The sequence below is a fragment of the Echeneis naucrates genome, chromosome 22 (assembly GCF_900963305.1).
Source record: "Echeneis naucrates chromosome 22, fEcheNa1.1, whole genome shotgun sequence".
NCBI lineage: Eukaryota > Metazoa > Chordata > Actinopteri > Carangiformes > Echeneidae > Echeneis > Echeneis naucrates.
Genome location: NC_042532.1, coordinates 1,939,959 through 2,000,906, shown reverse-complemented (window position 1 = coordinate 2,000,906; position 60,948 = coordinate 1,939,959). Strand labels below are relative to the sequence as shown.

Here is a 60,948-nt window from a genome sequence, read left to right as displayed (position 1 = left end):
TGTTCCCTTTACAATTACACAGACAGGGAGAGATATAGTTTTGTGTGTGTGTGTGTGTGTGTGTGTGTGTGCGGGGATGGAGCTGTAACAGTTGTGCCAGCAGACTTCCGCAGTGCAACATTAATGCTAATCAAAAGAGCTGAGAAAGCAGCGGTGGTCTGCAAAAACAGATTTTCTCTTGTCTTTTCATTTCTGGAGGATTCTCTCTTTCCTTCTACTCCCTGTCCTCCTCCTCCTCCTCCCCAGAGGGATTTATCCCAGGAAGGAATAATATTTATAGGAATTGGATCTGACCCCATGAATTCAAGAGAGGTGTGTTGTCATGTAAGGCATGTTTTATTTTTTTTTTCCCAAGCTCTGGGATAAATAATGAAAGTTAAGTTGTGGTAATTGATTTCTCTTCAGTCCACTCAACTGAATAATCTGCAAGGGAAACAACCACTAAGCTATTCATTAGAAGATTTGCCAACATGCAACTAATTCCGAGCTTAGTCTCCAAACATCATGGAAAAAATCCAAACTCATAGTTGAAGCTCGCTTGATTTAGAATCCTTTTGTGTTTGGAGGGTTGGAAAAAATATCAGCTGGAAACCCAGATTCCACTGTAAACTGAAAGAAATAAATTAATAACACTGAGCACATTAGGGACAGAGGAATATTTAACCAATCTGCATCTTTTAACTCAAAACCAATAAATGCACGAGCTAAATTTACCTAGAAGAAAGACTGCTGTTGCTGTGAAAGTTGATAAAAACAGTTTGTGCAACATACCTGACATTTTGTTATGATATCGCTATTAAAATTATTTAAGGTTAGTTGCTCACATATTAAAGGTTTGGCAGAAAAATCTTATTTTGTGAAGATAGTTGCCATTGTTGCCATTGAGACTGTAAGAGGTTATATAGAGTAAGGACAAAATCATATACTAACAAACACCATGAAAAGTGATATTTCGATATTGCATAGTATTTCCTTCACGAAATGCTGACTATTTTTATATATGTATAGAGATTGTTGGACTGATGTTTTTCTTTGATTAGTTATTTGACAGCTGTGGTTGACAAGTGATTTCCTATTTGGAAAGGGCCTTGAGATAACTTCTGCTGTGAACTGTTGTTCTATACATAAAAACTGACTTGGTGGTATCTTTTTCTGAAAGATGCAGAAAAAAAGAAATTAATTATGTTGAAGCTGCTTTTGGTCCATGTACATTTTCAGTTTTTCACTTATAATAGAATTGACACGACTTATCAGCCAATCAGGAAACAGCCGTCTTCCCCTGGGAAAATGTGAGTCTGATGATTCCAACCGGATGAACTCCTACTGTGTCTCACAGGTAAGTCTCAGTTTGAATATAAATCACCATCATCATCATCATCATCATCTGCAGCAGCAGCAGGGAGAGTGTAGAGTCAAAGCCGATCGTCTCAGTTACCTCTATTATCACAGAATGAACCGCACAGCCTTGGCATGCTCGCATCACAGACTTTAGACATGGCGGCATCAGACCCCACTGGCTCTAGCCTATTATTGTTTACCATTCCTATGAAAATGTCACCAACCGCAGTACTGTTTTATCCACTTACAACATTTCAAAGGAGTGCAAAGGGGCCCAAGGGTGCAATAAAAAGAGCTTTAAATAGTCTTCAGTGCTGGTCCTCAGGGGAATCACCCCTTGCCTGAAAAGACTTAATTTAATAAATTTACTCTTTAGGCGTTCATCTTCGCGTTTTGTGTCATCTTATTATGAATTCATTCGCATGCAGCCCTTTTGGTCTAAATATTGCCCTCTTAGCTAATGCTAAACCATACATATTTTACTCTTTCAGGAGGACCACCTACATTTGTTTCCAATGCAACTAGGTTCATTAGCACCTCAGAGATAATATGCCGGCTGTATGCTTAATGTAAGCACTGCTAAGTCTCTAATTTTCCACAAATAATTCCCCTTGATCTCAAGTGAAATTTATGCAGAGGGGTGGGGGCAGCATGCTTTAGCATGGCTCGTCCAAGTAAAGTAAGTGTGTACATAGAATGAATTATAAATGGCAGACTGTGTGTGGCTAACAGAGAATAAGTGAGTTTATTTTATTGGAGAGAAACTGTCTGTGGGTGGGGGTGTGTGTATGTGTTTTTTTAGTTTTTTTAAGTCTTGAAACTAGAAACTATGACCACAAACTGATCAGGTACATTCATAGTGAAGCAAATAAATCACTCTCATAAGTGAATTCACCATAAACTTCAATACAATCAGATTTATTTTTACAACCAGTGATGTTGCTCCTTGCAGATTTAAAACTCTATCGGATTGGCTTCATTTTAGAGAGTTGACACTTAAAATGGGTTTAAATCTTAAATAGATATTATATTTATCCAGGCTATATGATTCATCTTCATAAAGTGAATGAAAAGCAAAAATAACGCAAACATTAGGACTGTAGTGTATATAAATTATGATCATGACACCTCCCCAAAAGTCAAGCCAAGCAACTCATCCCCCAGTGGTTGGTTGCAGTGGGTCATACCCCAGCTCCCTCCATTGTAGCACATGGGACATTTCCTGCAATGTTTTTTATTTATTTTTTTTTTTTCTCAATTTAGCTATTTCTTCCTTAAATGCTGTTTATTCAAATGTCACATTTTTGTAAAATTTTATTAATGATTTGACAATGACTTCTTGGGGAAAATAAAAGCGGAATGCTCAATACAGCAGCCAAACCTTGTGGAAGATCGAGTTCAAATTTTAAATTACATTTGTTTTGCTCTGAATTGAATAGCCAACACAGAGGTGCCAAAAGAAAGTACCAAAGAGTGCAGTTCCTGTCATGACCACTGGAGTCTGACTGCAAAAGTGAGGCAGTCCCTATTGACTCTTATCTTAAAATGTCTGACTTGACAGCAGAAATTTACCAAATCTTGACTTTGCCCATCTGCTAAGATAGAAACTATGAAGCAGCCCAATTTAAGCCTCTAGCCCCTCTGGGTGCTGTCACAGAAGAGTTTGAGTTCATTATAAATGACATTTTCTAGCATCTCAGGTATTTGTCTAGTCAGAGTGAGCCTATTGTTCATTAAAAAAAAGCAAACATCTGTGTCCTTGAGGCAGACTTGGATCACAGACTTGAAGGCTGAACATGTTCAGGGAGACCAGAGATCTAAGATCTTTTTAGTCTTTAGACTCAGCCATCTTGCAGAACAATGAAGGACTGCAGGAAACAGAAACAACACACAGGCCATGGGAGAATGAGACAGTACTGGAAACTCGTCACTGAGGGCACCATTTTATATTAGTCCTCCTATTTTAATGAAGGTCACTGTGAATACTATTTTTCTCTATAATGCTATAAAAGATGCCCAAAATAATAATTAATGATAGTTAGACTGTATAAAATTATTTCAACAACTAAATCAAAGAACATCCTATAGCAAACAATATATTCATTTTTGTAATGCTGGTACGGTAGTCTATTTGATGAGGCATTTTTTTGTGTTTGTCAGTTTCAATCTCTGAAAAAATGATGTCTCACTATCATTTATAAAATTATTCTGCTTATATTTGCAAGTTAATTTTCTGTCAATGATTTGAATGGTATAAGTATCTATAACTTTATAAACATTTATAAACGTGGGACATTGAGAAAAAGGCAAAAGAATAAAATACTGATATTGAAAAATATCTCCCTTAACTTACATAGTGTTATCAACTGTGCTTTTGTTTACAGTTTAGAGTTTATTCATTTACACTGGGTCTTGTTGCAGGTTGCAGTTAACCTGCTCTTAGTCTCTTGATTGGAGTGGAGCTGCTATTGGGGATCTATAGCAATGAGCCTGATGGAGGCGACAAGAAACACATGATACAAATTGTCAAGAGGATTTGTGTGTGTGAGTGAGTGACTTAGAATCGATGCCTGTGGTATGTATGCTCCATCCTGAGTATGCATTTTTGAATGTAAGCCTTGATTGTTGCTATAGGTAAAGGCTTTTCTTTTTTTTTTTATGAAATCCTAAATTTTACTGTCATATGTAAGCTGATACGCAGGAGGAGAGTGTAACATTTCTCTTGGTCTTACAACCAGGTTATGATGTTGATATTGATCCTTTGTCTGGGTGCTGTAATATCACTGCAATTACAGTAGAGTTATTTTCTGAGCACACTTGCTGACATAGCATAGAAAAAAAAACAATGTAGGACACCCTTTTCTTTCAGTTTGCAGGGGAGGTTTCTCTCTTTGTTGGAGATTAGGTCCTGTCTCTAGCAGTCTGATGTACAGTGTTGTGAAAAGGTTTATAAGATAACTTACAAGTAAACACAAAATGCAGTTTTAAGTGCCGATTTTAAGGGAAATAAGCCATCTGAACCTACATGGCCCATGTGAAAAAGTAATTGCCCTCTAAATCTAATAGGAGGAATTTTGGCCCACTCTTCTTTGCAGAATTGTTTTAAATCAGACACATTGGAGGGTATTTAAGGTCATGCCACAGCAATGTCAATTGGGTTCAGGTCTGGACTTTGACTAGGCCACTCCAAAACCCTTTAAAAAAAAAAAAAAATAGCCCCTCAGAAGTGGACTTGCTGGTGTGCTTTGGATAATTGTCCTGCTGCAGAACCCAAGTGTGCTTCAGCTTGACGTCACGAACTGATGGCCGGACATTCTCCTTCAGGATTTCTTGGTAGAGAGCAGAGTACATGGTTCCTTCAATCACAGCAAGTCATCCAGGTCCTGAAGAGGCAAAGCAGCCCTCCTATGTGACCTCTTGGATCAGTTGTTGCTGTGCTCTTGGGGTAATTTTTGTAGGCCGGCCACTCCTGGGAAGGTTCACCACTGTACCATGCTTTCTCCATTTGTGGTGGTTCGCAGCAGTCGAAAAAATTTAGAAATGGCTTTGTAACCTTTTCCAGACTGAGACATGTCGATCACTTTTCTTTTTATCTGCGCCTGCTTTTCTTTAGATCACTGATGTCTTGTCTCATGATGTCTTTGGTTCAATATGGCCTACTTCACCTTCTGAGACAGGTTCTATTTAAGTGATCTCTTGATTTGAAAGGTCTGGCACCAATCAGGCCTGGGTATGGCTATGAAATTGAACTCAGCTTTCCACAATAATAACCACAGTTACCTCATCATTTAACAAGGGGGGCAATTACTTTTTCACACAGGATCATGTAGGTTTGGATAGTATTTTTCTCTTAAAAAAACAAAATCATCACAGAAAAACTGCATTTTGTGTTTACTTGGGTTATCTTTGTTTAATATTAAAATTAGTTTGATGATCTGAAACAGATGAGTGTGACACATGCAAAAAAGTAAGAAATCACAGCACAGCACTATATTTTTAAAAATACTGAAAAATAATCTTTCGTAAATTTCACTGTAAACAACGCATTTAAAGTCCCATAATCTAGAAAATATGGCTGTCGACAGTTTCTTTGATCACAAATCTGGCTCTAAGGAAAATATCGACGTGCTCAATCCACTTACAGTGCTCACATTCTGTATTCAGAAACTGAGCCTCAAAGCCAGCTGTCAGGACTTTGGTAACTCTGTAATGTTACAACAAAGCAATCACTGCCTTTGTCATTCTCCAAGCCCTGCCTACCTGGACCCACCATCCAACATTACAAGAGTCAGTCTCTTTGAGTGAGAAAACCTGAAATACTTTTATTAGATTGCTCAAACAAACAAACAAAAAAAAAATCTCATCAAATTTATCTCTATAGCCAAAAATTATATCAGAGTTGCATATGTACACTGTCTAATACAGCAAAACAAACAAAAATTAAAACAGAATGAAAACCAAAATGAAGTAATAAATTAGCAAGGCCAAGTCTTCAGTTTGAAAACCCATTTCCAATGTAAAGATTTCAAGGTTGCACCTGTCATTGCTGTGTTTTCCATAACTACTTGATTGTTCAATTATTGTTCTTTCAAGCCTGGAAAATGTATCTAAATCATATGTAAATCATCTGTGTGATGTCAAAAATCATTTCCAGCTTTCGTATATGAAAAAAAAGTGCATCGAATGATCTGGCTATAGACTACTATGATAAGATACCTTGTAATAGCATTTATCTTTTTATTTCACAAAGCAGTGAGCAGTGAGCAGTGACAAAAAATTGCCCAATCTGTACTCAACACATTTTTGAGATCTGAATTTGTACGACCTGTCTTGACATTGCTGCAAGTCTTGTTTTTCAGTTTTATGTAATCTGAGCCAAAAGCAGAGTGTACTACTTGTTACAGCAACTCAGACATGGATCTGAGACAAGGGATGAGGAATATCCAAAAAGAAGAGAGGCACAGGATGGAGGGAGACAGTGGAAAAAAACTCAAACTGCAGCAGGAAACCAACACTTGCCTCATGCCACAGTAAAACTAGCATTGATGTGTGGAGCAGTGTACCTGGAGCAGTTGCATGATGCAGGATATGGGTTGGACTTGGTGTCGGCTGCAGCTCTGCTGGTAGGACACTATTACCTCTGTCAGAGTGTCGCAGCTGCCAGCTAAAAAAGAAGAATATAATCATTCTCTCTTTGTGCTTCCCAGAGAGCCACCAGCAAACATTCACAAGTGGTTGTAAATTCAGTATAGAATTCAAAATCCTTCTCCTAACATACAAATCTCTCAAGGACCAAGCTCCATCACATCTCAGAGAGCTCATAGTTCCTTATTGTCCCAGTAGGTCACTCTTGATGAAGTTTTACTTGTGGTTCCTAGAGTCTCCAAGAGTAAATTGGGAGGCAGATCTTTCAGCTATCAGGCTCCTCTTCTATGGAACCAACTTTCAGTATCAGTCCAGGGGGGGCAGACTCTGTTGCAGCGTTCAAAATTATGCTTCCTTTATAACAAGGCATACAGTAAAAAAAAAAAAAAAGGTTCAATTACTTTTTTTAATTATGCTACTATCAGCCTAGACTTATGGGGTTTGTAATGTTCTCTCTCTCTCTCCCTCCATCTCTGCCTCTCTTTGGCTCTCTCTCCCCCATGCATGTACATTGCATTGTCACTGCTTCTGGGGGGACTGGTGGGCTGGTATCATGAGTCCTGCAGCAGTCTCTTCACAGCCATGGGGAAGAAGCTGTTCTTCAGCCGGTCGGTGCAGCTCTCAGAACTCTGAGTCTGCCAGAGCAGAGGCTGGAGAATAGAGAGTGTCCTGGGTGAGTGGGGTCATCTCGGATCTTTTTGGCCCTTCGGAGGTGTTAGGATCTCCCACTTGCTCTGAAAAGAACAATAGAGAGGCCTACATGTCCCTCCTGAAGCCTGGGCCAGAGTTGTCTGCCTGTTTGAAAATGGCGCCACGACCCCCAAGATCCACCCATAAGGTGTGGTTCTGAGTTTGAACAGGAGGGCAATGGCTGGACGCCAGCGCCCTCAGCAGGGTGACGTCACACAGGTGATAAAGAGCATAGACTGCTGTGTTTTCCTTTTTGTTTGTTTTCTTTTCTTTGTTTTTTTTTCCCTCAAACTCAGCGCGGGCCGCCACGCGATCAGCTGATCCACATGCTGAGAGGACCAGCACATTCCCCCTCACACACATTCACACACGACGACCAGTCGCCATCTTGGCCATTAAAGACTCACGTGACTCCCCGGCCATCTTTACTGCTCAGACACACACACACACACACAAACAAACCCACATACAAGATCCATACACAGACTGCTGCAATTGCGGTTGCTGTTGCTGTGCTATTTTTACTGTCATTGCTATCACTATTTATTAGTGTTGCGGCATATGATGTTATCATTGTTACTGCTACAGCTATCACTATCACTAAGGCTATCCATATTGCTAACCCATTCTTATTACATATGTGTTATCTGTTGTAGATTAGTAGCTGTTACTAATTACTCCTACTAGTGCACAACAGAGGAGATTGTTGGAATGGACCTTTTTAATAATGTGGGTGGTGTAAACAGTCCAGCCCAGATCCTCTGAGATGTGCAGGCCGAGAAACCTGAATGCTGACATGCTGGGGTCTGTTGGTCAGGAAGTCCTTGATCCACAGACAAAGGGAGGTTCTAAGCTGCAGTGTTTGCAGTTTGTTGACCAGTCGGCTGGGGCTGATGGAATTAAATGCCGAACTGAAGTCAACAAACACCATCCTGACCTATGTCCTGGGGCTCTCAGTGTGGCTGAGGATGGAGTTGAGGGCAATGCAAAATCTTTATGAATAGTGATATTCATTCATTCATCTTCTACCAGTTGTCTGTTTCCAGCTCGTGGGGGTTGCTGGCGGATATCTCAGCTCACTTTGGGGAAGGGTGGGGTAAACCCTGGACAGGCTAGTCCATCACAAGGCCAACACATATAGACAGACAGAGATGAACAACCACTCACGCTCATACCTATGGACAATTTAGAGTTACCAATTAGCCTAAACATGCATGTCTTTGGACTGTGGGAGTGAATAGTGATGCACAGCTGTTAATTGAATCAATTCAGCAAGGAAAATTTTTAATTTTGACTATTCAATATGGATGCAAATATCTGAACAATAACAATAATAATAATAATAATGTACATTTTATTTAGAGGACTCTGCTCAAAGATGTTTTACAGGAGGCAAGTTAATAATAAAATAAAAATCATACAGAATAAATAAAGGAATAGAATAAAACGCAATAACAAAAATAAAGAAAACATTAGTACAATTCAAACGTTAAAGGCAAATTTGAAAAGGTGAGTTTTCAGCAATGCAAACCTTTAAGACCTTTGGTATTAGTTCAACATCTATAGACATAATGAAGAAATCATTGTGACCATCTCCTTTTGCCATTAAAACAGTACTGACCCATTGAGGCCTGGACTCCACTAGATATCTGAAGGTCTAAGAAACCAAGAAGTTGGCAGTTGGTGATCAGATTGGACCAGCTCATGCCACAGATTCTGGACTGGATTGAGATTTGGGGAAATTGTATAAACATCAACAACTTAAACTGGTTGGTGTTTTTCAAACTCTTCCTGAACAGATGTTGCAGTGTGGCAGGAAGCATTGCTGAAAGAAAACACTGACATTTGAGAATATGTTTCCATGAATGCCCGGAATTGGTCTGAACAAGGTTTAGGTTGGTGCTATGTGCCAAAACAACATACACATGAATGAAGGACTCAGCCTAGCAGAACATTTGCCAAAGCATCACACTGTCTGAACTAGGGTTGAGCCGGATACTTGAGTACCACACGAGTAATAGGAGTCAATATCCTTGCTCGGACTGAAGGAAAACCTCCTCAGGACGTCCTGTGATAGAGACAGAGCGCAACGCGTCATACTCGGAAAGCCATGCCCAACGGAGGGGTAAACAATCGGTGGCACAACTAAAAATACACAATCCAATACTTATCTTAAAACATTATTTAAACATGTCAGATGATTATTTTAACACGCTGGCTGTACTGGAGAAAAAACGGTACAATGAAAAACTCACATGGGTATTTCTCATTGTCCCATCTGTTTGCCTTCATTTTCATGGCAAACTGAATGGCCTGAGGTGACATACATCATACATCATACATCAATATTTACGACTCAAGTCCCCCAGTAAGATGATCATTCAATCTAATAGCAATAAAAAGTTACGCTACATCCACACTACTACATCATCGTTTTAAAATAGCTTTTTATGAACGTTTCAAATTTGCCCCACTTCATGGGGTTATGGGGTAAAAAGCTGATTTGTAACAGAAGCGGTGCTTGTGTGACAAGACAGGGCTGCATGCAGCCCGCATCTGTTTCTTCATCAGGTCAGATTTTTTTCCTGGTTGGTTCGCAATTCTTACCTTGGTCTAATACATATTAAGCTGTAAATAAAAACATATTGAGGCTTACAATAGCAACTTCTGACCAACCCATATCAATTTCAGGCCTAAAAATACAACTTTTGTACAAAACACGCCCACTTCTGGTTTAAGTCCTGCCCCTTACAAGTACAAAAATCTTTACAGATAATGTAGATGTTTGAACAGATACGGATCCAAGTGCTGTACTCAACACACCACTAAATAAAATGTAGTTGGTGGATGTATGTTAGCCCTGGTATGCTCCAGCTCCTACTGTTAGCCTATCCAATTCAGTAACCTTAACTTAAAAGTTAATTAAGAATGAATCCACATAGCGTTATTATTTTTGTACTAGCTTTATAAAATTTAACATTACACCCCTTCTGTTACAAATTATTCTAATAAAAGCTTGGCATGAGAAGAGTATCCAGTGAGGGCTATTTGCTTGTTATTTATCTTCCTTTTTGTTAGAAATATACACTCACAACAATGAGAAATGAAAGATCTTTGGACTTGAATGGATCCAAGTTGTGTTCCACCATAAACCTGCCAACTCTGACTGCAAGACTAATGTGTAGCTGATGACAGGGCCTCTCGTTTTACTGCCTGTATCCACTTCTCTCATCTTAAAGGCAATTTTTTTTCTGTTCGGCAGCTTCTAAAAACTTAGATCAGGGTTCTTTACCCTGTTAGTAGATCACCCTCCCACACAGCAGCTTTTGGGCATTTGTTTGTGTTTGCTGGCACATAGAGTGACAACAGACACTTTAACACAAAACAAATGTAGAGCTATTGGTTGTTTTCTCCTCCAGCGTGGGCAGGGCTTAAATGTGCTCTGTCTCCATTAAAAGTAGTCCGGGCAAAATACCATAATCTTCCTCAAGGCAGAGGAAATACATCGATAATTTTTTGTAATCAAGGTTATTGAATTATTCAAGGAATCGTTTCAGCCCAAGTACAGAGCCAGGAACTGGGCAGGTCCATCACTGCAGACCCCTCACCTTGGACACAATCTGTTCAGACTGCTTCCCTCTGGTAAGTGCTACAGTTCGCCACAACCACCAGACTTAAAAACAGTTTATGTATTGCCTTTTCACTTTTTATTTCTGCCTTTCCCTTGTCCAATACTGGAGAAATGCCAGAGTCAAATTCATAGTATGTTTACACATACCTCACAATAAAACAATTTGAAATGGACCATACCCACAGTTATGCGTAAAAACAGATGAGCTATATAAAAATTCAACCCTGTCAAGTTGGAAGAGGAAATTATCGAGACCAAGCTGTTTTTACCTGGCTATATATCCGCTGTAAAGCTGGACATTTTAACATGGGAGTTGATGGGGGATGACTCACTGTTGGAGCTAGACAAGGTTGTAGAGGAACTGCAGGTTTTGGCTCCTTCGTGTAGACATAATTTTTAGTCCTGGATGTTGCTGCTTGCTTACAACACAAGCACATGCATACACACGTACACACCCCCACTCACACAACTACAAATTGATCGATGCTTCGCAAACAGGCACTTTGAGTAAATCTTGTAGCATAAAATGAACTTTTGCATCACATTGAAAGCTGTGGTCAATTGTTTCTGGCCACCATAGTCTTCCACTAATGTGGATTGCCCAGTTTGGCTAACATTTCTAGTGCTAAACATTTGCAGACGTCTTACTCCAGAGGTTAATTCTACTTGTCTATAGACTAATAAACATCAACTGATATTTCAGTAAAGGCCCACATTATTTTTCCACATGAAAATAATAATAATTTTCATTTTGTAGACCAAAAATGCTGTGTAAAAGCTGAACCCAACTGTAAATGTATAAAATATTAACAATGACCTTAGTGGACTAGTAATTCTGGTGCTGACTATCAAGAGTAGTATGCCAGATGGAAATAGAGCTATATTGTAATTGAATCAGACTAAAATCGTAGATATATTAGATTTGGTACAAATAATCAGAGGTCACCCATAGGACATCATGATACTAACTTAACACAAATTCTGTTATCTGGAATATACTTTTTATATTTACCTTTACCATACCATGAATTACCATAAAATAATTAAAATAATTGCTCACCCTTCCTTTCAGTGTTCCTGAGCTCAGCAAAGCCGGACACTATCTTTTCATCTGGGGGAAAAGACACGTGTTTTCCTCCTTTACTTCTCCTCTTCTGTTTTTCGTCAGCTTTTTCCGCCCTGTCATCACCCTGCACATCATTTTCTTTGTCACTACAGTGGGCCATCCCTTTGCTTGCAACCAGAATTTTTGGAATTTGAACTTCAGAAGGAAATATCTGATGCATCAAAAACCGTAGTATTGCCTTTGTGGAGCCATGGAAAATAATCCTAATTGAAAGAGGGAATGGAAATGTGCACAGTAGTTTTATGTACAAACAGATGTTGCCACGGCACCTCTTGGATAGGCTACTCGTTCCACCCTGTGGCACTTGGAAAGACAAGACACTGAAGAAACAATATCTTATTCATGAGTTGTGGGCTAGGTTGCAAGTGAAACCCAATATATTTGTATCCAATGTCGCATTCAAAACAGGTAGGGCTCTGAATACACCTATTCAAATTCAGTATGCACAGCAACATTCAGAAGCATACAGGTAATAAGATAAGGCCACATAAGAAAGGATAACTTTTTGTACCTTGCTTCAGTTAGAGTGACAAACTCACAGATTATTAAAACTGAACTACTTTGAGTTTCTGGCCTACAAACTCCGTGCTGTTTTTGCTATCAGCAAGACATCGTCCAAAGTTGTGAGGGACATTAGTAAATTGTGCCATTTAGTGGCAGACATGCATATTATATACGTTTTTTTGCATTACATTATACTTCAACTCAGAGTCAGTGAGATTATATATTGAACAGGTCCAGACCAAACTCTTTGGAGAGTTATTTAAAGAGACCCAGCAATCCATCCATTAGGATGTTGTTGATTAAAACACACTGAGGTTGGACCAGTGGCGGAGGAAGTACTCAAACATCCTCCTTAAGTAGAAATAGAAATAAACAGACAAAAATGTTCTCTACTAAAAATAAAAGTGCCATTTTTAGTATTACTTTTAGTAGAATTTAGCAGAATTTATTTATTTATTTATTTGGTGTGACCTGCAGAGTTAAATGCCATTAACAAAGAAGACAGCTTATACCTTCAAAAGTTTTTATTTTTGCATAAAAACAGCCATCTAATGCAAAACCACTGTGTTACATTGATTGTAGTCAACGCTTTCAAGTAAAAATTTTCATGGTTTCCACTGAGAAAAATAGTCCTTCTAGCAGACAGAACTTTAAAGTTGGAGGTGTTGCACAGCAACATGTTAGATGCAAATGACCATGAATTTCTGTTACAATAAGTGAACGGACTACTTGTGGAATGATATGAAGGGTGTGAATCAGAAGTACAGCACTTGCACTTTGTATACCACCACTGGGTGGGACCTATAGTTATCAGGTGGAAAAAAACATGACACTAAACTGTGATCAGACTGCTGTTTGTCTGCTGCATATGAGCCACAATAATTTTATACTGTGAGGATTAGCCAAGTGTGATTTCTACATACACTTTTCCACTGAGCTTGCAGTGTTTGTTTGTAGTTAGTTTTACACATATGCACAATAAAATTAGATTTAATGAAACACCTGTCCAAGTTGTTGACTGGTGAGTGTATTATGCTTTAGTCTAAAATGATATATTATGCTGTTTGTAAGGTAAAATGAATTAACTTATTAAAGATGCCTGTATGGAAGCTCGGCTCCTAAATATATTCCTTTGAACATCATTATAGGCCTAATTCCGTGAGGGTAATATTTACTCATGCAAACCCTAAAACAAACTGTTTGATCACAGCACGTCTGGGGTTTTGATAGAGAATTATTTGGTCTGCTTTCACTGATATTGCGAATGTAACGTTTGCTGGTAGAAGCATGGGACTGACTTTATTCTGTGACGTGCATTCTTACCTCACTTGCTCAGTAAACCCACTCTCGTCCCCTCAGCAGGGGTTTCCGGTCTCAGCCACATGTCTTTACGAAGACTATCCGCCGTAAGTTACGCAGTGCAAACCAATAGAATAGCAATCTGTGGTGACGTCACTTCCTGAGCTGTAGTTTTGCGGGAAGTTTGGTCCTGAAACAGTTTAGCTCCCCAGACTACGATAAACAACAAAGAGAAGGTGCGTATCTATCCTACAGTCCGGTTACACGTGTAACTGCCGTTTACGTCGACTCTATTGCAAACATCTACCGGCGTTCATTGTTTTTTTCTCATTAAACGTCGCAATCAAACGGAAGACGCGAGACAATTATGCTAACAAGACTACGCAGTTAGCAATGTAGCTGTTACTAACATGCTAACGTAACGTTAGCCTTTGCCCAACCTGCTCAGTCCATAACCTTTTTTTTTGTTTGAACGGCGGCTTGGACAATTTACTGTACCTGCTGACCGCATATGTGTATTAAAACTGGGCATAATGAACTTTGAAACTGCTCACACGTTACGTTACTAAGATATAACACGCGATGCCAAGATGTTATTAGCTTGCTTCACCGGTAAATACAGGTTCAAATAAACTTGATCGACACAACATTCCAAAGACAATTCCGTGCCAGACGGAATACAATGCGCCTGTCTTCGTTATTTCTAGTTGTTCATGAACAACACGGGATGTCTCAGCGTACAAATCAGTTATCCACGCTAGCAGGCAGTGATGCTCCCGTGTATGTGTCTTACAGATGCCCCCTAAAGCTCGGGCAGCAGGAAAGGGCCGCGCTCCAGCTAAGAGAAAGTTGGCAGAGGAGTTCCCACCTGGTGAAGTCCTAACTGACACTGGGAAAAAGGCCTGGAAACTGGGGGCTCCGATTGGCCAAGGGGGGTTTGGCCTCATATATTTGGGTGAGAACATATGTGAGACTGAATAGCAAGTTTAAAAGTCAGACATGCTGTGGTAAAACATGTTTGACATTTTAATATGATTTTTTTACCCATTAGAGTCTGCCAATCATGTGCTGTTGATAGAAAAATAACCATATTCATACATCCTGTAGAGACACCCTGAACCAGTTGAAAGTCTAATAGTTTATCTGTTTTTGGATTTGTTGATTAAAAGTTAATCTTTTTTTTTTTTTTTTTAAGAACCTTGAACTATTAATACATACAGTCTAATGTTTAAAGTGGTTATCCCCTGTTTTTTTCTTGTATGCTTTTTGCTTCAAGTTCAAACTAGAACACATACTGTATTTTAGTTTTGGCTTTGAAAAGGAGATAGTGAATTTGGATTACAGGAAGTTGAAAAGGTGTGAAACACCAAAAGAAATGTTTCTTCTACTGGCCCCAGCAATGTGTTTAAATGCAATTATGGAGCATGTACTGCATGATTGTGACCTGCAAAGTCTGGCATATTAGTCAATTGAACAACTTTTTAGCTATGAAATTATTCTTTTTGTTCTATAGCTGATGAGAATTCTGCTAAACCTGTGGATGCTGATGCTCGCTACGTCATCAAAGTGGTAAGACCCCAAACAAACTGAAAACAGTGAAACCATGTTGATAACTAAGGCTGCACAATATGCGCAATGAAAAAAAGTATATTGGCAAATATTGATAGACAGTAATTGCTATTGTGATGCAGTTGCAATAATTGTTTCTGTCTAACATTTGGAAAATATAATTTGTTGGCAAGGTTGTCTCTGGCTATATTGCAATTTTAATTATACTTTATTGTGTGGCCCTCATAAAAATGTGTCTTTTTTCCTCTTTCATGTACATATATCATATGCGCACTTCCTGTACAGAGCAATACTTCTATATGAGCACGATCCACCTCCTTGCATCTTGATTTTCACTGACATTGTTTTTGTTTTGAAGCTTCCTTATCAATATTGAGAATTTTTTTGTTAGGTTAATTAGATAGGACATAGTGTGATAGGGTCTGTTTGCAATTCATAGCAGTGTGTTCAGCAGTTATGCATTAGTGCCTAATGTGGTTGAACCAGTCCAACTGACTTATCCTGTTTTAAAGTCCAATGTCACAGTCACTATGTTAACATGACACCTAAAAAAAAAACAAATTATTGCATTGCTCCGACTAAAACTGCACTTTTAAAGTACATGTAAACATGTTAGCTCGACTGAAATCGGCAAAGTCTGCAGCAAAAGCTCATTTTTGGACGCATACAAACCTGCTAACTTGCTAGCTCAATAGTCTTCTTTTTTTGCACCTTTGTGGTGGTCTATGACATTATAGGTCAATTGGAAGTGACCCATTATCCACAAGCCGAAAGAGTGCATATCGACACCTATCGTAGTGGAGGCGACATGATTTCATTCCTGCCCATGTATACTGGGACAAGGACAGAAGTCCCATTAGATGGCTTTATCGAGCTATAACCATAGCTCAGCTTAACTGTGCATGTAAACATACTGACAGAATTCAGCCAGTGACCTGGAATAGAAATAACATTTACACCCAGTGGTATGTAAATGTGTGTACATGTTGGCAATGGACCTGTTTGCAATATTTGTGAAAAACTAAATCTATACCAGTGAGACCAGATCATAGGTATGTGAACTAACTGGTTATAAGGCCAATTACCAGCAGTCATTGTTGGCTATGTCTGTTACAAGCAGTCAGTGGCAGAGAGCATTTGGCCTGTTCGGTCCAGTAAATGATTGATTTCGCCCACTTTTTGTATTGTTGACATTTTAGAAATTTTATCAAATTTATACCATGATAGTTCAATAAGTTTGCAATGTTTTTTTGGCTGGTTAGTTGTTGGTAGTTTAAATCTATGTAAGTGTACAGAACACAAACATAAATATGGAACATAATATATGGAACATGTCTGTTATATTTTATTTTGTTATACAGTGGTGGCAAAAGATTTTTGGACATCCCATGCATTTGTGATATCTTGCATTAAGAATTGCTCTTATTTTCCAAGTGCAATGCCTTTTAGGATATTCACAACAAAAACACAAAACAAATCCTAAAAAAACATGAAAAACTTAAAATTGATCGATTCCATAAAAATGCATGAATATGTCATCCTTTTTATTAAAGATACTATTTTTGCTGTTGTGCATTGTGTAATATAAAGCCAACTAGGTGGAAGTTCTTCAGAGACAAAAATGGCTAAAACAAGGAACTTAATGAAGGAAACACTCCAAAAGGAACACATTCTCAGCTGGGAAGGTTACTGCTGCTGCTAGATAGCCTGAAGGTACAGATGTAGTCCTTCAGCACTTGAATCCACGCTGCAGAAATAGAAACAAACCAACAGTTTGGAAGATAAACCAAGATATGTGCATCCCAGGGTTTCTTTAGCAAGAAATGACTGCATTTTGATCCGCATGTGCATGGAAAACCATTGAATTACATCACATGAGCTTCAGCAGCAGTGGTCTAACAAAACTGTTGTCCAGTGTTTCACCCGTTCTGTATTTGGCCAACTCCTAGATCATAGATTAATGATCTGCAAGGGTGTCAAGAAGCCCCTGATAAATGAGGAACTGCAGTTGGCCAGTTGGATCAGTCCAGATTCATGCTTAATTCTCTTTCTAATGTGAGGGCATGCAGAAGGCCAGGCAAAGTATTATCTGCAGCATGTGCAATACCGACCATCAAGCATGGCAGAGGCAGTATCATGGTTTGGGGTTCCCAGGGAGTGCAGCTCCCTTCTCCTTGTGCACTGTTGCATTGAAACTTCATGTTTCAGCAAGATTATGCCCCTTGCCACACATCCAGGGCAAGTAGAACTTTGCTGCAGGAGCGCAATGTCCAGGTTTTACGTTGGCAAGCTCAATCCCTGCATATGGTTCCTAATGGAAATTGGTGGTGGATTATCAAAAGGTCTGTTTCGAAGCATAAACCAAAACATTTGGAAGAAATGAAACAGTTGTTCAAGAAGAATGGGACAGGATTACCCTTCAAAAATGTGAAAACCTCATGTGGAACATGCTAGCCAGGATTAGAGCACTATGTGCTAATGGGAGGGCTATAACTATTAATTTGATGAAGTGATGGTTTATTTATTTTTGGTTCTGTCTTGAACACATTCTGTTATTTGTTGACTTTGATACTGACAATGTTGAGAACTGCAGCCAAACATTTTGAAACACAAAAAGATTTTTCAGCAAATATTTAATATGTGAGATTGTGTTAAATTTCAAGGGTGTCTGAAAACTCTTTTCCACCATTGTATGTAAACATGTAAAATGTGTCTGTTTTATTCCCTTCCATTGTTTTCACAGACTGTCAGATAACAAAGATTTCCTTTATAAAAAAAAAAAAAAAAAGCTAAAAGCTAAGCAAAACTAACCCTAGCATACAATTACAATGAGCTATTATGACTTCTCTCTTTCTTTGCATTAATGTATGTCTTTGGAGGTGTTTCACCTTACCTTTAAGAGTGGTCAACCTAGCAACTAACTATGAAGTTACAGTGTTGAATCCTTGTGGCTAAAGGCTAATGCTAGCAAACTCATAAAATGAATAACTTAAGTCACACTCACTTCTTTATAAGATGCTAGTGGTTCAACTAGTTGATTCTGCTGCACTATTCAAAGCCCTGCTTTGTGAATATAGAGACTCCACAGCTTTCATCCACCCATTATTTGTACTTCTTAACCATGCATGCTACAGCTAATCCCATTTGATAAAAGGTGGTGTACCGTGGACAAGTTGCCAGTGTATCACAGGGCCGCTGTATGGACCATTCACACCTCCAGGAAATTTTGAGTTATCACTTAACGTGCATGTCTTTGGACTGTGGGAGTACCTAGGTGGAACTTAAACAAACACAGGAAGGCCTCAGGCCCAGAGGTCAGACCCAGTACCTACTTTCTCTAGAGCAACAGTGCTAACCACTGCAACTCTGTGCAATATGTCCAATACATGTTCCAGAGCTGTAAAAACGTGGCTTATTTTGTTAAAAGCGCTGTATCTGATAAACATTCAGGATCACACTGGACTTTCTACTGGTGACAATACAGGTGCACCAACATTACATGAGTTGTTTACAATGATATTTTTTTATCTAAACACCTGTTGAGGCTTTGTTTTGTCAACAGGAGCCCAGTGAAAATGGACCACTGTTCTCTGAGCTCAAGTTTTATATGCGAGCTGCTAAGCCTGATCAGAGTAAGTCGCATTATAATTCCTTATGAGAATATACACAGACACATACGAACTCTTAGTACACCACCAAACGTTAGTCTCTCACAACCGGGGAAAACAAATAAAATAAAGCTAACTTTCTTAATTAAAAAAAAAAAAAAAAAACAAGAACACTTTTTGGCAGTGGCATGGGGGGCTACAGAGGAAGGGAAGCTTTTGGTGGAAGCGCTGTTGGCCCCCAGGCCACAGCTTTGCATTTTATACAATAACAATCCAAATGTCAATCTCCCCTGACAATTAACTGTTATATTACTAAGGAATCAAACGCTCATATTTTATTCATGCTGGAATATCATGTTGTTGGTAAATATTTGTCCCAGCAGCAGATTAGCTTGCAGCCACGCTGCCCGGCTCCCCCCATGGAATAAAACCCTTATTACTTTGAGCATCACAGCCATCACCCAGCACCAGTTAGCAGTGTGTTTGCAGAAAGTTTCTGTCAGCACAATTCTGTCGTACATGTCAGAGATTAATAAACAAACTTTTAGAACATTTTTGCCTGAAAGATCTTCAACATCTCCTCCTGTCCTGTAGTACAAAGCTGGATGAAGTTTCACAAGATGAAAAATCTGGGGGTGCCCAGGTACTGGGGCTCAGGTCTCCATGAGAAAGGCGGGAAAAGGTAAGAATCTGATCAGAAAAACTCATACTTTTACCATGTTTTTTACCAAGTACTGAAATAAGAAGTACTGTGTTGATTTCTCAAAAAAAAAAAAAAAAAAAAATAGGACTTTATAAAATTAATAAAATGTGACATATATACTGACTTACACGTGGGAGCTGACAAGCAAACATTTTTTAACTAATAAAGACGCTAATATAATACCCCAGAAATGTATAGGCTTTTAATTTATTTATTTATTTGTTTTTTCAAACTAGAGAATCAACCATTCCTGTTAAATTCCACACATGGACAAATAAACAGAACATACATGAAAAAGAAGAATTTGTCTTACTGAATCACATTATGGTAACACTGTGCTGATCCTGAATTTGGGGGGACTAGTTGATGGTAGGATAGTAGTTAGGATGACTTTATAAGGAAAAACAAACAAATTGAAAAGCCTTAATCTAGACTCTGAAAAGGATAACGGAAGAAATGATACCCTGATTGGTTCAGCAGGACCATTGCTCTAAATCCTTCCCCTGCAGCTATATCAGTCATTAATTCAGCTTGTTTGACAAGCTACAAATATTGAAGTTTTTGTTTTTGTATTCAAGGTACAGGTTCATGGTTATTGACAGGCTTGGCACTGACCTGCAGAAGAAGTTCGAAGAGTGTGGAAAACAGTTCCCCAGAAAACTGGTTCTGCAGCTTGGCATTCGACTGGTTTGTTCTTTCAAGATCACATTGTTTCATTTTGCTTGGACATTTTCCACCCTTCCATTTGGGTGTAGTGAATGACAGCTAAAGGAAATTACAGGAATTTAATGAAACATCTCTTTTCAAGCTGCTGTAAATCAATATAGTGACTAATATAGCGACAAACACAATTCACAACAGCTATAGTTTCTCTGTCAGATCATTATTTTGATTTCTAACATTGACAGCGTGATTGTGGTTCATTATTGGTATAATATAGGCTGTAGGGTAAAATGTGTGTCATCCAACTAACAGTCGGGTTTATCTTTGGTTTGACTTCAACTTCGCTTACAACAGGTATTCATGTAAAACCTGTACCTGCTGCATAATGCAGGGAGTACAGTTTCTCTTGTCATGATGATGTCAACATAATGAGAGGTTCTTCATATGAAAGTGAAGTAGGTGGCGGTAGGGAAGAATCTCAGAAAACAATGTCAGATAGTCCCAATTAACTGCCACAACCTTCTATTGTAGGTGTTGAACTGGTTGTTCAAATTAAAATTAAGCTTCTACTGCAAGTATGAAGCTAAGGTGCAGCACTAATGCTGCTCTGTTTGTTTGCCGAGCCTTACAGTAACAGATGATTTTCACAAGTCGGCAAACAGTCTGACCTTCAAAATCCTAACCCTCCTAACCCTCATCAGACCACTACAACCCACTAGTATGTTGGATGTTACATTAAAGAAGAGAACAGCTCAATTTATTAAATGGTCAACAGGGCACGCTCTGTCACAGTCAGTGAATCACAGAGAGGCTTTCCAGTCTAACATTAGTTGGACTGTAACAAATTAATCAGAGTAAGACAAGACCCTAGACTGGTCATATAATCCTTGTCTTGCATGATATAGAGGAAGAGAAAATGTTTTAGAAATAATTTTTGAATTACTAACTACTTGACTAAAATGCAGAACCAGTAAACTTTTAAAGCTTTTGTGCATGTCCAACCTGATTTTTCTCTTATTTGGATAGTCCACATTAAGATGTGGTACACCAGGTCCAGTTATGCTTTAATTATGACTTGTTGTGTGTGTGTTCATTCACAAGCCTCTGTGACCTGCTGTTTTGAAGCTTCCACGTTGTAATTTGTTCTTTGACCATTTTGGTTTGTTTAAACTAGAAGAAACAATATTTAGAGGAGAAGGTGGAGCTGAGGAGGAGTGAAAGTTAGATCTGACCTTCTCTGTACTCCGTCCTGATTGTCAGGCACGTTGCCATTTGTGTGTACAGTACAGTCTTTATGGTATATTTTCATCAAGTTGAAATCATAATTTGAAAAAATTACATCCTGTCCTTCTACGTGCCCTTGCTTGGGTGGTTCAGTGGTGCTTTCCATTACCCACCTGGAATACTGGAAGTTGTGGCTATGTTGGCTCTCTGGGTTAGGTGCCTCAGGAGCCTGGGGAGCCTGGGCCCCTGACCCAACTCTGGGCCCTGGTGATCGTCTCACTCATATGTATGCAATGCCCACATGCATGCATGGTTTCACTTGCCAGCCTGGGTTGGTTCAGATTATGAAGGATTAATGAATCCTGCCAAAAATGGGTTGAGCCACTCTTTCACTCTATCACTAGAATGCTGGGACACCTTTACCTATCGGAACTTCCATCTTTCCAGATAACTGCACAGAAACCCTCTGGACTCTCTTAATCCTGAGTGAGGTGGTAGGAAAAGCACAGCATCTTTCATTCCACTACTTCCTACCAGCACCACCTGCTTCCCCTCTCCTGTTCATCCTTCTGCATCTTGTCTGTCATTCATTCCCCCTATATTCACTAAAGTATATCACTGCCCTCCCTGCCTCACAGAGGTCATTTCACTCAATCAGTATCAACAAACTAGATTCCAGCGAGGGCTAGTGATGATCACACACATGCACTGAACAAAATGTACATCATGTTGTATTGAAGACTCGAAACTTGAGATTGAGACTGCAAAGTTATTTGGAAAATGTTTCAGTGACCTATTCAATCAAGTTAGAAGAAGAGACATTTTCACGTACACTTGAACACAATTGAACCAATTAGGTCTGCACTGATACTGATATCAATATCGGTCCGATAACGGGCATGGGTACTTGTACTCGTACTCATTAAAATTTACAGCACTTGACTGCAAGGCAGGAAGCGAGGAGTTATGTCAGCATTGTGGTCAACATAAAAAAATAAATAAATAAAAACTTGTTGAGGTGGGATAGGTCAGGTTTGAGCAGTCAGTTGAGGTCGCCTGCCAATGGAATGGGAGTAATGAAGCTTTCACTCTCAAACTAACATAACAAGCCATATGGGCCTTGGAAAACATGGTTGAGAGTAGCAGGTGATGTGACATTCAAACAACTTGGGAAAAATGAGCTCTGAGATGTCGAAGTTGGAAATTACTGCTTCCAAAATAAACATAAATGGCTGCTGCACATATTTTAGCATTCAGCAATATGCTGTGGCGATATGCCAAACTTATTTTTTCTCTTCTCCAAGTTAACCTGTAGCGTAATAACACTGATATCAGAAGTGAGAAATTTCCGAGTTGGAATATAGGATTCTCGGTTCCAAGTTTTCATGAACGCAGCATTCAAGCCGTTTTTTTTTTTTCCCCTCCCCAATCGAAGTCACTGTTGGAGATAATGGAGCAGGCAGGGAAGGCATCCTAACAGCAGACAAAGGATTTAAAAATAAGTGGCGCTGGGCGTGGATAGAAGAGATGGGCAGGGACGACAAGCCTTGTGGTTATTCATTTCCTATTTTGTATTTAGAATCAGAATAAAATAGTTTACTGTTGCAGTGTAACTGTTTACAAATGGTGTTTTTCATTTCATATAAATTATCCTTTACTGAATTAAATGGTTACTAATCAAATAATACCTCAAATTAATTTGCTTGACTGAGTTTCACATTTAACATTATCATCTTTTAATTTCTAAATAATCTTTTCTGCGCCCCCCCTCAGTAAATGAAAAAGTTTTACTCAAATCTTACACTATGTGTGGCAGTGCCATGTTTATGAAAGCACCAATACTGAATGGTGGTATATGCAGTAGTCACTGCAGTATAGTTACCCATGTACAAGAAAATCATGCTAAGGAATTAGGGTTGATTGGGGTTGTTCAAATAACAGAAGCTATCTGTGGAAAAAAAATCTAAGTAACTTTATGTGTAATGGCGTAAGTACTCAGTATTAGTATCAGTGAGCGCTCAAATGCAAGTACACTTCTCGTTTCCAAAAAAAAGTGGTCTCAGTGCCTCCGTAGAACCAACAGTGTCTCTCCCGATAAGTGATTTCAAAACCAAGGTACATACCAAACTGTGACCTAAGTATGCCATTACACCCCTAGTAAACAGACTGCAGGTATAAAGCTCAATGTTCTTCTAACTTCATAAACCTGAGCTAAGTCCAGATACACTTCATACGTTTATACCAGGCAGAAAAGGAATGTTTGTTTCAAGCTAACACTGTTTTCTTTTTCTTGTCAAGCTGAATATTCTGGAGTACATTCATGACCACGAGTATGTGCATGCAGACATTAAAGCATCAAACCTAATGTTGAGCTACAGTGATCCCAACCAGGTGAGTAGCAGTTGAAGCATAAAGCATCATGACTGAAGTCAGCCTGTGTTTCTATTTTAGGGAAATTAAAAAATATATATATATATTCAAATTTCAGCTCCATGTTTCTTAATTTTGTGAAACTGACATGCTTCTCTTACCTGGGTGCTTTTCCTCATAAGCAAGAGGATGATTATATTTTGTGAGAAATAAGAATATTGTGCTGTTTTAGATTCAAATAAGGCCTGGAGAGGAAGGGGTGAGAGAGAGGGTGGGGTTAGGGGATTAGATGACAGCAGCTTTTTCTACCAAAGAGGGAGGGGCTGTGGCAAAAAAAATTGTAGATTGATAATGTATCAGTTGTGGTATTATTAAAGAGCTATTTATAAATAACAATTTAACAGCAGGCCCCTCAGGACTATAAATATAAGCTATGTGTAGCTATGCTATTTATATTGCTTTACCCTACAGTTACTAGGATGTATGTTTGGTTTTATTACAGTAGAAAGCCAACTGTAGTTTATAAACACAATGCCGACTAAATTATAATAATAATTAAGCTTTTCCATGTGCATATTTAACTTTAAATACCAAACGGAATCATTTGCTCCTCTTTCAAAAAGCTAAGCTAAACAACATCATGACAAATACAGAGCATGTCAAATGTTTCCATATTTGTCAACACCTAAATATCTGTTAATGTCAACTGTAGGTTTACTTAGTGGACTATGGGTTGGCTTATAGATACTCACCTGACGGCGCACTCAAAGAATACAAGGAGGATCCCAAGAGATGTCATGACGGCACCATTGAGTTCACAAGCATTGACGCTCATAAAGGAGCATGTAGGTACAAGTGAGGTAGAAATAGTTTCCTTGCCTCAAATACAGATCATTATAAAGTCAATGTCTAATTGGGAATAACTGAGATTGATTCAAGTAGTTCATTGCAGTTTTGTCTTACTTGAAAGATATATTCCTTGAAACTGGCTTCCAATTAGAAGACACTGAAGCTCATCTTATTAAGGAATGCACACATTCACTTTCTTTCATAGTGAAACAAGAAGGTCAATGTCTACACCTTAAGTAGACAAGATAGGGTGAGTCAAGATAGGGTGTTCCTACAACAGTTAAAACAACACAAATTGACGTTTTAATCTCTGTGTTTATGTGCGAAAGAAACAAACCAGATCCAAAGTGTTGGAAGAAGTTTTGATATATTTTTTTTCTTACCTTCACATTTATGAATACTAGAACGCATATAGTTGATCAGGATTTGGTATTCACAGCAGTACTTCTTCTTTTAATATGTTGGTACTGCGATTAAAGTTCTCCTGGTAATGTTTGTTGGCTCCAGCTCCAAGTAGGCGAAGTGACCTGGAGATCCTGTCCTACTGCATGGTTCAGTGGCTGTGTAGCCAGCTGCCCTGGGAAGACAAGCTGCAGGATCCTCTCTATGTCAGAGACTCCAAAATCAGGTACAAGCATAAAAACACAAAATAGACGGTATTTACTCGGCAACACACACATTAATTTTAAGGGGAGGAACTTCTGAACAAGCATTGGCAGAGGGAGGGGTTTATGTATTTAGCTTCTCTTCACAATCATTTCCCCCAACTTAGGCGTTTTACTATTTGTTAAACTTTATTGTCAGGAGATACATTTTTTGACTGCAACAGTGTTTACATGCACAAACAGTGACACAAGTGCACATTCATATTGTTTTGCATCTTGGGAGATGCATTAAGCTGACAATGTCCAAACTTTCATTTCCTTTAAAGTTGTCAAGAAGATATTTCTGAGTTCATGACCAAGTGTTTCTCCACTCAAGACAAGCCAGGTAAGAAAGATACATGCACACATGGACATAGGTGGCAAACATTGGGATGGATGGCATTGTTATGGTAATAAAATCAGAAAAACAGTAATAAATCAATTGAATCAGTCCACCCAAAACCAATCCCTTAACTCCCCAATTTCTCCAGCTTCTCTGCAACTCAGTCCCACAGTCCTAAGCATTAATAGAAAAAATGTCAACTAAAAGTGAAGCACTTCACCATACTCCACAAATGCATATGCAAACACACAGGCAAGGCAAAAATGGCTACTAACATGGATAGCATCTTTCAATTCTCTTTATCTTGATTTAATTATAACCTTTTCAAAGAGAAACTTACTTGGTTCTCATTAGGATATTAACTTCACAGTTGCTTGAAATGGCAAGTTCTCATCTTACTTGGGTGAGAGTTGCCATTTCAATGTTGGCTTTTTGGCCTGCAGCAGTGACTACTCAGGCGCAGACAAATTCTCAAACTTTTAAAGCCAAAAACTTGACTTTTTAATCTGAATTAGAGAAACGATATATAAACTGACAATAGCAAGTGAAAATTAAGTAATTCATAATCAAAATTAAGCAAAAATAATAATAACAATAATAAAAAACCCACAGAAGGTGGGGGTGGGACAAGGGCACCAACCCCCAAATACATCAGAGAGCAACACTCACACTAGGGACACACACTGAGGCCTTCTGACATTCATTTACAACAACCATGTTAAATTATGTATCTCTGACATTCATTCAAGCACCCAATAATTCTTGTGCGCACAAAGCGGGGCACTAGTGTATCATTGCATTCCTCTGGGGTTGCAGATGAGATCCAGAAGTTCATGGAGGAGGTTAAATCTCTTGGATACCAAGACACACCACCCTATGACAAGCTGCGCTCAATCCTGCAGGCCGGACTTAAGACCATCAAGTCTAAAGATGATGGAAAGCTTGACTTTGCTGTTGTCAAAGGAGCTGGGTCTCCCCGAGCTCAGGTCAGTACAGACATTCTGATATACCCTACTACTTCACTACTTCAGTTTGAAAAATGACACTCCTCCGTATGCATTCTCTGCTTCTTGCCAACTTCATTGCATTGTGGACCTTATAGAATTGTGTAGTCCAGAAATCTGTCAGAGACATCCACTAATTTTAAACTGATACCACCAGTAGGAAGTGATGAACGCAGCTCGCGAGAGAAGACATCCTCAGACACCTCCTGTTTGTTCTGTAAAAGTATCAAACCACAGTGTCCTGATTTTTGCTCATACTTTTGAGTAATGATGAAAAATCAAAGCCTTAAACTTCTAAATAGCCTATTGTCAATTTTATACAACAATAAAATATTCACACTGAGATCAGAAAAATACAGGATTCCTCCCATTTACTTTGGCTATAGAAGCAGCCGACAGCTAGGTCTAAGAATCAATGGATAACAAGACCAAAGTAAAACAACAGTTCTTCAGTGAAAGGGTCAAACTGATCTGATCCTATAAATTTAATGTTTTTAGCGACTGTAGAGTCAAATACAGACAAATTTGAGCTTTAAATGTGATGATGTTCAGTTAATGAAGTTAAAAAGACTCTTTTTTTGTTTCCTACATTCCATCTTCCTCTCTCTACATCCCCTTTCCTGTATGCTTCTCTTTTGCTCATGCATATGGAAGATTCCACTAGGGATATGGCATTGCAAGCCAAAGGGTTACCTGGCCCCGGCACTGGTTATTATATGTAATTATCCCACCAACCTGTTCAGCTCAGTGGGGGCCACATAGCTACATGAGGTAGCAATAGCAAAAATGGAATAAGAGGCAAGGGGTGAGTGATAGTTCAAACTTAGAGTAGAGGTTCATTATAGAAGCCTAGGAAGGAGGTGGATGGACAAAGGACTTGGTTTCCTCTGTTAAGCACAGGACTCTCTAAGGGGACTTAATTTCTCACTGTGTCCTCAACATACCCACAATCACTGTGGTTGCTGGAAAAGACAGAAATAATTAATTCACAGTTGAGCGAAAACCTTGTATTAGCAGTGATTCTGGGAAGCGTTCAACTGTGCTGACCCCACTCCTTACATGTACTCTCAGAGCAGAAAGAAGCGAAAATGCCTTAGAGTTTTTTTGGTGCTTTGTGGTCAAAATATTGGAACATATATTGGATAAAGGTCAGTAAGGTCTTGGTGTTTGGTGAGATGGCAGAGCAGTAATGCTCTGCTCACACATAAGGCAGGAGGATCTGGAAGAGAGGTCAGGTCACCACATTGCCAAGCCAAGACCTTATCTCCTTTTCATTCCTCCCACCTTCAGATGCTAAAGGGCCCAAGGCAAATTCCCTGCTTCAAACTCTTGACTATTCTAGGTGTCAATGTGATTATGATATCCATCATGCATATTACTGTGGGGAAATAAAATGTCAATATGTTGAGTAAATATAGCAAAAGAGGAAAAAAGAAGACCCTCATCAACTTCCTGTTCTCTCCATTTTGTTTTTCCAGAAAACGCCCAAGAAAAGAAAAGTAGAAAATGAAGACAGTGAGACTGATGGAAGTCCTGTGAAGAAAAAGACAGTCACAAATAAATTAGGTATGATCAGAGACCCATGACATATTTCTGTGCAGTTACTATTTATTTCTTTAATGTAGGCTCATTTTGGAATTTGAAACTTGCTTTGTTTCCATTGTTCTCTTAACATTTTATCACTGAGTGATTAGACATGAAGGGACCCACCATCAAATGAAATCTGTTCAAATTATTTTCTGATCTATGATGTAAATCTATGTTAAAAGACTCAAATGCTTCTAAGCTGACTGTCTTTGTTCTGTATTTAAGTTTTGACCTGATCTAAACATTATTCGCTTGTGTTTGTGTGGCTGAAGGTATTAGATCTCCAGTTACCAGAGATATGTGTTTGGGTTAGTGTCCTTACTGGAGAAAATTCATAAACCTGATGAATTTCTCCTGCAGAATTAAATGGAGTCAAGAAGGGTCGACCAAAAAAGGTGAAAAACACAGTTGGGAGAAAACAGGCCTACCCCAAATCCAGACTAGTGGATGTGGAGACTCAGACCTCACCTGGAGTTGCCCAGAAATCCAGAGGAAGGCCCAAGAAAACCAGCAACTAAACATCCATCTGTATCTGCACTCCTCCCTGCACCCCCACCTTTCCTCCGCCTTTTAAAATAAATCACCTTTCTAACTTTTGTATATTTTATTTTCTACCTGCACTGATAGTGGTTGATGTTTGATTTTATTTGGTGTCCTAAAAGTGAGATCCATTGTAATAAAGAAGAAATTAAATCATCTAAATCCCACAAGGTGTTGAATGGTGAGAACAAATCTACCATTAAAACCAGTAAATAAAATACAAGCACAATAGAAGGTTCACGGATAGAAACACCTGAGACAGAAGGGTAACAGAGTTTTATGGAACATTTTCCAGTACACAGGCTTCACATGTTGATGTCACAATGACTTCCTTTGAAGGAATAAATGGACCCGTGCTTAGATCAAAGCATTGCCAGATGAGGGTGGAGGGGTTGGTAATAAATATGTTTTAGACTGGTTCAGATCATTCTGTTCCTGTAATTTTTTGTCCTGCTGCTCACACATCTCATTTTTGACAAATTTTTCAAGTTGCCAAACTTGCACAAAAACATTAGAAGAACATTTCTATTACCATTCTATTAACATTTTGTATTCAAAATTTAACATGAGGAGCTGCTGACAAGCTGCCCATCATCTTTCCATCCACTGCTGTTCTTTCGCTTAGGTACCACCTCTGAAGGGGACCCCCCTCCCCCACACACACACCTTTCTCATTAACCCCCAACAGGCTTACTGCTCCCCCTCCCCAACACATCCTTCCCCATGAAGGGAGACATCACGGCCCCTGTGGTGGCTGGTGGCTATCCATCGATTGTTCCAGCCTCTTCAGAAGGAAAGAGCCCCCTGCCTGGCTTTCCCTTCCAACACCTACGCCCCTCTCACCAACCCCACTCCCCCACCTACATCTTCCAGATGCTGACCTTTGAGGATGTCACAGCCATAGTCTCACAGTAGGATGCAGTAGTACATGATGACATCAATGTAGGTGTGTGTTGGGGGGGCTGTCAAGGATGGGTGGATGGAGAGCACTTAAACACAACATCTTTTCTACTTGTAGGGAGAGGCACGCATTTTTCACCCCAGCTGGCCTTTTTTCATTTGGCATGGATGTATTATCCACTGGCCAGGCTGGCATGCAGTTGTTGCCCACGTGCTTACTTTTGTCAGCTCCCCTATCAGCAAGTCAGCGGTGCGTTAAAATCTCACAGCAGTGGCCTAACCACCCCTCTTGTGATGCGGATACGAACCCTGCCTGGGACTATGTGCCAATAACTCAATAACAGTTTCCCCAACCAGTGGGTTTCCTGTGTTTGGGACAATTGTCAGTGCTTTAGTGGCATGGGGCAGGAGGAGATCCAAAGTATTGTAACTGAAAGGTGAGGTACAGACATGGTGGCTTCACGCTTGAAAAGTTCACACAGGAAAAGCAGAGTGAGAATGTTTTCATCTGCTCTTTGGTTAAAGCCATGGAGCTGAATGCCAAGCCAACACTGGTGATTTGAATTACTCAAGACGTTTCCAAACTATAAAAATAATGTAACAAGCCAACAATGAATTAAGTTTTGTTGTGTGGTTGTGTGAGCCTGGATGTGTCTTCATGCCTTTCAATCAATCAACCTATCAATTTATTCATTCCACAAGGGGCAATTAATATAGAGCGGCTTGCTCAGACAATAACAGAACAATACACAAACCTGCATTTACATCATGGAGCTAAAGAAAAAGCCAATGTTGCCTTAATGATTAGAAAGAGAGAAATGATTATCATGCAGACCTTAAAAGTACAAAAATAAATAAACAAATATCTAATATATGCTCCATTACATACCCCCCCCCCTTCTAAATGTTTTTGATGTCCTCATCAAAGTTTTTTATTTATCTATTTTTTTTTTTTTTTTTCAATTAACCAGTGGAAAGGGTGTATGACCTAGTTTAAATTAACTCTTGCCAATCTTAATGACAGCTCCTCTATGTCCAATAGTGAGAGGCTCATCTTTTGCCCTACCAGGGTCATCAAAAGTTAACCTAATGACTGGTTTCATAATTCTTTTTGGATTGTTTTCTCATTTTGGCAAGGGTTATCAGCCTCTGGATCACTTTCTTCCTCAGGAACTGAATCTTGATCTCCATCCTCTTCTCTCATACTGTTGTGTTCCTCCTCCACACTGTCTTCTTCTGACAAGCTGTCTTAACCTGGATTTCCATCTGACTGCTGAGAAGAATCACCGTCATCTTGTATGAGATTTGACTGTCCAGCGGTATCGCTTTCCTTTTTCAGGATTTCTTTCAGGTAATTACTGTAAAAGTTTTCAGGTCCATAATACTCCACATCTGAAGTGGAATCTGTGCACTCTTGCAACTCTCAAAGGACTTCCCGTACTTCAGGCAAGACTTTCTTTGATCTCTTATGTGTCTCAGCTCTTGTTCTTGGTCTTGTCTTGATTAGTGACTGGTCCTCAACCGCCACTGTTGGCATTCTTACAAACTAAAACCAAATTGGCAGGGGATGATCACGATGGAGAGTTTTGACTCCTCCTCCATTCTCCGGTTTCACTCTGTACACTGGAAGGTTGGGCATCTTTCCAGGAACCACATAAGGGACAGGGCTCCAACAATTCTCCCTTTTAGTTCCAGGTTCCTCAGTAGCACTCTGTCAACATTATCCAGGACTTGGAATCCCACTCTTGTCATAAGACCTTTTGTCCCTATGGTGTGTCTTGTAGGCCGTGTCAGAAGCAAGCTTGTAAGAACCTCTGCAAGTCATCTTTCAGATTGGCTACATTGCGGAAATGGCAAACATCAGCTTCACCATCAGGAGAGGTTCCAAAGCACAAGTCTACAAGTCTCAAGCCTTGCTTCTCGACCAAACATCAAGAAATAGGGTGAGTACCTTGTAGCATCACATTTGGTACTGTTGTAGGTATGAACCAAGTAGCCAATGTGTTTGCTCCACTCTCACACCCTAGGGTTCCAAGAATGGAAAGGAGAATTCTGTTGAATCCCTGCAGGTGGTAAGGACTGGTCCATGATTTCCGGATCCACATCATCTTTAAAAGCTCTTTGATTAGTTGGCTTTCAAAGTCTCTTCCCTGATCTGAGTGGCTTCTTGCTGTCAGACCATAATGCAGGATGGAGAATGCAGGATAATGCTTCGCAGATCAAGAACGGAGAACCGCTTGCTTCCGGTCATCGAATACAGCACATCGTCAATACAAGGTGTTGTGTACTGATCTGGGATTGTTCAGCTGTTCAACAATCAGTAGTCAATACATATTCTCACGGCTCCCCTCTTTTTGCAAACAATCACGATTGGGGATGCATAGAGGCTATGAGACTCCTTAATAATGCCCGCGCACAATAGTTCTTGGAGGTGCTTTCTCACGTCTTCCAGGTCAGCTGGAGCCAGGCAATGAGAGCGCTCCCTGAACGGCTGTGGATCTGACATACGGATTGTGTGCTGTACTCCCTTTGCCAATCCAACATCCCATTTGTGTAGTGAGAACACCTGGGACCTTGTAGATAGCTTCTGAGGGAGTCTCTGTTTCCAGTCCGCCGAGACAGGTGAGTCTCAAACCTTGATCATGTTCGCATCAAACTCTGTGTCAGCTGTCTTGGGCAGAGAGAGATGAGTAACTTCATCTGTCAGATACATATGCCCAATAACTATTCCCACTGGTAGGACTGTCTCTGTTAAGGACTCATTTCGGACCAAAATTCTGAAATGGCTGACTTTCACTTCTTCGCTGGACACCACCATTGACTGGAGTAGCACACCAGCTGGGAGTGGATCTTCAGTAGATGAGTCAACCATCAGGATTTCTTTGTCAACATGGTGCTTGTACTTGACTTTGCAGACTGCGCTACAGCCACCACCAGGGGGCAGGGTCAGTGGGTCAGGGCTTTGCCATGACACACAGCCAATATCATCTTCCACTTCTAAGGCTGTGACTGTGTTGGATAATGTTAGATTGTGGCAACATACTTGTATCCCCAGTGTCTCTAAGATAATGGTGACCTGAGACCCACAATCAAACAAGGCATCACAGCAATGTCCATTTACTTTTACAGACCAATAAATCCTTTGGGGATGCCAGCCGGCTCTGATAAGATAACCGCACTTTTCTTGACCCCATAGTTAACTGGTGGTGGAATCACCAGACTGCTGTTTTTCTTTTGTCACCTTTAAAGCATGAATTAGCTTTCTGATAACCTTGGCTTGATTTTCAGGGTTGCAGTATTTAATGGAAAAATGTCTGCTCTTGCCACACCTGCAGCAGAAGTTGTCTTCTGAGCTTTTCGGTGGTCCTTTGAGGAAGTTGGAGACCTGTTTAGAAGCCTCCATGGTAGAAACAGCAACTGCAGCATCTTGCTCAGACATCTTGTTGCTATTTTTCTGTCTTAGTCATTTCAGTTGTTTTTTCAAGAAAGTCAGCTCGGCGTCTTGCCCATTCTTGGGGCCAGGCGTTGCACTGATTGTTTTAACCTCCATGAAATCGTCCTTGGCATTAGCTGACTTGGTATAGTACTATTATTCAAATATTTTTTTTATTGATTTTCAGCTTATACACTCACACTGGTACTCAATGTCTCAAATCTAATCAAAGATATCAGATCAATCAGGAAGGTAAACCAAACTAATAAGTCACTCAGTATAGAGTATAGGGTAATGTACAGATAGGCCGGGCAGGCTTGGGGCTTGGCTCAGGCAAACTGGTGTGAAGTAAAGCAGAGCCCAAAGAGAAGAGGAAACTAATTGTAGAGCAGGTTCGTAGACAGGAGGAAATATTAAGAGGTGCGAGGGCAGTGGCTCAGGCTAAGCAGGACAGTGGTTGAACTGGGAAGGTGTAGAGAAGAAGAAGCTTAGTTGGAAAGAGCTGTGGAGTATGGAGGAAAGTAGGATTAGATTTTTGATAGGGGCAACATATGATGTCTTGCCAACTCCCCAGAACCTAAAACTCTGGGTAAATGGAGACCCAGTATGTTCGTTGTGTTCAGGTACTGCAACTTTAAAACACATCTTGTCCGGTTGTAAGGTTAGTCTCCCACAAGGCCGATATACGTGGCGACATAACCAGGTTTTAAAAAGCTTAGCTGCAGGCATTGAAGATATACGGAGGCAGGCAGTTTTAGGAGGGTCTAAGACAAAGAGAGTTGCAATACAGTTTGTGCAGGAAGGAGGGAAAGTTAATAAGATAATAAGGAAGCAAGGCAGTTTAGAGGATGCTAGTGACTGGGAGATGCAGGTAGATTTAGGAGGAAAGCTTGTTGTTCCCCAGGAAATAGCCTGCACAAAGCTAAGGCCTGATATAATTTTGTGGTCTAGGAGTAGAAAGAAAGTATATTTCATAGAGCTGACTATGCCTTGGGAGGATTTAGTTGAAGAAGCATATGAAAGGAAAAAGCTCAGGTATGCAGATTTAGGTAAGGATGCTGAGCAGCGAGGATGGAAGGTTAGGATTTGTCCAGTAGAAGTAGGATGTAGAGGGTTTGTAGCAAGATCTGCTGTTGCTTTGTTGAGGGAGTTAGGAGGAAGCGGCCTGAGGGTGAGGAAAATAGTGAAGGAAATGTCAGATGAGGCTGTAAGATCCAGTCAGTGGATTTGGGCTAGAAGAGGTGATAGTAGCTGGGGTCCCAGCAGGGGGAGCTCTTAAGATAGACAGACTCTAGGGAGAAGCAGAGGAACAAATCCAGCAAGGGGAAGTGTATTTAAGTGGAGGGTGTGGCCTGTTTGAGCCTCTTTGCCACCATGCGGTTAGTCCAGGTGAGTTGCCCTGTGTTGGTGTGTGGATTTTGTTTGAATATAGGATTGTTTAGATGAGTTTAGTTGCTGAATCTCCTAGTGTAGCTTGTATTGCCTCCACCTCCTGCACCCTCTATACTTTCACGCCCCCTACCCGAACCAGGGTCTGTATCCCATCCCTACTTTTCTCTCTCCTCTATTTCTCCCCCCTACCCGAACCAGGGTCTGTATCCTCACCCCGCTTTCACTGGTGCAATTGGTGAGAGGTTAGAGTAGTTGACAGTGGTGCTGCTTGAGATAGTTCCTTTTGTGTTTGTGCCTCTTTGACACCATGCGGTTAGTACAGGTGAGCTGGCCTGTGTTGGAGTGTTGGTGTTGTTTGAGTATAGGACTGTTTAGGTGAGTTTAGTTGCTGAATCTACTAATGCAGCTTGTATTGCCTCCACCTCCTGCACCCTCTATATTTTCATGCCCCAAACCAGGGTCTGTATCCCATCCCTACTTTTCTCTCCACCTCTTCTATATCTCTCCCCTACCCGAACCAGGGTCTGTATCCCCACCCCGCTTTCACTGGTGCAGTTGGTGAGAGGTCAGAGTAGGTGATAGTCGTGCTGTTTGAGATGGTTGTCTTTGTGTGAGGAGTGGTGATGGCTGGCATTAGGGGGTGACTCTGGGACGCCAGTGTTCACGGAGGTGAACACTGCCACGGCTTTCTGGAGGTGTCGTGGGCCTAACTAGACGAAACACTGGTGAAAGGGGGTTCCCACCTGATGACCCCAAAGACATGATAGCTATCACCGCTCACTGGCCTAGTTGGATATTATCTGTAGGGAACATAGAACAGGGTGAAAGTTTGTTGCTAGGAAGGTGATCACTGAGTCTGGTCCATTTTTTGTCGCACAAGTTTCTTTTGTTTTCTCTAAATAAAAGACAAGATAGTTATACATTCCACATGTACATAAATGCGCACCAACATAACTGCATATACGGAGTTGTAGATAAACACCCACATAAAAGAACCATAAATAAATAAATAAATAAAAATAGAAAAACTACAGAAGGGGGTTGGGGGGTTAAGGTACACTGTTATTAAGAGAAGAGAATTCATCTTCATAATAGAATTGGAAAGGTTTCCAGACTTTATAATATCTCTGAGTGGTGCCCCTGGCAGTGTATTTAAGTTGTTAAAGTTTTAGATGGGACATAACCTCCTCCACCCAGCGTCTATGAGAGGGGGGGTATAACCTTCTTTCAACTAAGAAGTATTAGGCGTCAAGCTAACAGAGTGGAGAATGCTATTGCCTCAGTCTGGTCTCTGGTAATTGATGGCTCCTAAGGGATAATCCCAAATGATGCAGTCAGTGAGTTCGGACTGATAGTTTTATTACACATATATGAAAGTGTATCAAATATGCCTGTCCAAAATGAAGACAATTTCGGGCAGAGCCAAAACATGTGACTGAGGGTGGCTGGGTCCTCTTTGCACTTGATGCAAGTTGGGGCCGACCAGGGAAGAGTTTGGCTAGTTTACTAGCAGATAGATGTAACCTGTGCAGAACCTTAAATTGCAGTAACCCATGTCGAATACATATTGAAGAACAGTGTACCAATGTAATTGCTCACTGCCAGTCTGCATCTGAGGTGGTAGTTCTTAACTCTTCCTCCCACAGCCTTGCTATGTGGTTAAGTGATAGGGTGCCAGCCCTATGACTTGGTCACTACTGATGCAACCATTGACTTAAGGTCTTTTATTTCCACCTTTAAGCTCTGGATCTCAACTTGCCTGATATCCACTTCTGGATTAGCATGCAACTGATGTACTGAGGCACTGAGCTTCTTTCTGTCAGGCCGGGACTCAAACAGGACTCAGGAGCAGAGGTTTTGTCAGTCACAGACTTTATTCTTGGTAGCAATGACCTCAGAACCGAGTGAATAAAGGAAACCAGGCTATGAAACCTTAACTGTAGCAGGGAGTCACGAGGGAAAAAAAGGGGAACAACACAAAACTCTCCGTAGGGAGGAAAACCTGACTAAACAAAAGAAAACTCACTCGCGCTATTAAGCGGAGGATCAAGGTAACTCTATAAAAATGTATAAAAACTCAAAAATCACTCTCGAGGAGGAAAAACACAAAAGCTATGAACATTAATCTAAATAACAGATTGTACAAACAAAAAAATCGCTCATATAGAGGAAAAACAAAAGGCTATAGTTGAAAACGAGCTAACTCAGATATATAAATTTACAAACAAAAATTCACTCCGTAGAGGATCAAAGGCTTACGCAAGGAGACGAGGACTGTGGCTTGGACGTACGCTGGTGTGAGACATGAAATGACGACACACTGGCACAAGACAAGGGAAAGACAGGCTATTTGAACTGTGGGGAGAAAATGGGGAACAGGTGGAGACAATCGGTAATCAGAAGGACACACCTTCCTTCTGAGCCAGCCTAAGCTGGCACTCTTGTTAATTTATTGAAAATAAAACTGGGTACCCCTTTAGAGAATTGGTACAGGCCTGGGTGTAGTTTGGGTGCGGTGAAGCCTCAAAACACCATGGCTGCTTCACCCAACAGGACAACAGAAAAGAAAAAAGGTTACCTTAATGACCATTGGTGTATCCACACCCATACGGGCTAATGGCAGGTGAAGAGGTGAGTTGAGAAGAAGATCCGCCCAGGGGGATGGAAATTCAGAACTGGAAATGCGTTGCTGCCAAGCAAACCAATCACAGCCCTTTCAGTCTGTGCTGGGTTTGCATCGCCTTGAGGTGTTTTTACGTTTTTTGGGGGGGGTACATCAGGCTTAACAGGTAAACTTCAGTGACACCCAGAGGGCAACAGAGAGAATTTCCTTCAGAGAAAGCAAAATCCCCAGTGCTATACGTAGGATTTGTTGTCTGGAAAGGGAAGATCTCTCTGCTTTATGCCAATCTTAGAGCAGATATTTACAATATTATTGGCTGTATCTGTCCCTCTCAGTGAAGCTGTAAAATACCTCTTATGCATCTTGTTTTTGTGTCTTACTTCCTGTCACTAAAAACACAAGGATGAACCCTTTCTTTCTTGAGAAATGGGACATCCTTTCCTCTTTCATCTAACACAACGCCCTTTTCTGATGGTGATATCGTAACTCACTCACAGCTGTCATCCAGCCTTCAAAGCTATATTTTGCTGTCCACATCCAGAGATGCTGGATGGTTGGATGGCTTTCTCTATGGCTAGCTTAATGGAGAGACCTCTTAGAAAACCAGCATTCACTGAGATTCTTAAGGTTTCTCAAGGTTACAACGGTAGCCAGGCTGAGAGAGCTAACAGAATTGCTACTATTGAAATGCTATACTGTCTAAACAGCACATTCCTAATGCAGACCTTTCTGACGTGAGCAGTGGTGAAGTGGATGTATTGTTGTGTGTGATGGTATCTGAATGTATAGGTGTCTTGATAAATTAAACTCATAGCTAACTTTAGCTTAAACAGCAGCAGCTGAACCTGGAAGCAACAACAATAACGTGCACAAGTAGCACAGCCAGAGAAAATCAGCAAGCTCTTTAATGTATAATTGAATAGTCTCTCTGTGGTTACCAGACAGAATGAGTGTGATGGGTTCCGTCCTGAGAGTGACGTGAGCCAGCAGGCGTCCATCAACTGCCAGAGCTGTCTGGGGTTTCTCCAAAGGTTCCAGCCTGATGCCCATTTGCACCGCCACCTGATGGTCCAAAAAATTCTCTTCAGCCCCAGAATCCACCAGGGCCGACAGAGGCAGAGACAAAGTGTGAAAACATGGAGTTGCAGAGATCTGAAATGGGACTGAGAGACAGAGGGGGATTAAGTTTGGCCCACAAGAACCCCCAAAGCTACTGGTGAACTCTGTCTTTGAAATTAAATTTCCCGCCTTGCCACAATATAGGCACTCACCCGCCTGACGATGCCATAACCTCTTTTCTGGGGTGAGATGGGCCCAGTTAAGCTGCATAGGCTCCACAGATGGAAGTTGAGGGGCGTTTGAAGTGGAGGCTTGGGTGGGGGGGTACGGGTGGGAGAGGCAGATCTGGGCTGTGGCGTAGCAACAGAGGCCTGAGCCATCTTTTCTTGGTAGTGGGAGCGCAAGCAGTTATCGATCCTGTTGGCCAAAGAAATTAGGGACTCTAAGTTGCTGGGATCCTCCCTTGAAATGAGTTCATCTTTGATTCGACCACTTAATCCCTTCTTGAAAGTGGTCTGTAAACATTCCTCTGTAACATTCCTCTGCCGCTAGTGTCAGGAACTCGATGGTGTAGCCTGAGACAGCGCGTTGTCCCTGATCTAGAGTCATCAGGCGCAGGGATGCGTCACACTGGTAATCGGAGTGGTCAAAAATTCCTCTAAATTCCTTCTCAAAGGCGTCAAAACTAATGCTGTTGAATGTGTGACGAGAGAACCGGGCTTCAGCCCAAGCCAAAGCCCTGCCTCTCAACAGACCACAGATGTGGTCTGTTGAGAGGAAGGAGTGGCGTGCAAGGTCCAGAGGAGTAGTGGCAAAGAAAAAGGAACTGGAAACAGGAAAACACACCGTCTAAACTGGGTTACAAGATGGCAAGGGAACGCTGAAAAAAATACTAGAAGCCAATACACTATACCACTGAGGTAAGCTGACAATCTGGCGATGAGCTATGGACTGGACCCGGGTTATAAGCAATGTGGAGTGAAGGTGGCTTGATTGCTGATGGCTGGCAGGAGGCTTGATTGTAGATGACTGGCAGGTTAGGGTTAGCGTTAGAGTTAGTACATGGAGTGTGCCACCAGAGGGGAGAATACTTTGGACCATGTTTATTCCAACATAAAACATGCTTACAGAGTCACTCCCCTCACCCACATTGCTGGATCTGACCATCTCTGCCTGTCCCTCACCCCAACCTACACCACTCTGCTGAGGAAGACAAAGCCACAGCAGAAGACAATTCAAACTTGGCAAGAGGGAGCCCTCTCCCAGCTACAGGACTGCTTCCAACGGACTGTATGGGATTTATTCTCCAGCCACAACCTGTAGGAGTACACTGACACAGTACTCTCTTACATCAAGAACTGCATCAACAAAAGTGTCAGGGCTTTTCCAAACCAGAAACCCTGGATGAACAGCGAAGTCAAGTCCCTGTTAAAAAGCCACAACACTGCTTTGAAGTCAGGGGACAGGGCCCTGAACAGCGCAGCCAGGTCTGACCTGTAAAGAGGCATCAGGGAGGCAAAGGCGGATTACAAGAAAAAGATAGAGGACCACTTCGCCGTGAATGATCCCAGAAAGATGTGGCAGGGGATAAATCATATCACAAATTACAGAAGCAACAACCTGGACAACACCAAGACTGATGCCTCGCTGGTGGAAGAGCTGAACTGCTTCTTTGCCCGCTTTGAGGCAGACAGACCAGCAGCCACTCCACTCACACCACCCTCCAGCACCTGCACACTAACATTTCAGGAGCACAAAGTCAGACGTGTCGGTGAACCCCAGGAAGACGACCGGCCCCTATGGAGTACCTGGTAAGGTACTCAGAGCATGTGCCGACAAATTGGCTGGAGATTTCACCAGCATCTTCAACCTGTTGCAGGCTTTCATCCCACCTTGCCTCAAAGTCTCCACAATCATCCGCGTCCCCAAGAATTCAGCAGTGGAAAGCATCAATGACTACACTTACGCCTGTGGTCATGAAGTGCTTTGAAAGACTGGTCTTTCAACACATAAAGGCCTGTCTGCCTCTCACTCTGGACCCCTACCAATTTGTCTACAGGGCAAACTGTTCCATGGAAGACGCTATAACCATAGCGCCTGGGGAGCTACGTGAGGTTGCTCTTCTTAGACTTCAGCTCAGCCTTCAACCACATCATCCCAGAGATCCTGGTCTAGAAACTGTCCCACCTGGGCATGTCCACCCCCATCTGCCAGTGGATCAAGGATTTCCTCACAGACCTTCCACAGTCTGTGAAACTTGGCCCCTGAAACTGCTGCTGAACACCACAAAAACAAAAGAAATTATCCTGGACTTCAGGAAGGGCAGGGCTAACCCAGCATCATTGTACATCCATGGGGACTGCGTGGAACGGGTCAGCTCCATGAGATTCCTGGGAGTGCAGCTGTCCAACAACATCTACTGGTCTGCTAACACCACAGCAGTGGTGAAGAAAGCCCAGCAGCGAATCCACTTCCTGAGGGTGCTCAGGAACAACAATCTAGAGGAGAAGCTGCTGGTGATGTTCTACAGAGCCACCATCGAGAGCATCCTGACATACTGCATCACAGCATGGTGTGTGGGGTACTCACCAGCAGACAGGAGAGCGCTGCAGAGGGTGATCAACACGGCCCAGAAGATCACTGGTTGCTCTCTTCCCAGCCTAAAGGATATTGCCAGCTGCCGTTACCTCAGCAGAGCTGCCAGCATCATTAAGGACACTTACCACTCCAACAACCACCTGTTTGACCTACTACCCTCGGGCCGAAGGTATAGGTCTCACAGAACACGGACAAACAGGCTCAGGGACAGCTTCTTCCCCATCACTGCACTGAACAATAATAAATGTTAACACTCTGCACTTTTAACACGGCTCATGCAATACCCAGTGCAATATTTTTCTTGTGAAATACTCCTGTGGAATATCAACCGACCCCTCATTCCACAGTTCTGAATATAATTCTGGCTTACATCTTTGTAATTTTTTTTTTTTCATATTTTTGCACATTTTATATTGTTCTTCTATTTAGTTGTATATATTTTGATTATTTATCTTGTGCACATATTTCTTATTTCTTACTTTACACAGAGTCCTTTTCTCTGCAACTGTTGTCAGTATGTCCAGCTCAACGCTGACCATGGAGCCAGCTTCCATAACCAGCCTGTCCAGACAGTCTTTTTAAAGTAGCCACCCCAACACACAACAGCATAAAAGAGGACACTGGCCACGACAGACTGATAGACCATAGCAAGGAGCTTGCTGCAGATATTGAAGGACCTCAGTCTTCTCAGGAAATAGAGCCAGTGCTGTCAAATCTGCAAAAAAAGGGGTCTAGCTGGTTTGCTCTCACCACATCTCTCTCTGCTGTGCTGCTGCTCCTCCTGTAGCCTGTGATGGTTTCCATGCCATCAAAGACCTCCTTGAAGTGGTTCTGCTGCAGTGTCTGCCCTACCTTCTTTGTGTATGCCTCCTTTGCCTCTGCGAATCTGACCATGAGCTCCTACTGCACGTACTTCAGCTTTGTCTGGTCCCTCTTAGTAAAGCCCTCTTCTATCTGTTGAGGCTGTCCTTGATATCACTAGCAATCCAAGGATTGTTGTTTGGATAGCAGCGCAGAGTTCTTGTGGGAACAACAATATCCATACAGATGTTCAGGCAGTCAGTTGTGCTCTGTGTGACCCTGTTAATGTCCTCCCCATGCGAGCATGTCGGGGCAGCGTATGCATCCCTTGCATTTGCAGACATCAGATCAATTTTCCTTTTCTTCCTGGTGGAGCAGTCACCAAAGTGGAAGGCAGCCAGGGTTGAGTCCAGTGAAATGTGACACAAAATTCAAAATATCATGCTGTTCGCAAGCTCATACCAATATCTAGGACATAAAATGCTGTCATTTTGAAGAATTCATGGATATATTGGCTCTTTGTGCCTTTTAGGACAGAGAATTACTATAAGAAAGCCAACAATGTTGCTTCTCCTTTCATTGTGTTTCAATCTAAATTATGGACTTCTTTGTCTCACATTTGTAAATAATGTGCTGTGTCAGTGGCCTCCTACGTCTTTTCTCTACTTTTCCTGGCTCTTCAATTGTCACAGCCTGCACTATAAAGCTGCATTTTACCCTCCACCCTCACCTGAAAAACACATAAAACTGAAAACTCACTGTATTTCACCCACCTTCCACCTGAAAAAGTACAATAAAAACTCTTCAACTGTCGCAATCATCCACACCTACCTTCTCCTGAAACTCCCACGTGAAAAGATGCAATGGAAATTTCACTCTGTTTGTGCTGTAATTGAGCCCTCCCTCTCCCTCTTTTTGTCAAAAAACTGCCCCTTCCCCACCTCCCTCTCAAAAGACAAAAACACACACAAAGTATGCACACTGTTTCCAGGTGTGTGCGGAGGAGCAGAAGGGGGTGGGTGGGTGGTATAGTGTGGGTGAAGTTACGGTACATTTGCCATTCTAGTTGTGTGTAAATATTAAAAGCAGCAGGTTCCTGGCGTGAGGAGAAGCCAGCCAAAATGGTGGCACTAAGACAGGCATCCTTATCGGTATTGTGTTCAGTCTTCACTGTGCTCCTGCTGTTTGTAATCTGCAGCCGCCACTGTGAGCAAAACTGGACAGGCATTTATTGTCTCAGCAGGAAGACGCTTGACAAGAGAATGTTAAACACTCTGCTACCTGAAATTCTCAAAAGGCGATATCAGATGTGATAACATGTACACATACATTTAATTTCATCTTTTCTTTTTGTCTTATTTTTTCGGGGGTGGGGGGCAGGCAACAAACACATGGGAACATGAAATGGAAAAGTGTGAACAGTTTATCACTGTTGTGCAGTCTTTTTTTTGCGAATGCATCATGTCAGAGGACAACCAGGACCAGTGCCAACATCTGTTTTTGAATCCTTGGAGTGATGAGCGATAGCAGAGGGGTCAATCGCAGGTTACATGGGGGGTTTGAGTTCTTGCTGGTAGAGGTGTTGACAAGCTAAGCATACGTTGTCCCCACATGCACTCACTCTGGACTCAGATGTCACAAAGGACACAAAAATTCACAATAGGCCTTATATTTTTTTTCTCTTTGATGTGGATTTAAAAGAAAGCAATGCAAAGAAAATCTGAAAGTTAATGATCTATATATCTATCTATCTACTTTCCATACAGTTAATGAAGTATTAGCCAATGATCTGTGATTGTACATAGATAGATATATAGTTTATTCATCCCAAGGGAAATTCAACATTCTGTTGCTTACATACATACATCATTCACACAAGGAAACAATGAGACATAAGGACATAAAAACGCAATGAATAAAAATAATGGGAGAAGAAATTGTGCAAAATGGCTTAAATATTGAAACAATGCACACAAAAAAGTGAGAACAAAGCAAAGCAGCACTTGTTCATCATCTTCCCCGACCATCATTATGATGTCCTTCCCCTCCTGATTGAGGCCATATACATTTTGATGGCAAGTTTCAAAGGATGTCTTTCAGTGGAAGAGCTCTGTGACAGCAGAGATAAACATCAATATGTTCTGACTTTACTTAGTCAAACACATGATGAGAAACAGTATACTTCATGGTTTATGTTTTTTTTTTTTTTAATCATGCCTGTCATGGCCATACAACTACCGCCCTCACCTTCTCCTGACAATAAACAAATGTAAGTAAAAATATACATGCAGCAGCTTCAATATTGTAGTCGGATTTAAGTCAGGTAACATACAAATCAAATCAAATCAGATCAGATTTATTTATATAGCCACAAATCATAACAAGGCACTTTACATATAGAGCAGGTGCAGACGAAACCATTTATACAATTATTTAGACCCTACAGATCCCCCGGCGGGCAAGCACTTGGCGAAAGTGGCGAGGAAAAACTTCCTTTAAGAGGCAGAAACCTTAGGCAGAACCAGGCTAAGGGGGGGCGGCAATCTGCCTCGACCGGTTGGGTTGAGAAACTTAACTTTTTAACGATAAGCTCTGTCATACAGAAAGGTTTTAAGCCTGGTCTTTAAAATTGCTAAAGTATCTGCCCCTGGGACCGATACTGGAAGTTTACTCCATAGAAGAGGAGCCTGATAACTGAAAGATCTGCCTCCCTATTTACTCTTGGAGACTCTAGAAACCACAAGTAAAGCTCCATCTAGAGAGCGGAGTGGCCTACTAGGACAGTAAGAAACTATGAGCTCTCTGAGATATGATGGAGCTTGCCCATTAAGAGCTTTATATGTTAAAAGAAGGATTTTAAATTAAATTCTGAATTTTACCAGCAGCCAATGAAGAGCAGCTAACACAGGAAAGATGTAATCTCTTTTTCTAGTTCCTATTAATATATAATATTTGTGCAGCAGTGTTCTGAATCAACTGAAGGCTGAGATTAGTTTGGCCATCTAGATAATAATGAGTTACAGGAGCCCAGTCTAGAAGTAATGAATGCATGGACTAATTTTTCTGCATCCTCTTACTAATGTTTCTTATGTAAAAGAAAGCTGCCCTACTGATTTGCTTTTGTTTTTGTTTGTGAGGGACAAAGGACATGGTCCTGGTCAAAGGTTACTCCAAGGTTTCTTACAGTGGAGCTGGAAGCCAAAATCATGCCATCCAGACAGATTAGATGATTAGATTTGGTTTCTCTCAGGTGCTTAAGGCCGAGTACAATAACTTCAGTTTTGTCAGAATTTCGAAGTAAAAAGTCACAGTGTCAAGACTTCAGGAGATGTCTGCAGTCTGACTATCTGACTAACTTTCTTTGGCTTGATTGATAAATGCAGCTCACCTGCATAACAATGGAAATTGATGCTGTGTTTCCTGATAATGTTGCCTAAACAAAGGAGATAAAGATTGAAGAGGATTGGTCCAAGTACCGAGCCCTGTGGGACTGCATAATTGGTTATAGAGGAGGAGCTATTGTTAACATGAACAAACTGATGTCTATCTGATAAATAGGATTGGAACCACTTTAATGCAGTTCCTTTAATGACAATTTTATGTTCCAGTCTCTGTAATAAAATATTATGATCAGTGGTTTCAAATGCAGCACTGAGATCTAAGAGGAGATTGTCTAAAGCCATTCGAATATCATTGGAGAATTTAACCAGCTCTGTTTCTGTGCTGTGATGGGCTTTAACTTCTAACTGAAACTCTTCGAGCAAACCGTTCCTATATCGATTGATAAATTGGTTTGCTACTGCTTTTTCAGTGATTTTAGAAATGAAGGGAAGTTTCGATATGGGTCTATAATTGGTCAAAACATCTGGATTAAGATTCGGCTTTGTAAGTTGGCGTTTGATGACCGTGGTCTTAAGAGTCTGAGGTAGAGATGTCTAAATGGAGTAATAGCATAAATACTGATCTAGTGCAGGGGGTCAATGGTATATTGCTGCCTTCTGAGACTTTGCAATTGAAGACTCACAACACTACTCACACTGATGACCGCCGTACTATGTCTATGTGACAATGTACCTATTTCGGACTTTATTTATTAGTTCAGAAAATGTTTTCCCATTGAGTTTATAATCACAATTGCTAGGTTTGGGTCTTCTTTAATACAATATGATGTTAATTTTTTAAACGATCCAATTTCAAGAAGAAAGAAAATCAACCATAGGGAGGGTATGCACTATTCACTGCCTCGGTCTTCAGTAGGTTCCCCTCAACACCGCGACCAGACACGGGTGTTCAGTTTCATGGCTTTTCGGCTTTTATTGTGGAAGCTTGGCCGTAGCCACAGTACGAAATCCAACTCAAAGGCGCTGCTGTTGCTGGTTCATGATCATCTGTCTCTGGTGATAGCTCCTCTTCTGCCTGTGTGCTTTCTCCTCTCCCCTCCTTAGTCCCGGCTCCTACTGTTTTTAGAGAGTGCATGATCGGTTTTGTGACTAAATGAGGCTCACCTGTGCCAGGTGATGTGTTCGCAACGCAACTCTTCTGATTCCGGCTGCAGCTGAGCATTGATCTCTGCTCCGCCCCCACACAGACTTCTCCAAGTATGGTTTCTTAAAACAGCAGTTCATTAACCAATGGGTGATGTCACGGTGAGCTGACACTTGGTCTTGCTCTATTCCACCTCCAGCAACCCCCTCTCCCACCCACCCATCATCTGGGCCACAGTCCTAGCACATCCTCCTTTGCATTGACAGACTGGTAAAGTTATTGGTTTTCCAGCAGAGACATTCCCCTGCGCTACTTTGGCTGTGTAAATGATCACAGCAACAAATGTATGTCATGCAGCCAGTGCCATTACGAGAAAATAAACCTATATGGACATATATATTAAGCAATTTGCACCTCAGTCCGCAAACATATATTGACGGCTAATCAGTAAAATTAGTCAACTGCGCTGTCCTACCCTTCAAGTTGAAGTGAATTTCATGCTGTATTATTTTTTCTTCTCGCAGCTCAATGCGGCCTTCATGCTATTGTAAATTCACAATTGCCACAAATACTTTCAAAATAATAATAAAAAATATGCACAAAAGTAAACAGACCCCTGGATTGTGTGTTGGGGGCAATTGCACCAAAGTTTGCAACATATACCTCATCCCAGGAGATCATTTTTACCTTAATTTTTATTTTGAATTCTGTATTAGTTTTGTCTTCTAGCCCTCTTTGTCTTCATGCATTCCTCACAGTTGTGTTCACTCTTGCCCTTCATATAATAAAGCACCCTTCTGACATCTCTTTTCATCAATACATATCACATAGACAGTATGTGTCATGAGGGTGGGGCAATGAGGCCAGGGGCACATCTGGAAGTGGTGACAGGGTCCAGCAGGTAGACTGGCCCCAGGCTGGCTCTACCACCAGGAATAAAGTGTTGTAGCTGGGGGGAGGAGGACAATTTCTGCTGTAGTGTTAGTGGTGGGGGGTCGACAGGGAGGTTGTGCTCATTCAGTGAACACTGAAGGCCAGTGGGGAGCCCCAGGCAATGTCCCACACTGGGGCCACAGAACAATGTTGTGGTGAAAGTGAATTTAGCTACGTTGGAATTGCGGCCAGTTGGAGAAAAAAATCTGCCAGACCTGCTTTTGTTAATTTGTGAGGGGTTCTATTTTTTATCTTTCTTAGAACTTTACACACATCTCATGGAATCCTTTATCTTGCTTTGGTAATATTTCTAGAGTAAGGGGGAAATAAATACTTTGACCAGTCATCTACTGCTGCATCAAAAAAAGCTCACCTTAGACTAACTGATTTGGAACATGTTAACATTTCTCCAGTGTTTTATCTGAAGACTTCATATCCATATGAATATATATGTGTAGTCTCAGTGTAGTTTTACATGCCCATTTAAATATCTTTCTCTGGAGCTTTAGAAACAGCAGGCCACTATATTTAGAGTTTTGTTTTTTTTTTTTATAACAAACTTGAATCTCCATCATATGGTTGTACCTGCCAAGCTACAAGAAATATGGTCACAAGCCCTTCTTCCTGAGTAAGAGTGTTGAATAATGGCTGAAGTGTTTCCCCAGAACATCAAGATATCATAGTGACTTTCAATCTTTTAAATATGAAAAATCATCACTTAAAAAACATTTTTTCAATAGTAGTACGTGAATATGTGACTCAGGACTAACATTTTTTTTTAGCATTTTCAGAGTTCATACTGACCTTGACCTTTGAACATTTAACAAACAAAATTTGGAAAAGTTTGGGACTGTAGATGTTCCTAATACCTTTCATTCACAAGAATGTGAGGTCACTCTAACATTCAACATTTCAAGCTTTGACCAAATAATGACAGTTAACTACATACTTAAATGGGACCTTTTAAGATTTTAAACATTATAACATAATAATGCACTAATGGTGGCTGAGAAAGGGTGTAGTGTCTCCATAAGTGGAGAACACACAGCTTGGATTCAGTCATTAATCAACACCTGCCTGGCGTCCAGGTTAAATTCTTCCCATTGATTTGTCACTTTAAGAAAAAAATCTACAGATTGTGGGGATACAGGATTGGGACTCAGCCATCCATAATAAGTCCATCAGGGAAGTTGAAAATATCAGGACAAGAGAGAAAAGAAAGAAGAGAAAATCAGGTTTAATTGTTATCATGTTTCCTGTTTTTACTATTTAATGAGTCCAAGGCCCTGAAGAGGTGCACAGTCAAATTTGAATCTAAGCTATTATAAGTCATCGTGCACTTTATGTTAGGTTAGGAGACCAGACCATTTCACAATACGTGCAAATTGACACAAGATGAGCCAATTCACAAAACAGCTGCATCAGTTTCACAACCCATGGGTAGAAAATACTCATAACACAATGGAAGTGTTTCATCACAAAAAGTGATGAAAAAATACTTAAGGAAAATACACCTGTGCTTATCGTTGAATACTTTTAGCACATAACAAAGGTATAAAGAAAATTAAAAAAGTTAAGCATTGAGCAAGTCCAAGTGTTTCACTTTGGATTCGTCACATTTTACTCTGCGTTGGAAATACTTCTCTGTTGTGTGTATTTGGTTCATTTGTGAGTCTTTGCATTTCCATGTAAAGTCAATCTGATGGAAGTTATTTGCTTTTGTGTGTCTGTTTGCATCTTTCGAGCTCTCAGGGTCCTGCTGTGTCTGCTATAGTGAAGTGTTGAAGCTGATTCTGAATTTTGAGTGCTTTCATGTAAAAGATTCAAGTTGCTAAAACTCTTTAGAGATTAAATCCACTTCAATCTAAGTCAGCGCAATGCAGTGTTATCGCTGTCAGCCCGCATCCAAAAGGTTTTGGATTCAAACCCCATAAACACATGCAGGTTTATGTTAACTGGTGGCTCTAAATAGCCTGTAGGGGTGACTGTGAGCATGAGTGCATCTTTATGTCAGCAGTGTGATTGACTGGCATCCTTTCCAGGGTAAACCCCGCCCTCACTCAGTGTCAGCTCGGATTTGCTCAAGCAAGTCTGTACAGATAAGTGATTAAAATTATGAGTGATGAATTTATAAACATTCACAATCCAGCCTTGGCGCCAGTGACTGTCCTATTCATTCTATTTTCCACTGAAAATGGGAGCTTCAGATTCTGATGCCTTAATTAAACAACCAAGGCTGGTTCTATGCCCTGTAAAGCAGTTCTCATGGGCCCGATACTACATGGCAATTCAGGATGTGCTTTCAGATGTCTGTCTTAAAAAAAAAAAAAAAACACCCGCTCCAGGGCCTCACAGTGTGTGTGTGTGTGTGTGTGTGTGTGTGTGTGTGTGTATTCACTTGGACATGGTATCATTGGATTTGGGGAATATACATAATAAATCTTTCAACTTCAATATTTTTTTCCACAAATGTATGCAGATCTGTGTGTATGATCTGTGTTTGATATGTGGGTCTAATGTTCATGGTTTATTTATTTGAGCAAAAAAAATCTTCTTGTTTATTTGGGAATTTTTGTATGACATTCAAAAATATCATGTGGCTTCAAATATGTCTGATTTTACAGTTATTTCAGGATACGTGCCCGATATTTATTGACTTTAGAATGTTAATTATAATACATTAAAACATTGATAGTAAAATTATAAAAAAAATAATCAATACCTTATTCAAATTGTACATGATAAATTGAGGATTGGTACCTGTGTGTGTGTGTTACATACAATAATATATAAATAATATATAAAGGATGGAGTACACCCTGGACAGGCCGCCAGTATATAAAAAGTATATATTTATGATAATTTATTCCACCTTAGAACATCAGAGGACAAGACAAAATAAAGAACGTTATTACAAAGGAAATACCTTTTTCACCCTGAACAATCATACAGCAATTTTTTTTTAGAGCCACCACTGAGGGGGACCAGGAAATAGAAAAGGCAAAATAAAGTGATAGGTTGGTCATCAGCTCTTTTTAAAGGAGAAAAACAACCTGTCAGTCTCCTAGTTTGAGATGGTTAAGGTTAAAATGGAGAATGAAGGAAAGTTTTCTTCATACCATTACTCTCCAGAGTTAAATCGCGTTGTTAGGGCAGCAGTGTCATGAGTCGGTGTTCCCAGTGTTTCCCCTCCCCCATGTCAGTCTTCCTCTCCCCTCTCCCCACGGCAGGCAACGCACGTGTTTTCCATTGTCATAAGTCTCAATTAAAAGCCCGGTCTCTCTAGCAACTCATCGTCAGATTGTCCAGTTTCCCAAGTGGTATACTGCATTCCGGCTCTCAGCTTCCCCAGTGCTTAGTTATTTCCAGTCATTTCCAGTCTGCTATATTTGTGATTCAACTTGTGATCAGATCTCCACCTCGCTCGCCTGCACCTGCCTGGAACTGCTGGACCCGTTCCTGACCCTAACCGTGCCACTCCGGGCTTCTCCTCTCCATCCTGCCTCATCGCCCGACCTCACTGCACTGCCTCACCATCCAGCCCCTTCTCACTTCTCACCGGTGAATCCCTGGTTGCTTGCTCCCCTGCACTCACCGGCTTCTGTGCCGGTCCTACTCAGCTTTTCATAAAAAAAAAAAATAATAATAAATAAAATAAAATAAAATAAACTGATTCCTGTCTCTGAGTCTCGCTTTTGGGTCCACTCTCTGCTGCAACTGTGACAAGCAGAGCCAACATTCAGAGACTATATACTTCTACAATGAGACAAAATGGAGCACTTTACTCCTAAATGATGAGACAACATTTTTTGGCTTTGCACAGTTTTCTGGTGACCCTCCCAGCACATTGTTTCTCACTACTAAGGTTAACTGCTCCAGTCACTGGTGAATTAAAGTACTACTGAACATCAGATTAGTTCCACATTAGCTGAACCATCCCCAACAGTAGCCCAGTAAAGAAGTCAATGATGGTATCAATTATTAGACAATCAGCCATCACTGCAGCAACCCTCTCTCAATCAGAGACTGAGGTTAAGCCCAGGGACTTTAGGCTTCCTGCAGGTGTTTAATCAGCTGCTGTGAGATACACAGTATCAGGTCAGCAGACATGACAGGGTTAGGGTCAGGGTACATCATTATACATCATCGGCAGCAGTTCAGAAATAAGTGCAGTAAATGGAGAAATTCTCAAGATAAATGATAGTTGTCGTCATTTGATCCACCGTTACTATGGAAGCATTTACAGCAGGAGCAAGGTGACAATCATGTGAATGTGCTCACTCCACCAGCTGTTCCTCCCCTAGTACTCCTCCTCCTCTTTCCACATTTATCGCATTCAAACGCTTTCTCTTCCTATTGTGATGCATAGATAGATTAAGGAGGGAGGAGGAGGCTGGTGCCTCTAGGCTCAAGTTTCCCTCTTTTTTTCCCGACACAACCATGCAACCTCGCCTCACCCCTTGCCCTCTCTGACCCTTCCCTTGCCCTTTCTTCATTCTCTCTCACCATTATGTCCTCAGCCTCACTCCTGTGTCCTGTTGGTCCATGTTATTCAGAAACGACAGCAAAGATGGACATTGAGAGAGAGAGAGAGAGAGAGAGAGAGAGAGGAAGTGAGGCTGTGACTGCCCCCCCATCCTACCCTTCCTCCATCTGTCACAACTCCAGGATCAAATAATAGGATTCTGTCTGAGAATAGAAAATAATTGCAGTCTGTATTCTGCTCTCTAAGAGTATGATATTAACCTCATGCTCTCTGCTTGCCCTGTAGTATGGGGCAGATGGTTCTGAGTTTTGATATCTGAGCCAGGGAGGGGGGGGGGGTTAGAGGTCATGTTGAAGCTCAAATCCAAAGGAGTGCTGCTACCCCCTTTGCTCTCCCACACTCCAGAGAATATGGATGTCATTCAAAAAAAGGACCTTCAGTAAGACCTGTGCTCCAGCTGACCCCATGGAGCCTGATGGAAGTAAGCGGCAGGCAGCCTTACAGGCCAGTGCTAACCCACTTACATACAACATGCAGCATGCAAAGGTGTTTGGTGGTGAGGTGGAGCGGGGGTGGAGGGTTGGGGGGTGTGAGGTGGGGGGGGTCGGGCAAAGGTGGAAAGTGAGGCCCAAAGAGTGGAGCCTGGATGAGGCGATAGATTCAATCGTGAGGCTGAACGAGGGAGAAGGGGTCACAGGCAGCTGTGGGAGTGTGGAGGATCAAAGAAGGGGGCATTCATATAGATATGTATCATATAGATATGTGTTTTATGATTCCTGTATGACTGTCCAAGAGCACAGGGCGAGGGTGTACTGATGTATATAAAATAACATGAAAATAACAAATGGCCTGAAAGTCATGTGGAGAAAGAGGGAGGACAGGTTGAAACCTGTCTGGGTGGAGAGAAAAACTCTCTGTTGTATTTCCACTTTACTTATCTGAATGCAATGAGTGAAAAATATACACACAGCTAATTTATCAGGGTAGGATTAAAACTAAAAGAACACTGCTCTTCCCAAATACCATCTGAAAAAAACAAAAACAGAAAACAAACAAACAAACAAACAAAAGAAATGTACAGTTCTCCCCCTATCTAATGTTTTGTATGGAGGATTAATCAGTTTTGAATGAAGTTAAACTGTCTGGTCACTGAACTAGCAATAGGCCACAGAGTCTGGCTGGTAAGCTTCCATTTGGCAAGGCAGGGGTAGCTCTTGTTAAGGTTTATAATGAATCTAAAAAAATAAAAATAATAAAAAAAAAACAGCCAATGATTTATTAATCAACAATCTAGGCATTAACTGCTTTCTTAACTTGTGGTAGCTACACACATTTTGATTGGGCTTAGTGTACATGAGCAGACTAAATCCTATCATCTGTAGAGTGTTATGATCATAATAATAAAAAGGTACCTTTGCCTTATTAAATGATGTGGTCTGTGTTTAATATACAAATTACTGCAGAGGTTTTACAAGAGAAATTATAGTGTGTGTAATTGTTTCACAACACCTGAAGACCCCTGAAGTCAGTGTCTCAGGAAATGTAACCATGAACCATGTGCGTGTATGTGTGTGGCACTGTGATGCGTGGGGAAGCTGCAGAGTAAACACAGTTACATGTTGCACTTCCATCTCCACGGTCCATGTAACAGGTGCTTTCCTGCAGCCTGCTCTCTCTGTCTCTAGCTCTCGAAGGACAGGAAGCACTCAGCGTCTCTCCAACTAACCTTCTCTCCTCTGCCACTCCAGACAGTAGATAAAGAGGAAGATGGATTGAAATAATGGCTCATGAGAAAATCTGGCTGTCTCTTTAGCCAACATCCCAGCATGGGGCCGCAACAGAGGAAAGCGAGCCTCCCTCACTAATTAGAGTCCAACTACTTGTCCAAATTTAGTTTTAGTGGTTTGTGTGGTCACAGGGAAGAGCATTGCTGTCACACTGTTGTGGGTGAAAAAGAAAAACTAAAAATACAGCTCAGGTCATAATTTGTTCTCCACCTAACCCTGGACCCCTAATCCTAGCACCCCACCCACCAATCTGTAAGACTTCAAACCTGTTACGTAAGACTGTTGGAAAACTAAAATACTATAACAAATAATTGTTGTCAATGTTGCAGATCCAGCCAACATTTTGCCTCAGGATGCTTGAGCATAATGTGCCATTCAGTTGGCATTAAACTGCCCTCAGTCTTTAAGTTTCCTGTTACAGATATTAGAGAGTAAAAGTTTTGCAGTGGACTGGTGTACCTTGTCCATCCACAATATTTAGTAGGTTTTAAGTATAAACCTGTAATTGTGTTAGATTTACGGTGCCAGTCAAATGTTTGGATATTCTTTCCCGTTACAGTCTCAGTCCTGTACTTGACTGATCTTTCTGCCTTGGCTGAAAACCCTCTGAGGAAAGCCCCGTTCATAAAAAAAAGAGAGAGAGAGAGTGGAGGCTATATAGTGCTTCCAAATTGACAGGTATCTGGTTTGTGGTTGTCATGGTTACAATAAAAACATTTGAACTCAAACTTTGCTTAAAACAGTGTACTTACTTTTGTCACATTTAAAAACTAAAACAGTTTGGTCGGTTTTTAGAAAGGACTTTTGAAAAAGATACAATTAAGTATTTTCTTCACTTAAGAATTTCATGTTTCCAATAATAAAATAATAACAGTGGTTACAAAACAAACCACTACTACCTCAACCTAGGAAGAACTAAAGAAGGACCTTTGAGGGCTTTGCAAGAGTGTCCCCAATTTGAAGTTATTTTTCCTTATTTATTTACAGCGGGTCTTTCACTTCTTTATTCCAATATATAAGTCAGTGGAAGAGAGGCTGGATGACATGTAGCAAAAGGCAGATTCACAACTGGGCCCCGATTTCTAAACATGGCCCACTTCAGTCCGTTGAAAAATGTTTGAGAGCCACTGAAATACTCTATGTCGCCACACTTTTCCCTTTGCATTCACCATCATGGTTCCAACCACTAAATTTCATCTAACAACAAAATCTGACTGTGGGTCATAATAATCTGCTGACGGACGACCTGTGGGATGGTTTGAAGGGTTGAGCTTGTTGCCTTTAGGAGAGTGAAATTTTTGACATCCTTCCTCCTTCCCAGTTTAGACTGATCTACAACATTATACACCACATATAACACATCCACCTTCCAGTGCCCCACACACACATAGGCAAAAAAGCAGCAGCGCTCATCATTCAGACCAGAGCAGTGATTTAACGTTGGCCCTGACAAGCAAATAAGAAAAGAAGATGATGGTTAATCTCCCTCTCTCATTCTCATACACACAAAACAGCACACACACAAACTCCACACCCCTCCACTCATATCAGAAATCTAAAATTTCACTTACATTACAATTGAATACAACCTATCATTGCAGGTCAGCTTTATCTGCGGTGATATATACTCCCAGGCTGAGGAAGGGAGGGAGGCAGGATCATTGTGAACCTATTTGTGTTTATGGCTTTGCAGGGAAAGAGATAAATGACCTCCCATTTTTATTTGGTTTTAATGAAGTAGGGACCAAGGGGCTCCCCAGCATCCCCTCCTCTCTTCCCTGCTGCCTTTCCTCGTCCTCTGCCAGCAACACCACTCACTCACACTGCCTTCCCCTTGTTTGTGACCTAAATGCAGGACACCTGACAAAGGACACAGGTTACTATAGAAAACTCACCTCTTTCTTGAGGTGTTAAGAGTGAAGAGGTGTGGACCAAGTGCCTGATGGAAACCTATTAACCTGTGCGGTCTCACAAGGTAAGAGGAGGTCTCCTGGGTGAGTGGTAGATCGTGGGGTGGGGGTGGTTGAGTTAGGGTTGGGTTGGGACGAAAACATTGTATTTGGCCACCACATGTTCACCATACCAAACAACCATGATGGCTTGCCATTAATTGGACGCTTGGGCCCCCAATTAAGGCCACAGCTTAGAAGGCAACTCGGGAGAAAAACAAGAGAAACACACACACACACAAACTGTCCTCCTTCCTCTCCATACTTTCCATGGGACTTCATTAACAGTGTAGTGAAGGGCCTCCTGAGGGAGTAGGGACATGGACTCACATACGTGTACTACGCACAAACACACATGCATGAACGTGCCCGTGGTGTGGGTGTTAACTGCCACACACACTAATAAATGTTTCCAATGTATACAGCAGCCGGTGGCCTTCCATACACATAAACACACACACACACACACACACAATAAGCTGATAATGAATGCTTGGCATTACACATACATTTGTCTTCAAGATCCATCCAAGTTTGGTAGTTAGCACCAGCAACCCCATTTTTTCTTGTGAATGACCTTTTATAGCATGGTGTTTACTGACAAGCAAAATCTTTAGATGTTGAGAGTTTGTGGGAATAGACTTGTCCACATACAGTCTCACTGGCTCCAGTGGAATAGATAGAAGATGGCACATAGCAGTGGGCCTGTGAGGAGCAGGAGACATGAGGATTGTCGAGTCAACAGTCCAACTTGCAGGAAATCCTTGGGACTGGACACCAAATTATTCCAGATAGCAAATACTAAAAAGCCTTTTCCTCTGGTCAAACAGTCTGCTAAGACCTGCTGACATGTGGCTTTTGCAAGCAATTGAAAAAGTCACAGGTATTTACTGGGATTGAACCAGAGAACCAGTAACACAGCAGTTATAGATTCCTCTAAGGTGCTCCACAGTTGTGTGTCCCTTCAGTCTAAACATTCATTCATTCATTCATTCTACCGCTTATCTGTTTCTGGTTCGCAGGGGGTGCTGGAGCCAATCCCAGCTCACATTGAGCGAGGGTAGGGTATACCCTGGATAGGTCTCTAATGAACCATTAAGGACATCATAAGCTAATCGTTTTTTTTGCCTCCATGAAGTATGCAGCATCAGGAAGCTGCTGACATGTAAATCATGTTAAGGGTGCGGCAAAGTGACAAAATTGCAGCATGCAATTCACACAATTTTAAAGATTAACATAAACAGCGTTAATTAAATACTGGACCAGTCCATTGCAGGGCCAACACACAGAGACAGAGAGCAACAACCGCTCACAGTCACACTTGGTCACCAATTAACCCAAACAGGCATTTTTCAGGTTTTTCACGGTGGAAGGAAATTGGATAGAACCCACCCACCCCACACACACACACACACATATATATATATATATATATGTGTGTGTCCAGGTGAATACTACATAGTGGAGGAAAGTTATATTTCTACATGTAAAATCACATGACATGACACAAAATTTAGGACATAATGAATCAAATGTCATTGGAGCTATGAATTAGACGTGAGTCATGAGATGTTTTAATATTAATGTGACTTTAAACTGTTGTAAGAATAGCTTGCAGAGTTTTCTGCACTGAAACAATAAAATAAAAAATGACTCAGGGGATCCCCACATATTTAATTTGTAAAATAATTCTGTATCTAAAAATGAATACTGAATGATTTCACTTTGATAACTATGGTGCAATTATATGTTGCAAAAGGCAGATGGTTTTGATGACGTTTCACACAAAATTACATGTTCAGATGGAACTGATTTAGAAGGTTCAGAGCATGGTTTCCCTTTGCACAGGTGAGGAGAGAGCATGTTGTGAAATTACCTTCCAGCTACTTGTTTGCACTCTACAACACTGTCAGTGTGAGTGTTTCATGTGAGTTTCCTGTCTGTTAGCACCTCACTTATTTTTGTAATTTATTTATTTCTCACTCAGCCTAGTGAATAAAATGAGAAAAGAGAGGAAATGTTAATATTTAAAAAGGTCGAGTGTCTGTAAGAGCATTACATGACTTAGAGGGATGGTCCCCTGGGACGGCAGAGCTTTCAATCTGCTGCGGTTTTGAATGAATGGAAGTGAACAAAAGACTCTGATGGATAAACACTGAAGAACAGGAAACACATTGGGTGGTTTTTTTGTTGTCTGCTCGTGCAACAGTTTTAAGGCTGAGAGTGTTTGCTCCCTCATGAACTTTTAATGCTGGGTTATGAATTTAGTATTAATAGTAATAGTAGTATTAATGCTCTGAGTGCCTTTGTATCAGTATTTAACGGAAGGGCTCTGTATCACTAGAAAAGCATTGTGACATCTTGAAAGTCAGAGATATAGCAAAGACAGCTATCACTATAACTACAGTGACATTACTTGTACTCAGTGTCTGAACACACACACAGCTGCTTTTGGTGACGGAATAGTTAGTTGACTGAAGCTGTGCTGGCATTTTCATCATCTGTATTAATGCTGGACCCACACTATGCATGTAGACTGGACAGACTTTTTCAGTACTTTTAAATTAGCTGAACAATGTTTGGAATAATAATTGTTTAGAAAATTACCATAAACAATTTTGCCATTATTTGAATGAATATATTACACAATTCTGTTTTATTTTATATTCACCATACTGTATAGTGTCCAGAAGTGATGAAATCTCAGCAACTGGTAAATGTATCATTGTCTGTTTTGACTAAGTGGACAAGCTTATTTTGACTAAAGTGGACATTTGTTACAACATGATGACCATAGGTCAAATGTCAGAGGTATAATGTCAGAGAGAAAAAAAAAAAAAAGATCTGACTGGGCAAAGCAACTGATAATTCCTGTGTATGTGTATGGAAGCTTATGCACAGCTAAAGGATACACATACATTAGTAACACCTCAGTGATGTGTGTTGGCTTTATTGACTAAGCTACTCAACAGAAATGGAATAGTATAGACAGCTACAATACTAAAATCCATTCTATGCTTCTATAGGTCAGTAGCAACAAATTAATAATTTATACAAATTTAATACTGAGAGGGCTCACTTTACTTTTTTTTTTTATAACTTTTAATGTATTTTTGTTAATATATCATATTTACATTAAAGAAATGAAATAAAAGAAATTAAATCAAATGAAATGAGATTTATTTATACAGCGCCAAATCATAACAAAGTTACATCAAGGCACTTTGCATATAGAGCAGATCTTGACCAAACTCTTTATAAAATGATTTAGAGAGACCCAACAGATCCCCTGATGAGCATGCACTTGGCGACAGTGGCAAGGAAAAACTTCCTTTAAGAGGCAGAAACCTCAGGCAGAACCATCTGCCTCGATCGGTTGGGTTGAGAGAGAGAGAGAGAAAGAGAAAGAGAGAGGGAGGGAGAGAGACACAAGGGCAGGGGCCAAAGTTGGATAGAGTAGGGGCTGTTCTCGGGAAGTTTTTTTTTTTTTTTTAACCAGGACAGCTTAGCCATCGTGACTCTTTTAAATCCAAATTAAAATGCACACCAACCTGCAGGACATCACGCTCATGATCATTCATCATCACAGATGATTCAGATCTTTTGTCTTAAAATCACCCATCCCACATTTTTTTCCTTTCTCTCCACTGACTGTAAAATCATAAATGCTAAAAAGTTTCCACAGCAAACAGCACGCCACTTGGCCCTGCTTTAAATTTCATTGCTAAAACAAGACATTGCCACATCTGTGCATCACCCTGTATCACTCCCTCTGCAACTGCCAGGAGACATATTTCGCCAACATGTCATAAATCCAATTTATTACACATTAAGCACTAACCCCCGGAACATGTGCTGTGAAACCTGGCCTTGTATCATGTTTTCCCAGCCCCCAATTAAAAGCACATTACGGCACTGGTCCCTGGGTCCTAGTCGGACTGTCAGAGTGCTGCTGAGCTTGTGCTTCCTCCAGGCATGGCTGCAGGCCTCTCTTTGTGGGGCATGTTTGCCGAAGGGGGACAAGAGACACAAAGTTTCCTGGCTCTTTGTATCGATTGTCCTCTGTCTGTCTGAAAGTCCTAGATCTGAAATGAAAAGGAAGCATAGACATAATGATTGATGGTTAATCATGTATACTGTCGGGAAACAAGGTACAGTCTTTGGCCACATAGAATTAAAAAAACACGAATGACCAAGGGGGAGACTCAACCTCTCATCAACACCACAGTTGCACTCTTCACTTGATTGGGTGTGGTTGCATCATGTTCAAGAATGCTTACGATGCATATTCATGTTGGTGCTTGCAGGTAAGCAGACTGTGCCCCCAACACCAAAGTCATTGCTATTGTGATGCAACCTTGCTTTTCCCTTTGAACAACACTTTTGCTGATGTAATCCTGCAGGCCACAGAACATGCAACCATTATTACCCCTCTGCTTAATTACATCCTGTGCGAGTCGTATCTGCTTTTGCGTATGTATGACTGTATTCGTGTATGTGTGTGCGCATGTGTGTGTGAGGGGTGTTAGGGTGGTTATGGTGTACATGTTTGACTGTGCACTTGGATTGTTGCTCATAATGGGATCATACATGTGTGCATGTACTGCACATTTGTTTGTCCGAGGTGTCCTTGGAGATCAATCTGCTTCATCTCATCTGTAATGAAGGCCCCAGACAGAGAGTGAGTGAGAGAGACCATGAAAGGGAGGGGAGGGGGGTTTGTGCTAGCACTGCTGTCCTGGCCCCTGGGGTCAAGACATGCATTTTAATTGGCCAGTTAATGGTGCCAGTTAATGGTGCTGGTTGACGCAGCACTGGCTGAGCCTCGTCACATCCTGTGGCTACTTTACAGTCACTAAACTGACAAGGTTGTGATGGGCAACAGCCAGGCAATGCAAGGTCAGTGTGCAGCGGCCACCACAACACACGTAGACACCCCTGATGATGCGGTGGCCGTTAGTTAGGCTAGTTAGCCTGGTTAGTTACCCCCCTTGATGAGGAGAGGGAGGTAATTCACACATCTAGGCACAGAGCACAAATGCGGGCTATTTATCTGAAAACAAACCCTTTCTATTTAAGTTTTTAACAGTAAGGAGAGGGAGGTTTTACCAAAGCCACAGGCAGGGAGAAATACTGGATATACCATGTATGTGTGGCAGCTGTGGAATATCAAGTTTTTCATTTTTGTGTTAATGTTAATGTAACATCCAACTAGCATTACCGAACAAGTTGTCTCCAACAAACCCTGAATGGATAAAAATAGTTGAGGACATTATATTTTAACTGAGCATCCCTCTTTTTTTACTGTACTATTTAAATGTATCTATAATTATCTTTTTTTAATATTTAGTTTCCAGGTCTGGAAAGTAAAGCCAGTACTGAAGACCTCTAAACATACATTGTCTAAATAGGACAAATTGGAAACTGGAGGTATCCGAATGCCAGCTGACAAACCGATTGCTGATGTCACTGTAGATTTTCACTTGCAAATGGTACGTTTCCTGGTTCACACCTATTCTGACCCAAAAACTAGTCTCCCCAGTCCTCGGATTTACTGATATAGCTCCTAATGCAGGAGTGTCTTAATCACTTTATTCTGGACTTGTACTAATCTAGAAGGCAGCTACATAGACACACAGATAGACACACACCACACACACCTTTA

At 41.0% G+C, this 60,948-nt stretch overlaps 1 protein-coding gene across 1 annotated transcript; it reads left to right on the top strand.

The window, feature by feature from the left end:
- Window positions 1-13,885: 13,885 nt before the first annotated feature.
- On the top strand, window positions 13,886-28,889 carry vrk1 (VRK serine/threonine kinase 1). The gene is made up of 13 exons (XM_029494080.1): window positions 13,886-13,969; window positions 14,529-14,688; window positions 15,247-15,302; window positions 18,865-18,934; window positions 19,505-19,592; window positions 20,192-20,300; window positions 23,799-23,891; window positions 24,583-24,715; window positions 25,227-25,347; window positions 25,651-25,709; window positions 26,523-26,692; window positions 28,189-28,276; window positions 28,658-28,889. The coding sequence occupies exons 2-13, from the start codon at window positions 14,529-14,531 to the stop codon at window positions 28,813-28,815; spliced, it is 1,305 nt and encodes a 434-aa protein (XP_029349940.1). The 5' UTR covers window positions 13,886-13,969; the 3' UTR covers window positions 28,816-28,889.
- The last annotated feature ends 32,059 nt before the right edge of the window (window positions 28,890-60,948 follow it).

Bases quoted from the DNA above. Each gene is read 5' to 3' on its own strand.
- vrk1 (XM_029494080.1), top strand. From the start codon at position 14,529: ATGCCCCCTAAAGCTCGGGCAGCAGGAAAGGGCCGCGCTCCAGCTAAG. The intron at 23,892-24,582 runs GTGAGTAGCAGT...TGTCAACTGTAG, and splicing joins GCTACAGTGATCCCAACCAG to GTTTACTTAGTGGACTATGG. The intron at 25,710-26,522 runs GTAAGAAAGATA...CTGGGGTTGCAG, and splicing joins CTCCACTCAAGACAAGCCAG to ATGAGATCCAGAAGTTCATG.